Here is a 59,722-nt window from a genome sequence, read left to right on the forward strand (position 1 = left end):
TCCCAGAGGAGTGAGTATTACATTCCCCTGTATGAGGGAAATTCTAATAACATCAAGCTTACCATTAACAATGTGTTCACCAACCAATAATAGGAACGTCCCATAATTTTGTCTTAATAAAACTGTAGTAAGATTGACACCCCTTAGAGTCTAAGCTTAGTCTAAGGCTTAGACTAAGCTTAGAGTATAGCCCAGTGGACTGCACAAAGCAGAGGCACGTATTTCCATATCATACATTCAACAAATGTACAAGATACCATTTAGCTGTAATAAATGATGAGACTGATGATTCTATTAAACATGATATTATACAAAAGATGTGCCGCCGTTACAGTGCAACGTTTACCATAGTTCAAATCACAGTACATTATGTTCTGTTCCAGAGTAAAAAAAATACTGATATATGATACAGATCTTACAACTGTAAACACTTGAGCAATATCCCGTCAGATGGAGTGCAGCAAATTAACAGTTCAGACGATGAAGGAAGCAATACATTTAAAGTGACCCTCTCACTTCTTCTCCATTGTCGTTTCTTGGGATTAGATTCGTCCTTTCGGATGACAAGTAGTAAGCCATGTCCGCCTCCAACTGTGTAGCTCTCTCATCCTTTCCTTGGTTTACTTGACTAAAAAGTGTGCCACGATGGCGTCCCTAAACCAGAAGTGAAGGGGGGAATGGGGGTTGGGATTGAAGCTTCCTTCAGCAGTCTATGCAGCTAGTGAGTGTTGGACCCAGTAGTGTAGGCCTTGGCAGCCATTACATTTACATTTACGTCATTTAGCAGACGCTCTTATCCAGAGCGACTTACAAATTGGTGCATTCACCTTAGTAGCCAACTCAGCACCTTTTCCCTGAAAATGGAGGATAGATAATATGAGCAAAATCACAAAGAGCTAAGCTAAGACAAGTATGTTCTATTCAAGAACCAATAGGTTGACTAGATACTGTTAATGGAAATTATCAGTGAGAACAGCAGAAAATCCAAACTTGAAATGTGATGGTATATAACAAATCATTACTTCCAAAAAGAGTAGCTAACATATTGATGCAGCTTTGTGAAATACAACAGATAAGGGTGGACTCTAACCAAAGGGCCATTACAAAGCCCCCTTGGACTTGCCTACCTTCTGCTCCTGTATCAATTTCTTTCCAAAAACTTTGTACACAAAACCATGGAATGAAACATCTCCCACTCCAAACTTACATGTATTAACTGAGCTTCTGGTGACACCATCTTCAATTCCACAATCCTGGCTTTATCCAAAACTCTCCTTACCTGGAAAAAGAAGGGATTCTAAAAATAAGGAAACATGGGGGGGTGTCAGTGTGTCTGTATGCTTGCACTTCTTGATTTGGGATTAAATTTCCTAATTTGGGAATCATAAAACGTTACTGCTGCGCAACAAACATTGCTAGGAAGTTCTCTTGGTGTTTTTCTTAGAGAAGAAGCGTCCACATCAACAGAAACAATCAATCCCCATCAATAAAGACAGAAATGGACTGAATGGAAGTGGACCCCGTTGATCGTGCAATTTAGAAGTGCGGCCAGTGTGTACCTTCCTGTCCATGATAATGGGGGCAGAGTCCACCAGGACTTCTAGTGACGCAGACATGGGCTTGTCTTTGACCGGGTCCTCGATCTCTGTGGGAGGGGGGCGGCGACTTGCTGCAGGGAAGAACAAGAAAAGAGGGGATCAATTCAATGTTGAATTTAGCCTTCAGTTGCTCTGTCTACTGGTTTGATTAGGGCATTGGGTAATTTTGGAGTTAGCAGATGGAGGGGATGATGCCAAAATACAGTTATGCCTGGTAATGTAGCCATTACATAATTATACCTCAGCCCAATAGAACACTTTGCCATTGGTCTTATTGTGGCAGGTTACTTAGCAACAGTCTACTCTGAGGCATTCTTATCTAGGAAGGTTGTTGAGAGCATTTACAGCAGAAAAAAAATCTCTAGTTTTGCCTTGTCAGCAACATGACTTGCCATTTCTCCTCAGGTGAAACATTCTCTCAAAGGAGTCACATGTTTCAGGGCACAGTGTGCCTAAAATAACCATTATAAAAAACCTTCCAGTACCATTTCCTCCCTTTAGTACATTAATGTCAATCCCAGTTTGTCAGACAAAAGGATTGGTCAAGAAAACATTAACAGAAGATGCTTTCTGTAAGTGAAAACTACGTTTATATTGAGGCACCTGCAACATACGAATCGTGTCAGCTTTTTTAACACATAAGACCACTATGAATTCAAAATAAGTTGTTGCTGCGGTCTTCTATGGATGATGTCATCACCCTTTCTTTTTTGGCCCTGACCTAAGCGGTTGTATCGATCATAACCATTGCTTTAGTTGCCAACGTCAGCCTCTTACCTCCAGTTTGACGATGGGGAGGATGACAGGGGACTTGGGTGTGAGGTCGGTATGGTACATGGCACGGGGACAGCAGCAGGAGAGATGGAGGAACATTCTCCTTCAGGTGAAGAGCCAACCACTGACAGAAGAGAGACAGGAGTTACTTCAATTGCTAGAGCATGGTTGTCCCTGGTTGAGGCATGCATTGTCTGTTTTATGTGGTTGTTGTCATCTATGTCATTGAGGATGACAATGAATAACCCATCAGACCAACCCCTGCAAACTCCTTGAATGGCCAACTCCTTGAATGGCCAACTCCTTGAATGGCCAAATCCTTGAATGGCCAACTCCTTGAAGTTTGCAGTTGTGTAAAATAAATAAATAAAATTACACACACACAAACACATGTGTAACGATCATCTGAAAGAGGGGACCAAGATGCAGCGTGGTGAGTGTTCATATTGAATTTTAATAATACAAAACACTTGAACATAAGACACAAACGAACGCCAACAGTTCTGTCGGCGCAAACCACACAACAGAAACAACTACCCACAAAACCCCAAAGGAAAACAGGCTGCCTAAGTATGATTCCTAATCAGAGACAACGATAGACAGCTGCCTCTGATTAGGAACCCTACTCGGCCCAAAACAAAGAAATACAAAAACATAGAAAAAGGACCATAGAACGCCCACCCAATGTAACACCCTGGCCTAACCAAAATAAAGAACAAAAACCCCTCTCTATGGCCAGGGCGTTACAATATGTTCAGTGTGTGTGTGTGTGTGTGTGTGTGTGTGTGTGTGTGTGTGTGTGTGTGTGTGTGTGTGTGTGTGTGTGTGTGTGTGTGTGTGTGTGTGTGTATATATATACACACACAAACACATGTTCAGCTATATATATATAGCTGAAAACCTATTTGTATACCCTTAATGTACAATACTGTATTTATACTTGGGAAATTGTTTTTCAACAGGATTTTGTTTTTTAAATAGCTGGAGGGAGTCTTTAACTGGGAATGAAACTTGAGACAGGTTGACCCAGCAGCATTCCTTTCACATACTAACAGGCAGCTATATGTGGGTGAGGGGCAGTTTAAGTTGGAGAGTTAGAGGAGTATGACGTACCTGTTGCTGCATGAGTTGCTCGGTCGTCAGCCCCAGTGACCTCATTCCCCGGCTACGACACGCCACCTGCAGCTCTGACACACTCATGGCTGCCACGCCTTCTGTGGCAATCATCTAGAGAGATATTACAGAACCGTAATCTGCCAACATGTTCCGGCTGGCCGGCAGAAAAAGAACACCACCACCCTTGTGTGATCCGGCAGAGACACATGGCCTAGTTATACAGTTTCATAAGATTCAGTAAAAACAATACAGTTACACAAATGGCTCTGATTTGCACTGTAAAAACAAAGCCATGTACTGACAAATAGCCAGGTGTTTGTCACTAATCTTAACAGTCACTCAATTTACGAGGTTGTTCAATGGAGGTCACATAGGGGCATTCCATGCCAGCACGGCCCTAAACTATATTGGTATCTCAAAAGTACCCTTTTAGATTTTGTTCATTTTTTAGACAGATCATTTTAAAACAATATACTCAACAAGTACATCACATTTCCAGAGTGGGCTCACTGCTACTTTTAAAGTTATTATACATTTTATGAGCACCACCAACACAGTGAACGAGAAAATCCATTCAAAGGGAACTTCCTCTACTTGCTGAATGTACAATCATACAGCAGGGATGTGATTGGTTAATGACCTATAATGTCAATTGTATAACATTCATCATTTCTTCAAGTAGCAGAACCCACTCTGAAAATTTGATGTGCTGGATGAAGAGTATATTGTCCCAAAGAATTAGTCAATTTTTTTGCTAAATTAAAAAGGGTAATTATGATATATGAATAAATTAATGTGAGTTATTTTTTTTTGAATATAGACATACTCCATATTTTAAAGCACACTATAAGGAGTTTCATGACACCCAGATGTTGTCTATACCATGTACGGTTCACAGATCGTAGGGTCTTACAAGAGTCATGTATAGGTCTAAAAAGGGCCTGAAAGGGACACTTCATCACGATACAAATGTAAAAAGAATGTTAAACACCCTTCCTCCCAATGAAGTTTCTATGTGAGAATTGCCAGAACAAATCTGCGATACAAAATAGATATATTGTGCCATGCCGGCGCAATCGCCCATAGGTGACATACCGGTAGTTGCTCAGCAGCTTCGACTGCAAATTGGCAACAGTTACATGACTGCAGTGATAGGGCTAATAGTACATCAGCAGGCAACAGGCTGACAGCCAGAGAATCACTCCACTTAATTCTCTAACCTTTCCTTGACTATCAATACAGAGGTGTGCATAGAAGGTACCTGTGGATTAAGTTGCCTTACCCTTCTGCACTCTCTCCTCGTGAACTGTTGGCCGTGTAGTAACCTCCACACCATCCTCCCTGCGATGTTCGTTTCAATCCCAAGCAACCGAAATCCATGATAGTAGGGCTTTAGTTCGTCCACTACTCTCTGCCCAATTGATTTAGGCACTACCACTCTGTCTGGGGAGTTGTTTGGAGTAGGGGCAGTCTGCGAGGATGTGGCAGTGGGGACTGGGACTCTATTCTCTGCTGGGGACGGGGGAGTTTCAGCTGGAGAGGCCTTTACTTCCTTGAGCCTAGCGCAGGACTCATGAAGAAAGCGAACTGGAACGCAGCCATGGCGCCGCCGGAAGTTTGCGGTACATCCGTGTAAAATGGGCCTGGGAGCGTGTAGTTAGAGACAGACATCTGATAGGTAGCGAATGCATGCCGTGGATGGGAGAGTGGCGCAGTTGGGCCTTTTGGACAATAAATAGGATCCCTTACAAAAACATGTCAATTGTTAGTCCAATATTGTCAGATTGGCATTGTAAATGCAAATGTATACAAATACACTAATGAATATATTGGAATAAAACATAAAAATGAATTAAACATGCATAACCGATAAGAAGTAGACAACCAAAACAGGGCTCTACGTTGACTTTAAAAAAAATGTAATACAACAATTAAACAAGGAGCACGTGTGCACCTACGATAAAAAATGTAGGCACTCACAAAGAAATTTAGGAGCACAATGAAAAATAGAGATAAAAGTTTAAATCCTTAATTTTTCTAGGTGCACTGGTGCTCCTAAATAAATTCCAGGTGCATACAAGTAAAAAGGTAGCACTGTAGAGCCCTGCAAAATATAAAAGCATTTCATAACATACAACATTGTATAGAGTTTCATGTTATAGCTAACATAATAAAATACAATAAAATATAGAGTAATACATATCCACAGCCATATATTTATGTATAAATATATCTGCAGTTGAAGTCGGGAAGTTTACATACACCTTAGCCAAATACATTTAAACTCAGTTTTTCACAATTCCTGACATTTAATCCTAGTAAAAATTCCCTGTTTTAGGTCAGTTAGGATCACCACTTTATTTTAAGAATGTGTAATGTCAGAATAATAGTAGAGAGAATGTTTTATTTCAGTTTTTATTTCTTTCATCACATTCCCAGTGGGTCAGAAGTTTACATACACTCAATTAGTATTTGGTAGCATTGCCTTTAAATTGTTTAACTTGGGTCAAACGTTCAGGTAGCCTTCCACAAGCTTCCCACAATAAGTTGGGTGAATTTTGGCCCATTCCTCCTGACAGAGCTGGTGTAACTGAGTCAGGTTTGTAGGCCTCCTTGCTCACACACGCTTTTTCAGTTCTGCCCCAAAAATGTCTATGGGATTGTGGTCAGGGCTTTGTGATGGCCACTCCAATACCTTAACTTTGTTGTCTTTAAGCCATTTTGCCACAACTTTGGAAGTATGCTTGGCGTCATTGTCCATTTGAAAGACCCATTTGCGATCAAGCATTAACTTCCTGACTGATGTCTTGAGATGTTGCTTCAATATATCCACTTAATTTTCTTCCCTCATGATGCCATCTATTTTGTGAAGTGCAACAGCCCCTCCTGCAGCAAAGCACCCCCACAACATGATACCCGTGTGCTTCACAGTTGGGATGGTGTTCCTCGGCTTGCAAGCATCCCCCTTTTTCCTCCAAACATAACGATTGTCATTATGGCCAAACAGTTCTATTTGTGTTTCATCAGACCAGAGGACAAATCTCCAAAAAGTACGATCTTTGTCCTCATGTGCAGTTGCGAACCGTGGTCTGGCTTTTTTAGTGCCCCTGTGACAACAATTTTGGACCCCCTTGTGGCCCCCCTAAATGTGGAGTATGAAATAATATTTACATAACTAATGCCTGCAATGCAGTGAAGAAAACGATAGTGACAACAATAACATCTAATGTAACTGGCCCCTCTAACAGTACAACTGGTCCCAGCTTGCCCCCCCCCCCAGTTGAAATGGTCTAGAACCGCCACTGCTTAGGGGTAGACGTAGCTCTCGAAAACTAGGAGGCATTTTACCTTCTCCCTACAGTTTCCAGCCATTAGCTTTGCCCACGACTGGCTCGTGTGAACTACAATCTCGACCACGTGTTATAATGTTTAGAAACGTCAATAATCATTGCTTGCGATACGGCTTTCGAGACATATGGCCCTTATCTTTTATATGCGAAAAAAAATAATCCTTCATATAAAAAAAAGATTTACTGTTGCAGTTGTGCACAGAGCCATACAGCTATGGGCGTTTCCACCCGACAAAACTACACTTCCCGAGTTACGCTTACACACAGGTGGCTGTGTGGGAACACTAACCCTATCAAGATGTGTATCAATTTATTTCTGGCTGATATGAAAGATAAGGAAGGTCCTTATGCTTCCAAAACCGTACAGCAAGCGACGCGTGTTAATGTTCAGATTGAGCATCGGGGTTCTTAACAAAACTCCCCTGTACAGAAGACGTCTTCTTCCAATTACTCTTATGTGTGATGTTATGGAACTGAGAGTCATGATCAAGGGTAGACTTCACATAGTAAATGTGGGACACTAATTAGTATGATATTACGTTTCGTATATATTAATTAGGAATTACAATCCGTACAATAAGTTACGAATAGTAATTCGTACAATGTTATTGATGCAGCGTTGGTTGAAGAGACCAGACAACTCCAGTGTCGGCTTTGAGGATGTTAAAAGAAAAACGTTAACATTCCCTTACACATGTCCGTGGGCTATCAGTAAGTAGATAAGAGCTTTTCATGTAAAAGCAAACTTATCTTAGTTCTTCAAAATGTCAATAATTTGTGGAATTGTTTATTGCCTTAAATTGTCTATAGGAGGGGAGAGACTGCAAGTCACAAAGACTTTATGGTCTCAACCCGAACCCTCAACCACAAGTAGCCCACTCTCCTTACTCAATCTGTGCTGTCTATTGCAAGAGGTAAAGACAGGGTTGCATTTCTAGGCTGTCATGCTAAATAATATCAATGTTTCTGATCTGGTGATTCCATGTCTAGGCACAGTATGTTACACAGGTGGAACATTGTCCTATGTAAGAGATGATTCATGGAAAGCAGAACCCACTGACCTCTTGTCTTAAATTATCAGGACCATTCAGTTGGCAAGTACCTTTTACACTTTACTCCATACATACAACATGTGTGTTGTACATCTGATTTTGATTTTACTACCGTGTAGATGTGGACAGACTGAAGTTAAACTGTCAAAGACTGACATTATTGCTTATCTTTATGTGATAAAGCGATGGTCATGTAAAACTTTGCATATGTTTCCGTTCCCCACTCTAAGCTTGGAACCAAAGGAGCAAATTATTATTAATGAGTTAAAACACAATTGTTAGAGAGATTTGGGTACTTTCTCTCTTCTGTGATTATGGCCTACAGGCCTACTGTTGTGTTGCTATTTCCCCACACCTCTTCATCGTGATTGGAATTGACCTTTGATCCCACTCTGAGTCACTAAACCAGTGAAGTCATTCAGAACACATGAGTGTTGAGACAAGCTTGCAAAGTGTGAAGTCAATCAGAGGAAAGTCCTCCCTGTTGGAAACCTTAACAAACCTTGCTGTTTTTGTTGTTGCCTTCATCAATATCTAAATGCTTTTTGATTTGGATATATTCCAAGGACGTCTATTTGCAACTTTGAACAGAGAGGTCCACTCGGGAGGAACCGCCATATTTGATGGAGTCCTATACTATAACATTAGCTGTACATTGAAGGTATGTAGCTATTTCTGATGCCTGCTCTCTACTTTTAAAGAATGTGAGTTTAAATAGTATGAGAGGAATTCACAATATTCACTCCTAGCGAACATTCCCAGTATGTTATGAGATGGTATGTTCTTACTCAGCACTGTCTATCCATGGATAGGACAGAAACATGTGCTTGCTGTGTTTCTTGTATTTCAAGGATACAACATATCCAATTGTCAGCCCTTAGCTAGCATCTAAAACAATGATATCTTCCCTGAAACTTAGCATCAGATGAATGTGTAAATATTAGAATGCTGTTTGTGCCTCCCAGGTGGTCCGTTAAAGCTGCCTGGGTGATCAACCTGAGCCTCTCAAATGACCCCTCCATCCTCATACACTAGCCAGATAGTAGGTGAGCTTCTCTTGATCTCTTTCTGTATTTTTTAAAACATTTAAAAGCAGACTACACATATAAATGTTCCCTATAGAGAAAATCTAAGAATGATGATCTGTTCTATTCACTTCCACTCTTTACTAGCTTCTCTGATCTAGCTGCCATGAACGGTGTGATAGAAGGTGTATATGAGCCGGTGCAGCACCATTGGTTCCACTGCGAGCAGCAGGTGGACTGTAAAGACTCCTGGTTCCCTTTCAGCAGAGAGGACTCACCAAGGCTGGAAGAGGCACACAAACATGGCATGAGACAATTCATCATACTTTTACAAATAATACAAATTGTTCTTGTATTGTTGCCCCTTTGTACTATAGCACCGTATTATGTGGGATGTGTTACCCTGAAACAAGAATATAGTTACACTGAAATTAAGGACTATCTAGGCAAGTAACGTTTTCATTGTGATGAACTATAACTTGTTACCATACTATGTAATTACAACTTTTGCTGTAATGTGGAGTGTTATGGTTTTGTTCATTTAGGCTGTGCTGTTCAATCAGCCATGGGATATAATGACGTGATCCCTGATGATAGTAGCAATGATAAAGATGACTAACCATAGCATCATAATTGTGTGTTTGCTCCTAACAGGTGGGACCCGCGGGGAGGACGAGATGGTGGTAGCCACAGAGGGTAGGCGGTTCGATGTGAGGCTGAAGGAGAGGCGGCGCTACGCGGTGTACTGGGAGCAGCCCCCCTCGGAGGTGAGGCGCTGCTCCTGGTTCCACAAAGGAGACAAGGATATCTCCTACACCCCTTACCCAGAGCACACCAGCCTCGTCCTGGAGGTAGGACACAGTCTGAAATGACAACGTGTTCCCTATATCGTATACAGGGCCCTGGTCAATAGAAGTGCACTATATAGGTGCCATATCGGACGCACACAAACGCAAATCATTACAAAGTGATACAATATCTACCTTGATGCCTTGGTGTTTATCTTCGTACCATAGTTTTGCGGGGGCCAGTATTTACTTCTTTCTACCGTCTGAAAGGGGTATACTGCGGATTGGTAATGACCTTGTTAATCTGTCAATCATACCTTGGTAATATTGTCAGTAACATATACAGTATTATTGACCGGGTTTGAACCTCGGTCAACCACATAACCCAAGACTTGTGTTACCTCCCGGAGCTAATGTCTGGAGTGCAGGAGACCAGGGTCCATAACATTTGCATCACTGTATTCACAGGAGGCTTACATGATATCAGTGACGCTGAATGACTGGACGAGGAAGTTAGAATTCCCCACTGGAGAAACGGTGGTGTTGCATAGCCCTAAGGTATGACCCCCTCTCCCATCCATAACTGATATGTACAGAAGCACAGTATATCTTAGTGACACTATCTTACTATCACTAGTACCTGCATGGTATGTCTGTAGAGATGCAAATATTGGACTGTAAAATAAAATGCAACAAAGTTTCTATTCCTTGGTCTGTCTCCGTTAGCTTATGACACAGCAACAGACAATCCCCTCGAAGTACTGGATAAGCTTCCCCTCTGCCTCTGAGCAAAGTCGACCCAGGACCGTCAAAAGGGGGATGGAGGGTATTTCAATAGAGATACCTGAAGGTAAGCCCGCAAATGTATAGGCCTCCATCTTCACAATGGGCTTTGAGTTCTACACCTCTGTGTGAGGTTGTCACACCTGTACTGTACTTCTATTTGTGTTTCATGCAAACAGTACTGGGAATTGGCCTGAACAATGGATATTGCATTGTTTACAGAGAACTCACGTTGTAGAGCATCCAATGCATTGGACCATGCGCACATTGGTATTTACAGTACATGATACCAAATTACAATTCCTTACACAGTATACCTTATTTGTGTTGTTGGTCAATCAGGAGAGCCTTACCAAGTAGACCACCTTGTCTTCATGGTACATGGCGTTGGACCGGCCTGTGACATCCAGCTGCGTGGGGTCGTTCAATGTGGTGTGTGTATAACCTTTGACCCCTACTTCTAAAACTTTACCTTTACCTGCACTCTGCTTTTCCCCTTTTTCACAATTCCTTTTTTTCTCACAGACATTCCCGTACGTTGATTAATGCAGACTTGATAGGTTAAGATGACCATATTACTTGAAACAAAAGTCCTACCAGTTAACTGTACCAACATGCAAAAGCATATCACAAACATACTAAAGCACTCTCTACCGCCTGTAGTGAATGATTTCCGCGATGCTTCACTCAGCCTGCTGAGCAGTCACTTCAAGCAGGGGCAAGATGGCGCCCACATGGGCCGTGTGGAGTTCCTGCCAGTCAACTGGCACCGGGTCCTGCATGGAGACGCCACTGGGGTGGACGAGTAAGGCCTTGGACTGTTCCATCATTTGGCTTTGAGTGCTGTTTTTGTGTTGTTTGTTGTTTAAATCGTCTGTTTACTGGGTTTTGTGATTTTTCACACAAAAGTATGGCACACGCACACACACATACACACACACACACACACAAACACACACACTAATACAAACTTTCTTACCTTCCTCCTACCAACAGGGATATCCAGAGGATCACCCTGCCCAGCATCAGTCGTCTGCGTCAGTTCAGCAACGGCACGGTGCTGGACCTGTTCTACTACAACAGCCCCACCTACTGCCAGACCATCATAGACACCGTGGCCTCAGAGATCAACCGCCTCCACCACGTATTCCTTCAGCGCCACCCACAATTCACTGGTGCAGTGTCACTGACTGGACACAGTCTGGGTCAGTACCTCACAGACCTCTCCTAACTTTCTCTTCAGACTTTATTAGGAAAAACTGCACTCATAGGAAAAAAAGTTTCCAAAAGGGTTCTTCGGCTGTCCCCATAGGGGAACCCTTTTTGTTTACCGGGTAGAACTCTTTTGGGATATGTGTAGAACCCGCTGTGTAAAGGGTTCTACCTGGAACCAAAAAGGGTTCTTCAAAGGGTTCTCCTATGGGGAGAGCTGAAGAACCCTTTTCGGTTCCAGATAATACCTTTTTTTTCTAGGAGTGCAGTATTGATAACCATTATAGTAATTCATATTCTTTATTAATATGACTTTTCTAGGTTCTCTGATCCTCTTTGACCTTCTGACAAATCAAGAAATACATAACACAGATGAAAAGATAGTAAGTAGTAGGCAACTGACAAAATGTACAGCTACATTTTGGCCATGGCCACAACCACCAGCATATTTATTCTGATTAGCTCAATGTTGATCCTATATTTCTTCTGCTTCAGAGTAGCGTCAGCAGCCCAAGTGAAGCAACCTCCATTAATTTTGAGAGCTTTGAGAAAACACTTAGGAATTGCGGATTGGGCAAGTTTTTCCAAATGCTTACAAAGGAGCAAATGGACTTAGAATCACTGGTAAGCGTGTGTGTGTGTGTGTGTGTGTGTGTGTGTGTGTGTGTGTGTGTGTGTGTGTGACTTTCTAACTGTGTGTGTGTCCTCTGTCTATTGACTAGGCTCTCTGTTCGGAGACGGACTTGAAGGACTTGGGAATGCCCTTGGGGCCTCGCAAGAAGATCATGTGCTTGTTGAAGAGATGGAGAGAGGTATGACATCCAATCCACTTCCAAATAGATCCATTCATTGTCAAACATAGCCATTATGTGAAATGTTCCACTAGTTTTAAAAATCAAGCTTCTTTGATCTGACATTCCAGTCTATTGGATCTATTGCGCGTAGCTTCCTGTCCATCTGTGGTCTTAACCCTGACAGTATTCCATCCTAACTGTTTGTAAATGGGCTGCAAGCTGGAACCAGCAGCCTGATGAAGTTATATTGTTTAGATTGTTATTGGAGCTATCTAATGTATCCATCCATCCTTCGGCCCAGAAGCAGGAATCCAGGACAGGAACGTCCCAGCCAGTTTCTGGCATTCCAGGTGTGTATTCCCAGGTCCAAGAACAACCAACGCTCCTCTCAGACGCCCCCTCCACCAGCCCAGTGGATTACAAGTACTTTGACATTGGCATTGGCCAGGTAAACAAACAACAACAACAGTGACTGCATACAGTAACATGTACACATGCACATACAGTAGAGCGAGAGAGAGCAATGCCGTGGTGCACATATCTGCACATATGTGAAGTAGTACACCATTTTCGGGGACCGCTTATGGCTCGTGAGGACAACTTTCAGAACTACTGGCTAAAAAGTATACATTATTTTGTGTACAAGGATTTAAACAACAAACAACACAAAAACAACACTCAAAGCCAAATTATGGATTAAAGAGAATATATTTAATAGAATGTCTTGATGCAGTTAACATGAGGCCCAACTATTACAACTGAAAATCTAAATGAATAAAATGTAAATGTAATTTTAAAATGTTGGTAAGTTTTGATATCCATGCTTAGTTACAGAAAGTGAAGAAATTCAGAATTTATACATGGAGCATACTGAATTAGTATTAAACATGTACCCCTGCCCTTCCTGCCCAGGTGTCCATTGTGTACCCTCAGCTGGCCTTCCAGCCGCAGGCCTTCTTTGCCTTGGGTTCTCCTATAGGGATGTTCCTATCAGTGCGCGGCCTGAAGAGGATCGACCCCAAATACAGCCTCCCCACCTGCAAGAGCTTCTACAACATCTTCCATCCAGTATGTTTATGGATCATATGTTAGTAAAAATGATTAGTGGAGCTAAAGTCAATCAAAGTCATGAGTATTCATAAGGACCTGACAATGTGTTCTTCCTCCTTGCAGTTTGACCCGGTGGCCTTCAGGATTGAGCCCATGGTGGTGTCTCCAGGGGTGGACCTGCCCCCAATGCTAATCCCACATCACAAGGGCAGGAAGAGGATGCATCTCGGTGAGACCTGAGGCGTGAAGCTTTGATCTGAACATTACAGAAACATTTCTAGATATGGTAGCCCCATATGTCATGAGCTTTTTGTTAAGACCCTAAGCGAGCATTACTAACGCTCTGACCTGCCTGATAATTTAAAACACTGACCTACATCGTTGCTATCCGATGAGCGTGTGGAAGCTTTCATCCACCTTGTGCTCCCATGCAGTGACCCTGTGTTGACATTGTGTCCCCCAGAGCTGAAAGACAGCTTGATGCGAGTCAGCTCAGATCTGCTGCTCTCCGTCAGTACTCTCCGTGGTGTGTGGCAGACCCTCACCACGCTACCTGTCAACACACTGCCCCCAGTGGCCAGTGTAGGAACCACGGCTGCACTGCCACCTCAGGAGTCCGAAGGTGAGAGACTGGTCTCATTTATTTATTACTTTTGTTCGCTCATTAATTCATTCACTCATTTATTAGGAACCATGTGCAGTGTTTTTCCATACATGCATTACTTTATTCTTCATATTCCCAAAAACAAATTCCACTGTTGTTACTCTAGTAATTATAGCATTACTAAACAGGTAGGCCTTTAAAAGCAACTTAATGTAATATAATGATTTTTCGGTGTAATTTGTCCTTTGTGTGACGTGTTTTTTGTATGTACTATGAGTATTACCATGTTACCCCTGCCTGCAACCAAATGTCCCTTTATTTTAAATGTTTTTATTTGACCTTTATTTATACAAGTTTTTCTCATTGAGATAACATCTCTTTTCCATGAGAGAACTGGTCCAATAGCAGCAAGGGGAACAACGTGTCAGACAAAACAACTTACATACACTAACACAACATTAAACACAACTATAAACACACAGACAGCACAACAATTACACATTATGTTAAAAACACGAAAGTCTTGACTAAAAACAGCTGTCCTAAAAGACAAAAAAGAGACATTAACATTTGAACTGTGTTAGTGGAATGTTCCATCAATACTCTTTTCCAGGTAGTAGGGCCCAAAACGGTACCGTCTCACCTACAGAGATGAAGAATATCAGTTTTGGAATGTTGAATGGTGGACGTCGGTTTGATTACGTCCTTCAAGAGAAACCCCTAGAGAGCTTCAATGAGTATCTGTTTGCCATTCAGAGCCATCTCTGCTACTGGTAATAACAACTGAGCTAGTGTTGACTCTGACTCATGCTGTATTTGAACTAGCTTACATGTTTTCTTAAGCTTTCTGCAGTATCTCATGTTTTCTTGTGTGTTTCAGGGATTCTGAGGATACCGTGTTGCTGCTTTTGAGAGAAATCTATGAGGGGAAGGGAATCCTTCTCTAGCATCTCCAAATGTCCATGTAAAGCAGGGGTGGGCAATTCCAGTCCTCGAGGGCCTGATCAGTGTCACAGTTTTGCCCTAGCTAACACACCTGACTCCAATAATCACCTAATCATGATCTTCAGTTTAGAATGCAATTTGATTAGTCAGCTGTGTTTGCTAGGGATGGAGAAAAAGTGTGACACCAATCAGGCCCAGGAGGACTGGGGTTGCCCACCCCTGATGTAAAGGATGGATCTTTTGAGTTGTGTATCTACTAGAGGAGACTCTGGACGCCATCACATGTTTATGGCTTCGTTTGTATTTATTTTTCTGTAAAGTGTATTGAGGCTTCTGGTAAATGCACTTTGAATAAATTGTGATTTTAATCTGAATTGTGATTTGATCTGGAGATGACTAATTTACACAGTTATTTTTGGTCGATACCTAATGCACTGTTTGCATAAGAATGCATTTAAAATGTATTGTAGGATTATGGGCTTGTTCTAATTTGTTTACAAATATGGAAACTTTGACCAACTTTTAATTTAAGCTGCTATTCTGCTTATTCACACTTTTTGCTGGACCATGTCCTAGTTGCAATTTAGCACGTGTGTGTGTTTACTTTTAGTACATTATGAACAACAGAAATAAATCCTGCAAGGTTTTGACTGTCTGCTTCAGCCAACAGGCATATCTAATAGCTACTGTTGACTCCATGCCACACTGTTGCCTATTTAGCCTTGCACTCCAAAGAGAGGTGACCACGCATTGTGTTCCTATCTGTAAGATTCATGTCGTACATTAACCGACTGTGTCTTTAAGTCACATTCCTAGCACATAGCCCCCAGAAAGTTAATTTCCCATTTATCCGCGTCACCCACCGCGTGGAATATACGCCACAGGACAGTTCTCTTTGAAGAACGCGTTGGGACATTTGGACTGCCCATCACATCGTGCTTTGCAAGGAACGTTTTCATAGTGAAGAAAATAACTTTATAACACCATCTTTGACGTCTCTTGAAAGTCGGGTTGCGGATTTATCCGGTAAATTCACTGGAAAGGTAGGACATTTCACTTTTGGACTATTGGCTATAATCGCCAGCTCTGTGTTGACTGTTTTTGCCTGTAAAAATGTAAATCGCTATACTGTTAGATGGATAGTGATACCGTTGTGTTATGTATCGTGATGGCATCTACTAAAATGTAAGATCACATAACAAATTTGGAATATTAATTATATTACATTTTGAAGTATAATTTTGCTTTAAACGTTATTTAACTCACTTTGGCACAAGATCATGGGCGACATGACAGGACCTGCATGTTCAGTCACACAGCGTATGTGCAGACACCAAAGACTAGGCTATAATCACAATATTTACTTCTAGAGTAACGTTCCATGAGAGAAATTCATTTTTAAAACATGATTTGAAACCATAGTCTCGTCTGTTCAACTTTCCTATGAATCATACATGGACTAACACGGGCCCTGTAGTTTCTTGTTTATGATATATAGTTGTGTTTTATTGAAAGTAGGCTATTATGACCATGTAAAGTCAGTTAGCATAAGATCACACAAGTTGGCTAGTCATGACTGTTCATTTGTTGTGTCATGACAACAGTTTTTTTGAAGCCCATATAACATAGGTTCAAGTAAAGTGCAACCACATAAGGGAATAAATGGAGCAAATGCATCCCATGACATTTTCACATGCAAATAGTTTTATTTCTATAATATATAGGTTATCAGTAGTCCCCGAGGGATGAGACTCAATGAGAGCAAAATATGTCTTCCACTGAATCGTCCTTTTTTTTGTAGCCTGTCCATTCTGCTTGAATCAAATGTAATTCCAAATTTTCCAAAACTCTGCATTAACTGTCTAGATGGGGGTTCTGGCAAGGGAGGATTACTATTAAAAGCATTTATCCTTTTAATGACTTTCTTTCACTCTTCCAGTGTGAGAGTCTGGCTCTTATAAGCTCTATAACTCTGGAAACAACTAGCTGAGCTGACACCACAGCCGGCGTCGTGGATAATGTGTGAGCACTGCTAGCTTGTACTTTTTCATGCCTGTAAGCCTGTTGTTTTCGGCTTTTCTAACACATGTTTGTATTGTGTTTATGTAAGTCTCATTCAACCACGGGATAATTAATCCCTGCTCTAATTAAACACACTTAAAATGCTTTCCTTTATTTGGATGAAAAAGGAAAGCTGCGAAATTAAAAAAGTCTGAACCTGCTTTTTGTGGGGGCAGCCCATTATTTACCTAACACCATTAGTTCATGTTTGAGTGCAGTGGTTTAGGTTTCTGCAGGACAGGTTTGATTGAATTCTAGGCTAACACAGCCAGGATGCACTGTTTCAACCCTGCTGGTAAGAAAAACCCATCTGACTGAAAGGCGACTTCATGTAAGGTGAGGTAGCTTGAGATTCTTTGAAGTAGGGGAGCTAATAAGAGGACTGGAGGATAGAGTTACAATGTCACTATCTAAACCTGGGTTTTGGTCAAGGATTTCACTTTCGCGTGTACACACACACACACACACAACAGTGCATTTGCCTTTCTCACAATGTGATTCTCACATTGATTGATTAATCATTCGATTTATTGTGGATATTGTCCATCAACAGGAAATTCTTTCCACAGATTTTCCACTTGTTGACCAATGACCAACGTTCCAGTAGCCAACACAAGGCAAGGCTCAACCGTACACACACACAGCACTATACATAAGGCAATGTGAAGTCTGTCTGAAGTGAACAGGGTGCTACTCATGGCTTACACACACGCTCACACACACTGACACACGCTGACACACACACAATCCTTTTTCACCGCACACAAAAACAGCGTATATCCCAGAAAGAGCACAGCTCAGACGGAGGGTCAAGAACTGACAAACAGCGTGCTGGAACGTTCATTTCCTTCCATGTGTTTTCTTTCAGTTACATTATGACTGAATGAATATGAGTGAAGAACTCATAGAAACAATCCATTTTGGCTTACTGGTTGCCTCGAACTTGCATTCACATTGCATCATGTGCTGTAGTGTTTTTGGCATTTCTGAGGCCCTCAGAGCTGGAAGGAAGATGAGGTCACTCTCAGACACACCCCAGGCAGAGGCTGAGGCTCAGCTGAACAGGAAGTGGGGGTTAAATGGGCAGGAGCAGCCAACATATGGCTGTGTCTGAAAATGTTACTAAATGCCGAAGCTTTTCTTCCTCCGTCATTTTCTTTCTGAATTCCTATCCAAGCTCATTGTAGGAGGTCAGGGTGGGATCCTCGGATCCTCTCCTCCAATGGGCTTTGAGAGGAATTGAGGAAACATGGATTGAGGAAGTAAGGATTTGACGGCACATTATATTTTTAGGCACAGCCCCAGTCCGCTCTTTCACATGTGGAATGGAAGCAAGCTGCGGTTTCTGGGAATCAAAAGAAATTCCCACAAATGTTCCCATTTTGGAGAACTGGAATGCAGAAGTTCTCTTGGGAGGTAAAGGAATCCAATTGAATTCAATCCATTTATATTGAGCTCATGAGGCCTTTTGAGTAACACTAGGGGAAAACAATGGATTATGTGATCAGTATTAGAAAATAATCATTGTAATAGGTGAGCAGGCAGTATTAGAAAAGGGAGTTACAGGGAGAGATTCCCAGACTACCATGACCCTGCCATTTATAGACTTGTGGTTGTGGAAAGGATTTCAGGAGCTTGTTGTTTTTAAGTGTTTCCCCTAGCAGTTTGGCTGCGCTGATGTGGGTGAGTTATCATTTGTTGAGTAGGAAGTGATAGGGAGACGTTGAATCAACACTGTGCTGTTTCACATCCACGCATTGCTCACGGTCCCCTGCCTCTCAATGGAAACGCTGAGTAAGACTGCACTGTCACTGCCCCTGGCCAGGATGTACTGTAGACCTACACCAGATGTGTCTGGTCTGTGTGTGAGGTTGCCTAGTAACCTCCCCATCATAACACCTTTAAACACGTACGGAATGGATTTGGATCCCTTTAACATGATGTCACATTAGACCCACACTAGTGGTCATTATTAGTTCCATCGTGGCAATTAGGCCGACTGTATGAGTAGGGGAGTCAACATCCCTAAAAGCAAGTACACTATAAAGTGTAAAAAAGTTCTGTAATTATGATGTTGAAGATCTTGATGACATACCTTGGGAAATCATGTCATGCCTGTAACAACTACCAACAATGTTTGAACGGAGCTGAAGGTTAGGACTAATAACAACAAGATAACTAATGTAAAATATACTGTGTCTGTAAAAAAGTACATAGGTTCAGAATTTTTTTGAAAGAGCACAGTTTGAAAGATATGGCAAATAGAAATCACAATGGATGGACATCATAAATATATGGGAGGGGTAGAGGAAAGACAATAGTTAAAAACAAACAAAATAAAACGATAGTAAAATAGACTGTGTCCATAAACTGTATATAGTATGTATAAGCTGGAAATACAGGCCTAAGCGTTGTTGTTCACTAGTTTGCTCCAATTGGGGGAGGGGTGGTAGGGTTGGAGGGTAATAAAGGAAATATTTAAAAAAGATGCGTATGTATGTATGTATGTATGTATGTATGTATGTATGTATGTATGTATGTATGTATGTATTTATGTATGTGTATATATCTGCAAAAAAATATATATGGGGGATTGGAAGTGATGCAGACAATTACATTGATACAATCTATCTGCAATATTTTAAACTGATCTACCCCCTAACCCCCCCCCCCCAAAAAAACTATGCCATTTATCTTAGTTTACCACTAGATGTCAGGCTGTTCATACCTAGTCTTTGCTGATATTTCTTGTCAACCTGTTTAATGCCACTATAAGTAATAACATACAGTCCCGAACTGATTACAGTAAAATAACGATTCACTAAATCGGTTCTCAAAAGGATGGATGGATGGATAAAAAGTTGAAGCAAATTCATTTCAAGCAGTGTTTGATTTGATGTTCTTAAACATGTCACTGAACGTGAAAATGATCTATGAAGATCATTGAGCCTCTTTGAAAATAATTCTAATTGCTCTGTGAAAGCGAGGTGGCGAGGTGACAGTGCCATGGGGTGGGCCAAAAGGCTATCTTTGTCATCGGTATTGGGAACACGAACTGCACAGACAAATAGTCTTCCTACCATGATGCTATTATTGGTCAATGAAGATGCGTTCTTCTTCTTACTGTATCTCTGATAGGTAGTGTCTATAGGAAACATGGCTAGGTATGTCTGTAGCAGAGAGTTTCTATCTTTAATGGCTAGCTATGCATCTCTAGTATGTAATCGGTACAGTAGAGAGGTGATAGAGAGGTAGGTGTCTGGTATTTATGACTACAATGTGACAGTGACCTCACTTTGACCTTTGTTATTATGCACAGGTCACCGGAGCAGCATTGTGGCGATGTCGTTACAGTGCTAAGGAAATATTATGTTTTCAGGGATTGACATTAAGGTCTGAAAGGTCATTTTTGGGTTGCCCGATGATTATGATCGCTTGCCCGAAAATGCAAAGTAGCTGGAAGACGACCAGACTACTGGAATTCTTTTCATTTTGGTTGTTATCAGTAAACAAAAAATCACAGACCCAATGGGGCAAACACGGAGCAGTCTCAACTTGCATGACCACCCAGGTCACTTGCCTCAGGCGATAGGGCAACCCTTAATCTCAATCCCTGTGTTTTTGTTTTTTTTTACTCTTGAAACTACTGATGAATTCATGAATTGATTGAATTAACATTACCCATTGTTCCCATGAGGGCTCTTCATGAATGAATATAATTAATTCACTTTCTAAACTGATTGTGTTCAACAGGATTTGACTGCCCAATCCTGCCAGATAGACTGTTAATCTGAAATGAAGCATTATGCTGTGGTAAATTAAAAGCAACTAAAAGGATTAGTCAGTGTGAGCAGCAGAACCTGTTTTTGCTGGCTTGTGTGAGCTTGAATCCTGAAACAATGTTGTCTAAAAGTTTCCCCATGGTTCTTTGACAAACAGATATAAGGTGTTGGTTTTATTCATGGCATTGATCCAGTGTGGGTTCATAACTGTAAGAAAGGAAGTACGTCTTGTGTTACATATGTCTCCTCCTTGTCACACCAAGTTGCATCGGTTGTGTTACTGTATGCTAACACGTACGTTTTGTTCACGCTAAAGAGCACATATCTGTGCCAAAAAGTACCGTAACATTTGAAATAGATGGGAAAACCTGTAATCCAATGGGATTCCAAATACCACAACTCGCAATTGCATTGCAGGAATTGCATGCATGCATTTTGGTCAGATAATCACTCCCTGATAAGGGATGGATCGAAATGGACATGGAGGGTCATGCCTTTTCAATTTCAGTCAAGGGGAGGGTTTGGGTATTTAAAAAAAAAAAATCTAGTCCAGGGGAGGGTCATTTTGTGTTTGATGACATTTCAATATTTCTCAGTGTTTTAGAATTAGTTGCTTATTAGGCTATATATCGGCGACTATGGGCTATTTAGTGTGGTCACAATCAAATGATCCATAGCCTATAGGCTACGAAGTGCATGCTGGGAGAATCACAGAGCAAGGTTCCATTTCTAAGATAGCTGCAGTGAAAATAAAACTAGGCTGCATTACACACGGCAATGGATATTCCAACCTGAGCCCCGGCCTGCTCTGCTCTTGCTGATCCAAAACTTTTTGCCTGCTGCCTAACCAATAGCTGTGCTGTGTAGGGCTACAGTGACAGTTCAGGAGGAGAGTCAAAGGTTTCTTTCGATTTTCTTTTAAATGATTAGGCCTTACGCGCAGACTTGCCTATGGCCTATTTTCTCTTCAGAAGGGGAGCGGGAAGTTGAGAAGGAGGACCAGAGGTCAACTTTGATAGCTTGCTACTTGCTATAATTGATTTGATTAAAAACAACATGTTTCTTGCCCATGATGTATTCATCAGAGTTACTGACCTCGCAATAAGACAGATTCAAGTAACTTACATTGTGGTGCTGAAACCTGAAGTGGTAGCCGCGGCACAATCAATAGGAAATGGACAGCTCGTGGTCCTGAAAGTAGGCAAAATGGAGTCGGCACAATTCATTTCAACGTCTTCATTAGGCTATAGGCTGCTATATCCATGGATTTGTCTGTCAATTCCTCCATCCACCATGCGCTCTTTAAATAGCCTAGCTCCATGTCAGTGAAGGGCTGTTAAGTTAAAAACCAAGACTCGAATTGAGCGGGTATGAGAGGGTATGGCTTAAGCCTACATTTTCTTAAAGAAAATGGCTAAAAGCACAGGGCCTATCCCTTGTTAGCTGAAGATTGTGAAGAAAATAAAACAGATCCGATGATAGAAAGTGATCTATAACAGCGTGTTGGTCCACAAAGCTTTATGCTAGAAACAAGCTGTAAAATACCCACGTAAGATGTCACTCCGATGCATATGGGGATATCGTTGTTTCCTTTCTTTTCATTCAGAGGCTGAGCTACAACCTTCTATAGCCGAGGAGACAAAAACATGACTTTGCTTGGGAGGCAATCTAATTCTGTCACTATCAATTGAGCTATTCACTTTCTGTACAGTAGAAGATGTTTAAACACAGACCGCTTTCAGTGAAACACTTGTGACCTCTTGTTGGGAAGAAGAGTAGCCAGCAGTTAAAGCTGACATTTATCTGTGTTGGTAGCCTACTCTGTCTGGAGTGGAAAGGTAGTCCTTCTCTGTCTGGAGTGGAAAGGTAGGCCTACACTGTCTGGTGTGGAAAGGTAGGCCTACTCTGTCTGGAGTGGAAAGGTAGTCCTTCTCTGTCTGGAGTGGAAAGGTAGGCCTACACTGTCTGGTGTGGAAAGGTAGGCCTACTCTGTCTGGAGTGGAAAGGTAGGCCTACACTGTCTGGTGTGGAAAGGTAGGCCCTACTCTGTCTGGAGTGGAAAGGTAGGCCTACTCTGTCTGGGGTGGAAAGGTAGGCCTACTCTGTCTGGTGTGGAAAGGTAGGCCTACTCTGTCTGGTGTGGAAAGGTAGGCCTACACTGTCTGGTGTGGAAAGGTAGGCCTACTCTGTCAGGGGTGGAAAGGTAGGCCTACTCTGTCTGGAGTGGAAAGGTAGGCCTACTCTGTCTGGGGTGGAAAGGTAGGCCTACTCTGTCTGGGGTGGAAAGGTAGGCCTACTCTGTCTGGAGTGGAAAGGTAGGCCTACTGTCGGGTGGAAAGGTAGGCCTACTCTGTCTGGGGTGGAAAGGTAGGCCTACTGTCGGGTGGAAAGGTAGGCCTACTCTGTCTGGAGTGGAAAGGTAGGCCTACTGTCGGGTGGAAAGGTAGACCAACTCTGTCTGGAGTGGAAAGGTAGGCCTACTGTCGGGTGGAAAGGTAGACCTACTCTGTCTGGAGTGGAAAGGTAGGCCTACTGTCGGGTGGAAAGGTAGTCCTTCTCTGTCTGGAGTGGAAAGGTAGGCCTACTGTCGGGTAGAAAGGTAGACCTACTCTGTCTGGAGTGGAAAGGTAGGCCTACTCTGTCTGGAGTGGAAAGGTAGGCCTACTCTGTCTGGAGTGGAAAGGTAGTCCTTCTCTGTCTGGAGTGGAAAGGTAGACCTACTCTGTCTGGAGTGGAAAGGTAGTCCTTCTCTGTCTGGAGTGGAAAGGTAGTCCTTCTCTGTCTGGAGTGGAAAGGTAGTCCTTCTCTGTCTGGAGGGGAAAGGTAGACCTAACTCTTGAAAGTACCATGCTCAGATTTCTAATGACGTCACACTGATTTATTATTGGAGAAATAAGATAGGCCTGTGCTCATCTTATCTCTCTGTCCATTCTTAACCTGTAATTTGTGGGGTATTAAAAAAAACTGCTAAAATGTACAATTACGTAGAATTGCATGAAATGTTTATAAAAGGCTTTTTTTTTTCGATTGACCTGCATATACGATGATAGATTCATGCAATGCTTTTACTGTAGAGATCTTTCCACCCCTGCTCTTGTCCACGGTGGTCTACCAACCTTCTGGCCTGCAGCCCTGTGTGCTATTAAAATATCTGCGTTGCCATGTGATGCTTACAGGACGAAGAACAGTTTCTAAAACTGCATATCTAAGGCTCTGGTCTGTCCAGGAAGTGAGTGTAAACGGTATACATATTCTCTGCTATCCACTTGGTTTGTAATGATTATTTTGGGTATAGGGGAGGGTGGATTGTATTTCTTTCAAGCGTTCAGGGAGGGTTTAGGTAAAATATAGTTTTCTCAAGGTAGGGTCATCCATTTTCATTTCAGAGAGGTCCGATTTTCTCCATGTAATAAATTCCGTTCACTCCCTAACTGTAATGTTTTGAATGACTGGACTGCTGTTGACATTTAGATTTGAGTCTAAACACGGTACCATCCATCCTTGCTAAACAGGTTGAACCAGAAGTAACACCACCTTGTCACATCAAGCAGAGTCCTGTTTGCTCTCATGAGTTGTTGTGTGCCTGCTATCTGGGGCTGAGTCCCAAATGGAACCCCTATTCCTTATATGGTGTTCTAATTTTGTACAGAGCCATATGGATAGTACACTATAGTAGTAGTACACTATAGGGAATAGGGCGCCATTTAGGACACAACCTGGGTTATAACCACATGACATCACTTTATGACGAAGAAACTTGACCTGGTTTACCTACTGTACCTTCCAGCCTCCTTCCTTGATTGTCCCCACCTGGATTTAGTATAGTGTACAATAACTCCCAGTCGAATGTTTACCACAGTCTGTTCCCTGGTGTTTGTGCGTGTGTGTGTGCATGTGTGTGTGCTTGAGGTGAAGGAGGAGGGGACAGGGAGAAAAAGAAAGAATTAAAGGGAGGGAATGAGGGAGCAATAAGTCTACGGGAGGGAGGAGGCTTGGGCCAGGAGAGAGAGCCTGGCAGAGTATCGGGGCTGTTTCAGATGGACATTGCAGCGTCATTCACTGCAGCAGTAGTCAGAGAAACGCGGATGGGACAGTACGCTGGCTAACTTGACCTGGGATGACCCACACGTGCACACTTAAAAGGAGCACGCACTTAAAAGGAGCACGCACTTGTATAGACTTACAGACAAACAGGTAAAGGCCCAGTTCCCTTAGAGGGGTAAAGAAAGCTGCTGTCAACATGGGGGGCTCTCAGTCCCAACAGAAGAAGACCGGCGGGGCAGCAAACTCAATCAAGAGGAAGACAAGTAGCATGTGAGTGAAGTAACTGTTCTCTAATACCTGTACTTACAGTAACAGCAATGGAAGTTCGACAACTGTCTAATAACAGTACTTCTATCAGAGGCGTGTCAAAATGGCCTCACTCAGTTGTGGAGTGGATTATTTTAAATGAGCTGTTGGGTCAATGATATTCATGCTGAATGTTTCAGGAGCTGCTGTTTGTCAGAGGTTGTGGCGTCTTGTAGGCGGAATTGACGGTGTACTTGGATGTTCTGGTTTGTCAACTTCGTTGTGGCCTGACGAGTGAAGAAGCTATGAACAGGCTATGACTGATGCGTTTGTGACATGTCAGAGTGTTTGTTGACCAGAAAGGAAGTAACTTAAACATAGTATAATCTTTGTTAAAAACAAAGTGTTGGGGAGACTTTAGCTAATCAATGTCTACATTTACACTATTACAGTATAACAATATCATCACTATGCTATATTTTACGGATTGATAATGTAAAGATAGTCTTTGTTAGTTTTTGAAAGTTACGTGTCTTATTATTCAAATCGATTGATACATTTCAGGATTTAAAATGACAAAGTAGCTGTGGGAAATGGATGGAGATCAGTTGCTTGTTATGCTGTGTATTATAAGTGTTATACTGTGTATTATTAGCATACACTATAAGCAAACAGTCAGTGTATGCAGTGTGTTGTCACCTCCATGTGTTTAATACTAGTGTGAATGAATGGTCTGTTCAGACAAGCTCTTGCACACACATGCAAATATTCACACACCCTCACTCACTCAATGATAAGGCTTCAAACAGCCTGGAAATGTACAATGTCAAGCATGTTTGTCTACTGTACCCTCTAGTACATCCGTGTGTGTGTGTGTGTGCGCATGTACTCATCTCCAAGAACTGAGATTTGTGATTTTACTGTTGTTGATTGAAACAGAGACCCTCAGTTGTCTCGTCATGTTTTGTTGACGAAAGGAACGTTTAGCTGTCCGACTGATTGATCTCACTGTGTGAAGTAGCTCCTGTGTTTCCTCTAGTCCCCCCTGTACTGTCAATGTTTATATGAGGAGTTGTCTCTCTTAAAGGGGACCACTCTGCCCCCTGCAGGTTATACCCACAGAAATAGAATTAATAGAACAGAGAATCCCATTCAAGTCAATGTACTGTAATTCTATTTCTATGGATATGCCGTCTCAATAGCAGATGAGACAGCGGACATAATGGATGCATTTGACCCTCATGCTTTTACCAATACAGTAAACTGTACCTCACACTAGAAGATAAATAAATGCTGCATTACTGTTTGTGTAATGGAGGTGTTTGGGAACCTTGCTCGTTTTATGAATAAACCTTTCCTGAGACCCGACGAGTTGTGTTGGCTCCCAAGGCTTTAGTTCAGTGGGCTACCATAGATCAATAATGTGGTAAGCTGTTAATGATTGACTAGGTTAGATAGATCCATATCCGATCACAGTGTTGAATCCATAAGATGCTCAGCTAATTGCATGTGATGAATGTGGCAGTTGGAAGTTTGGAGTCGATCACTCTTGATTAAAAGAAGTCATTCGTGTATCAGCAGAAGTTCTGCAATAGACAGTCCTGTAAACCCGGTTAGCTGATCTAATTCAGGCTCTGAAGCGGGGTGGGGGGTGGGGGGGGGGGGGGGGGGGACATTGAGAAAAGGTGGACCTTTCCTTCTGAAACTTCCGCCACAGGGGACCTTTTGTTCCTGCTGTGTGGAAATGAGTGTCAGGTTCTTCCACTTTCTACGGTCAATCATATAAACACTGTAGTAGGGCTGGGAACTGCCAGAGAATTCACGATACGATATTATCACTATACTTAGGTTCAGATGCGATATGTATTGCGATTCTCACTGCTCAAAAGAATAAAGGGAACACTTTTAAACAACAATGTAACTCCAAGTCAATCACACTTCTGTGAAATCAAACTGTCCACTTAGGAAGCAACACTGATTGACAATAAATTTCACATGCTGTTGTGCAAATGGAATAGACAACAGGTGGAAATTATAGGCAATTAGCAAGACACCCCCAATAAAGGAGTGGTTCTGCAGGTGGGGACCACAGACCACTTCTCAGTTCCTATGCTTCCTGGCTGATGTTTTGGTCACTTTTGAATGCTGGCAGTGCTTTCACTCTAGTCGTAGCATGAGACGGAGTCTACAACCCACACAAGTGGCTCAGGTAGTGCAGCTCATCCAGGATGGCAAATCAATGCGAGCTGTGGCAAGAAGGTTTGCTGTGTCTGTCAGCGTAGTGTCCAGAGCATGGAGGCGCTACCAGGAGACAGGCCAGTACATCAGGAGACGTGAAGGAGGCCGTAGGAGGGCAACAACCCAGCAGCAGGACCGCTACCTCCGCCTTTGTGAAAGGAGGAGCAGGAGGAGCACTGCCAGAGCCCTGCAAAATGACCTCCAGCAGGCCACAAATGTGCATGTGTCTGCTCAAACGGTCAGAAACAGACTCCATGAGGGTGGTATGAGGGCCCGACGTCCACAGGTGGGGGTTGTGCTTACAGCCCAACACCGTGCAGGACATTTGGCATTTGCCAGAGAACACCAAGATTGGCAAATTCGCCACTGGCGCCCTGTGCTCTTCACAGATGAAAGCAGGTTCACACTGAGCACATGTGACAGACGTGACAGAGTCTGGAGACACCGTGGAGAACGTTCTGCTGCCTGCAACATCCTCCAGCATGACCGGTTTGGCGGTGGGTCAGTCATGGTGTGGGGTGGCATTTCTTTGGGGGGCCTCACAGCCCTCCATGTGCTCGCCAGAGGTAGCCTGACTGCCATTAGGTACCGAGATAAGATCCTCAGACCCCTTGTGAGACCATATGCTGGTGCGGTTGGCCCTGGGTTCCTCCTAATGCAAGACAATGCTAGACCTCATGTGGCTGGAGTGTGTCAGCAGTTCCTGCAAGAGGAAGGCATTGATGCTATGGACTGGCCCGCCCGTTCCCCAGACCTGAATCCAATTGAGCACATCTGGGACATCATGTCTCGCTCCATCCACCAACGCCACGTTGCACCACAGACTGTCCAGGAGTTGGCGGATGCTTTAGTCCAGGTCTGGGAGGAGATCCCTCAGGAGACCATCCGCCACCTCATCAGGAGCATGCCCAGGCGTTGTAGGGAGGTCATACAGGCACGTGGAGGCCACACACACTACTGAGCCTCATTTTGACTAGTTTTAAGGACATTACATCAAAGTTGGATCAGCCTGTAGTGTGGTTTTCCACTTTAATTTTGAGTGTGACTCCAAATCCAGACCTCCATGGGTTGATAAATTGGATTTCCATTGATTATTTTTGTGTGATTTTGTTGTCAGCACATTGAACTATATAAAGAAAAAAGTATTTAATAAGATTATTTAATTCATTCAGATCTAGGATGTGTTATTTTAGTGTTCCCTTTATTTTTTTGAGCAGTGTATATTGTATTGCGATTCGATACTGCGATTCGATTGCGACTTGATGTTCCAAACAGATTGCTTACTATATGTCTGCTTTAGCGAGACAAGCGAGAGCATGAGACAACGAGTTTAGGTCAGTCTGAAAACATGTTGGCTTACAATTTAAAAAGAAGATGCAGAACAAGCTATAGGATGAACAATTTCGGCGTTTTGGCGCAGGTACTGCCGACTAGCGCTAGCTAACGCTAACTACAGTAGCAACAAAAATAATAAAATGTACAGTATATATTGTTTTACAAATCGAGTCAAATATTGATATAATATCGGCCAAAAATAATAGTGCGATATGTAACTGTATCGATTTCCCCCCCATCACTAATACATAAAGATAGCCGCTAATGCTTTACAAAACTCAAGCTGTGGTGACTTTGTGCTGTATCATCTAAAAAGCTTTACTACATGGATAGTTCATCCAATTTATACAATAATACAATAATGCAAAGGCTCCCACTATAAAAGCCCTTCACACATCATATTTGCATTGCAAACATGGGTCACTTCAGACAGGAAGTATCTGTGTGTCCTGTCACATCAGATAGGACTTTGTCCTCTCAGCATTTGCCGTATAACAGCAGTCACACTGCATACAGGTGCTCAAGGCCATGGCTATGTTCCAATATCCATACTAGCACACCCACTGCCTGATTCTTATAGGACTCACTGTGGCGATTTAGCAAATGTATTTCTCAAGTGCAACACTTGATAACCACCTCCTTTCTCAAGTTTGTTCCAAATAGCTGGGTGAATACATCACAAGACTAGTGAAGTACGACAGCGTGAAACCAAAAAGAACCTTATTTGAGACTGTTGTATGATTTACCACATTCACATACAGTATCATAGATATTATTCCATATAGCTGAGTATTATTAAAGAGGTAAACAGAAATGCAATTCAGGGCAGCCACAGAATTGGGGTAGAGGCCACTGGAGCAGAATCAGAACTGTTTCTGCCACCAGATGGCTCTCTCATCACATGAAGGTGATTTTCCATGGGGAGACTGTACAAGGCAAGGCTTATCATATTTAGGTTTCATCCAAAATGGCACCCCATTCCCTACCTCCTGTAGTTCACTACTTTTGACCACCAGGGCCCATAGCGTGGCTGGTCCAAGATCAGTTTGTGCTGGTGTGACAATCACCCTAGCAGCATTTCACGGTAAAGTCTAAACCAGTTTTTTTATTTTTATTTTATTTAACTAGGCAAGTCAGTTAAGAACAAATTCTTATTTACAATGACGGCCTACCAAAAGGCAAAAGTCCTGCGGGGACGGGGGCTGGGATTAAATAATATATATTTTTTTAAATAACATTATAAATATAGGACAAAACACACAACAACAGAGCAAGGCAGCAACACATGACAACACAGCATGGTAGCAACACAACATGGTAGCAGCACAAAACATGGTACAAACAGCTGTATTCGGTGCACGTGACAAATCAGATTTGATTTGAGTTTGAGTTGGCAAGACGGCGGAAACAGATCTGGGACCAGGCTAAATGTAACCTTACATACTAGGTAGACACATGGCTGATAGAACAGACGGAGGCATAAACAGGAAAGGTGGTTGGCCTGCCTCAAGTCTTGATTGGATAGCAGTTTAGACATATAGTCATGTCTGTAGGCGGATGTGGTCTCTTCCACTTCCTCAAACTGTGTAGACTAGAAAAACGACTCACATTTCACCCATCTTTACAACTCTCTGACAATACATGAAGAAAATAAAACAAGTAGGCAAATGTTTTGCTGCAGTTAGTTACAGACACCTGAGATCACTGTTATAAGATGTTGTGTTCTTAGGCCTGTGTTGTGCAGTGGGTGGTGATTTTTCCCTGCCAGGTTTTTGGACAGGTGCAGCATGTGCTGTGGGAGAAAAGAATAATGATCATTATCACTGCGCTCAAAATAGTCACTTCCCCATATGGCTATGCAAAATAGGGGCTTACAACAGCCGGCAGATGCTGGTATAAACTAATAAAATACATATAAAATGTGTTACGTATTATTGCTCCTGTCTCTCACTCTTTCTCCCTCTCTCTTGATCTCACTCTCTCTCAGAGAGAAGGAGAGGTCACATCCCCTTATGAATACCGTGAATCACACCAAGCAGCTACAAAGTTCCCATCATGAGAAGTTTGGAGAGAAAAAAAGTCTTAGCATAGGGGAGGACAAGACTGTGACTGCAGTGGAGAAGTAGGAAATAAGGGCCCTGCCTTACATAACAGACCTTCCCTCTGCCTGGAGACAGAAATAGAACCAGTGAGGGCAGGCAGAGGGGCTGCCTAATACAAAACCCCACTACGAATGCAAGCATTGTTTGTGTGTGTAAATGAAAGAGTGAGTGAACCTGTTTTGAGCGGGTGGCAAGATCGGAGAAAGAGAGCGAGTTGGGCGACTCCCAAACATGCCTGTGTGTATGTGTTAACGAACTAGTGTTATCTGTGTTGCAGATGTATTCACCTCCCTAACTAACGGACATCTCCATTTTAGTTCCAACCTGTTTGGTAAAAGAGAACAGAGGAAGTAGCACGAGGGCATGCAGCCAAAGAGGATTTCTACTTCTGAACGCTTGTTATTGTTCCTCCCAGCTTGGCTCACTAGAGACACGATGTTAGCAGGCTGGGCTGCTATACCAGGTTGTTGTTGTTATTGGATTGTTCAGTAAGACTGACATCAAGACTCAACATAGATGGGTTTTTGTTGGTGACGTCTGTGTTGAGAAAATCCAAAACAAGTGAGATGTTGCTAAGGTCAGTGAGGACGTGCCTTGATGAGACAGCGAGACAATGTGTTAGGGGAAGTGTTATATTCCTTTGCTGTCTTCTTTACACGTGTGTGTGTGTGTGTGTGTGTGTGTGTGTGTGTGTGTGTGTGTGTGTGTGTGTGTGTGTGTGTGTGTGTGTGTGTGCGTGCGTGCGTGCGCATTTGGCTCACTGTTGTCTCAGAGAGGATCCCTTTTACCCATACATCTGGAGTCAGACGGTAGTCAGGCCACTCCCCCATTGAAACTGGCTTGTTGGAATTCCTCACATATAGAAGCGTCCACCTTTATTCCCCTGCCTCCCCAACAGCAACAAAGGGATCTAACAGATGAAGCCAGGCCAGTGGCTGCAGGCTGGGTGGAACCTGTCTGGAGCTTTAATAGCTAGGGTCTGGTCTGCTCCACTGGAAACACCCTTCAGCCAATTAGATAGACACACACAAAACACTCCCTTCTTTGAATAGTTTGGAAATCCCCCAAAAAGTTGAGGAAAGTGCTTTGCTCAAGGGCACAACAGTAGATGGTAGCTGGGAACAGACACCAGCAGCAATCTTCAGATTACTACTTCAATTCCTTTTAATGTGAGTCAGAACGCCAAATACAATTTTCCATTTAGTGTAAATTTAAATGGACAATAAAGGTTTTCTAATCTCTAATCTAATTGCCACTGTCAGCAGTCCTAGCACCCCTTAGTTATTCTACAGGCTTTATAAAGGCTTTACGACAGCTTCATTAAGCCTTAACAGATATTGTTCGTTTAAAGTGGGACATGATTTCGTAACTGCTCGTTTCAGTGTCATATGGTTTCTGTTTTCCTCAGCGTCATAACTTTCGGTGTGTGTTTGAAATAGCAAGCATGTCTATGTAGCTCTCCTTGGGTTATATAACAGAACGTCAGTCTCAGATCCTCCCGAGCAGCAGTAGTGGAGAAGCAGGTAACGGCACCATACCTTACAAGACTGGGTAGCGTCCTGTTTGGAACGGGGCCCATGCGCCCCACAGACCGTTGCCTCACCATTTCCATTGATGTGTATGGCTGTCGTCTTTTATCCTAGAATGAACAAGCACAGCCTTAGCATTTCAATCAAGCGATCCGTTTTTTGATGTTTCATAATGTAGCAGTGAAGTGGCCATGTGTGACGTGTATGCGGGTAAACTCAATTATTTTTGCTTTGATGCTGATGAACGTTATTGATGGAATAGTATGATTATAGGTATGCTAATATGTATATGCTTTATGGCTAAATTTAGTTCAACACTTTGGACAGGCTGTTCAGTTGGGCAGTTTTGACTGAATCTCATTGACTGGTGTAGATTAGATGTATCTGAATGCTGTACAAACCTGGGTCACCATGTATCACAACTCTCTCTGGATCACTTTGACCTTTTCCTGCTTTTTGGGTTGAACTGTTCTTACACCCCCTCACCTCATTTCCTCACTGCAGTAGTAGTCGGTAGGAGACAGCATGTTGTCAAGGCGGGTATTTCAGACAACAAACACTTTAGAGAGTTTGCTAAGGCTTATTTAGTCTTTTAACACAATGGAAAATACCTGGAAAACTGATCAGAAATACAACATTGATAGAATCACCAATAACTCTCCAATGTAGGAAAACACAATGGAATGATAGAATAAAACAATTGATAATATATGAGTTAGAAGTTGGAACTCCCTTTCTCAAGCACATCTTCAAACCAGACTGCGAAAGCCTCAACTAGAGAGAGCCTTCACCCTCTCCATGGTGGAAAGAATTCTGGCAGAGTAAACAAGTTTTTCTCTTCTACAACGGACAGGCTGCGCTCTCATGGTTCTTTAACTGAAGCATAATGATTGATGTCAGCTTGAGCATAAATCACTGGAGGGGAACAAACAGCTAGCATCCCCAGGCTCTTCAAGTATTTCAAGCAGCCATCAATCAGTGCTATCAGTGAGGTTGTGTTCCAATCATTTAAAATGGCTTCCTCTCCTTTTCTTGGTGACAATTGATCGGCTTGAGGGAAGGGAAAGGGGATACCTAGTCAGTTGCACAACTAAATGCATTCAACCGAAATGGGTCTTCCTCAATCGACATCCACGTTGTTGGCTCCTGGGGAACAGTTGTTGTTCGCTGCCTTGCTCAAAGGCAGAACGGCAGATTTTTCCACCTTGCCGGCTCGTGGATTCGAACCAGCGACATTTTGGTTACTGGCCCAACGCTCGTTACCGCTAGCCTAAGAAAAGATAGGGTTTGAATTCAACCTATTTATTTTGCCAATGAAGAGCTTTTCATGTCAACGTTCATGAAGGACAGGAACATTTCCTAGGGAAATTAGGAAAGGAAAATAGCATCCTAAGGAAATGAGGAAAAGAAGGGAATCGATGACTATTGGGACAATGAGCCAGAGAGTGACAACGGGCCACTGAGTCCATGAACCAGGGAGGAACTGGGGGCTATGAGACAGAACAGGTTTCCCCGGTCTGGTCCGGTCATGCATGGCTGGCTGTTGCCGCCTTGTCGGGTCGGAGGAGGAGGAGGGAAACGGTTAACGGTTAAACAGCCTGAGGGCGGGGAGCTTGGGAGACTACATTCCAAAACCCTCTGTGCTGTAAAACGTGAAGCTCCACCGACTCCACCACTCTGCAACACCAGACTCTCCTCAGCCCCAGTTCGTTTTCCCTCTTCTGCTTTTTGCATGAGAGTGGAACAGCTGCCTGACTGGAAGTTACCACTCTGTCACCACAGGGGCCGCCACACTCACTGGCCCAGGGAGCACAGCAGTCTTTTGAAGACGCATGCTTCCTTTCTCCCCCCATGTTCTTTCACAGTGGACTGGCCCTGATGTAGACAGCATGGGGGAGAGTGAGAGTGCGAGCTAGGCAGAGGCACTCTGGAAGCCAGCTGATCATTGCTGTGGTATTCTGACTGCCACAGAGGCAGAGAGAGAGGGAGCGTGACAGACAGTAAGAGAGAAGGCGAGAGCACTGGAAGCCTCTTTCTATTCCGCCACCCTCTGAGAAAAGGTTGCCAAACAGAACATCAACAGCAGAGTGGAAGGAGCGCCTTCAGGGGAAACTGACTAACATGAAGAAGAGAACAGCCAGGAGGAGCTACTACTAAGATGTGAAGAACAACTGGTGGTTTATTTTTGCCATCTTTAAGAGGGAGCGAAGAAGATAGAAACAACTGGTTAACCATTGAAGACAACTCAAACAGATAGGGTCTATTCAGACACTACAGTACGGATTTTGTCTATCTAGACACAACGCAAGAAGATAGTGTCTACGCTATTCAGACCAAGGGAGGAAGCCGAAAACAGTGCCAAGGAGAATGTCTTGGCTGTCGCCCGTGTCTTGGGCCAAGTGGACGTGGACGGCAGTCCGGGGAGCAGGGGAGGGAGAGGACGAGGAGGAGGAGGAGGAGGAGGGCCAGGGGGTGAAGGAGGAGGATGGACGGCTGTCCCTTGGAGGGAAGCGAGAGGAAGAGGAGGAAGATGGATCTCAAGGGTGCAGGCGAGTGTGTTTGTTGACTACATTGGAGCCTTAAAGCATTCCAAGTGAGAGACCCACAAGGCAGCTGGAGGGAGAGAGGGGGTGTCATATGGGGGAAGGAAGGGGAGAGAGGGTGTCATATTGGGGAAGGTGGGGTGTCATATTGGGGAAGGGGGGGTGTCATATTGGGGAAGGAGGGAGAGAGGGGGTGTCATATTGGGGAGAGAGGGGGTGTCATATTGGGGAAGGAGGGGGAGAGAGAGTGTCATATGGGGGAGGGGGGGTGTCATATTGGGGAGAGAGGGGGTGTCATATTGGGGAAGGAGGGGGAGGGGGGGGTGTCATATGGGGGAAGGAGGGGGAGAGGGGGTGTCATATGGGGGAAGGAGGGGGAGAGTGGCACCTGCTTTGCCTTTCCACCTGTGGGGTTTGTGAGTCGGTATTGTTCTAACGCTTCAATCACACCGACAGTGTCCTGGCGCACAATGGTACTCAGCATCATCTGGATATGTGTGCAACAAAAGTTCAACATTCACCTTCTGCTACCATTTCTGTCAGGCCGTCTACGCATACAGTTTGACACATACGTTCAATAAATCCAACATATGCACCACACAGAACACACTGCAACTGCTTCTGCAACACAATGCCGCAAGGAAAGCGCAGCGTTTCTTTGGAAATAAATGTAATTCTGGCGTACCAAAATATAATGACGCTGTCGGTGTGATCGAAGCGTAAAGGGGGAATGAGCAGAAAGAGAAAGTGTAGAAAATGCATTTGACCATTACACCGTTTTGATCTACTATGTGGTTCTTCCAAACAGACATGCCTGTTGTTGTTTTAGAGGCTTACTGGTTAATATGTGCGTGTGTGAACGTTTGTTGGAAGTATTTCACAATGCCTCAGGTACTTTGTTATTCCCCAGCACCGCAGACAGGTACAACAAGTGATATATAGCACACAATGTGCCCTCTGTCTCCTGTTCCTTGTTGGGGTAAAACACTACCCTGCCTTTGATGATAGTGTTATCACTCATGGCTTTGTGATAGCGACGGAGAGAGATGATCGTGCAATGTATATGTTTTTATAGCAGTGTTTAATTGCTATACCTATAGCACAACATTGGATCTCACAGATACTACTGCTAGTTGTTTATCAGTTGTAGCCAACTTGTTTTGCACATGACAGGTATGCAAACACATTGCATTGAATGAGTACACATACAAGAACATCTACACTAGTACACATACTAGAACATCTACACTAGTACACATACAAGAACATCTGCACTAGTACACATACTAGAACATCTGCACTAGTACACATACTAGAACATCTGCACTAGTACACATACAAGAACATCTGCACTAGTACACATACTAGAACATCTACACTAGTACACATACAAGAACATCTGCACTAGTACACATGCAAGAACATCTGCACTAGTACACATACTAGAACATCTGCACTAGTACACATACTAGAACATCTGCACTAGTACACATACTAGAACATCTACACTAGTACACATACTAGAACGTCTACACTAGTTCACATTTTTTTCTCACCTTTATTTAACCAGGTAGGCTAGTTGAGAACAAGTTCTCATTTACAACTGCGACCTAGCCAAGATAAAGCAAAGCAGTTCGACACATACAACAACACAGTTACACATGGAATAAACAAACATACAGTAGAAAAAGTCTATATACAGTATGTGCAAATGAGGTAGGATAAGGGAGGTAAGGCAATAAATAGGCCATGGTGGTGAAGTAATTACAATATAGCAATTAAACACTGGAATGGTAGATGTGCAGAAGATGAATGTGCAAGTAGAACATCTGCACTAGTACACATACTAGAACATCTACACATACTAGAACATCTACACATACTAGAACATCTACACATACTAGAACATCTACACTAGTACACATACAAGAACATCTGCACTAGTGCACTAGTACACATACTAGAACATCTACACTAGTACACATACTAGAACATCTGCACTAGTACACACACTAGAACATCTACACTAGTACACATACTAGAACATCTGCACTAGTACACATACTAGAACATCTGCACTAGTACACATACTAGAACATCTACACTAGTACACTAGTACACATACTAGAACATCTACACTAGTACACTAGTACACATACTAGAACATCTGCACTAGTACACACACTAGAACATCTGCACTAGTACACACACTAGAACATCTGCACTAGTACACACACTAGAACATCTGCACTAGTACACATACTAGAACATCTACACTAGTACACATACTAGAACATCTACACTAGTACACATTTTTTTCTCACCTTTATTTAACCAGGTAGACTAGTTGAGAACAAGTTCTCATTTACAACTGCGACCTAGCCAAGATAAAGCAAAGCAGTTCGACACATACAACAACACAGAGTTACACATGGAATAAACAAACAGTGTAGATGTTCTAGTATGTGTACTAGTGTACTAGTGTAGATGTTCTAGTATGTGTACTAGTGTAGATGTTCTAGTATGTGTACTAGTGCAGTAGAAAAAGTCTATATACAGTATGTGCAAATGAGGTAGGATAAGGGAGGTAAGGCAATAAATAGGCCATGGTGGTGAAGTAATTACAATATAGCAATTAAACACTGGAATGGTAGATGTGCAGAAGATGAATGTGCAAGTAGAACATCTGCACTAGTACACATACTAGAACATCTACACATACTAGAACATCTACACATACTAGAACATCAACACATACTAGAACATCTACACTAGTACACATACAAGAACATCTGCACTAGTGCACTAGTACACATACTAGAACATCTACACTAGTACACATACTAGAACATCTGCACTAGTACACACACTAGAACATCTACACTAGTACACATACTAGAACATCTGCACTAGTACACATACTAGAACATCTGCACTAGTACACATACTAGAACATCTACACTAGTACACTAGTACACATACTAGAACATCTACACTAGTACACTAGTACACATACTAGAACATCTGCACTAGTACACACACTAGAACATCTGCACTAGTACACACACTAGAACATCTGCACTAGTACACACACTAGAACATCTGCACTAGTACACATACTAGAACATCTACACTAGTACACATACTAGAACATCTACACTAGTACACATTTTTTTCTCACCTTTATTTAACCAGGTAGACTAGTTGAGAACAAGTTCTCATTTACAACTGCGACCTAGCCAAGATAAAGCAAAGCAGTTCGACACATACAACAACACAGAGTTACACATGGAATAAACAAACAGTGTAGATGTTCTAGTATGTGTACTAGTGTACTAGTGTAGATGTTCTAGTATGTGTACTAGTGTAGATGTTCTAGTATGTGTACTAGTGCAGTAGAAAAAGTCTATATACAGTATGTGCAAATGAGGTAGGATAAGGGAGGTAAGGCAATAAATAGGCCATGGTGGTGAAGTAATTAGAATATAGCAATTAAACACTGGAATGGTAGATGTGCAGAAGATGAATGTGCAAGTAGAACATCTGCACTAGTACACATACTAGAATATCTACACATACTAGAACATCTACACATACTAGAACATCTACACATACTAGAACATCTACACTAATACACATACTAGAACATCTACACTAGTACACATACTAGAACATCTACACATACTAGAACATCTGCACTAGTACACATACTAGAACATCTGCACTAGTACACATACTAGAATGATATTTTCACAATAGTTTGTATTTCCAGATATTCTAGTGGTATGACCAAACTCATCTACCTCTGTCTTTGTCTGTTTCTCTCGCTCTCTTTCTCTCATTCTCTCTCCTCCAGTTCGGACTCAGAGGGCCACTTTGCGACCCCAGAGGCTCAGAGTCCTGTCCACGCTCCACTCAGTGTCCCAGGAGAGCTGGAGAACCTCGCCACTGACAGAGCAGGTGAGAGCACTGCTGCTTGCCTTCAACACACAAGGACAGAAAGAGAGAAGTAGGCACAAAACATGCTGAAAATCACTTGCACGTATTTCATTAAGTTCAACAAAAAAATGAAATGAATGTTATCTATCCCCGAAGGGCAATTACTTTGGGCATGTGAGTCAGCAACAAAAACAACAACGTGACACCATACAACTATATCATAATGACATACCACACAGAGCACCTTCACATTAAGGGATATTGTTGGGATATTATTGCACAAAATAGTCCCTCACAACATCTACAGTACATGGCATGGCCTACCACACACCCCAACCACCTCTTCGGTTCACTCCCACACCCACGCACCACTGATTGACACTCACGTGTAGAGAATGCATTAGACGGCTGGCTTCCTTTTGGAGTTTCCATGGCAACAAGAGAGATTTTGTCTCTGTCTTGCACTTCCTGTGGGGAACCGTGTGTGCGCGTGCTATCATGGTGCTTCAACTTTTAACAGTCACCTCAGGTGTGGTTTTCAATATGCTGTTTTCCACCAAACAAAATACCGTGTTTGGTGGAATCAAGTAGATTAGTCCTTCAGACCTTTTGATGTCGATCAATAATGTTTTCTCAACTGAAACTGCAGATTGCATTTGCTCTCAAAGGACTGCTACTGCATTAGATTAAACTGCACCGACTGTAAAGCTATTTTAACTATGTTCCGTCTGACATGTGGCCAAACGGAGGGAAGTGTACCTTGCCACTGTAATTGAAGACAGATGTGCTTTGTTTGCCTACCGTACTTCTCTAGGTATGCATCTGACTGTTAGACATTCACAAAGACCATTACAATTACGCAGCACTTAAAGCTTGATATTAAACTACACCGTTACCTTATTCACACCAATTACGCTTGTTGTGAGAGAGAACCCACTGGGCACACACTGGTTGAATCAACGTTGTTTCCACGTAATTTCAATCACTTTACCTTGAACCAATGCAGAATAGACTGAATTGACGTCTGTGCCCAGTGGGAAGTCATCGGCTGAATACAGGACTTATATTTGCCATTCAGGTCAAACTGAGGGAGGTCACTCCAAAACAATAGCATGTGTGGCTCAAATAAAATCTTAACATTGGAGAAGGGTAGAGAATTGGATCACGGCCCTCATAAGAATTGGCTTTGGACTATGGAATTCTGGAGGTCAGCCGTGAACAAAAGCAGATGCTCCTCTTTGTTTACAATTGGTCTGTGGGAGGGGTTTCAAGTCATGAGAGTGACTTACCCTGTGAGGGATCTAGAAATATCTCCAATATATTGATCCGGTTTGGATCTATGAGCCCCATTACAAGCCAGTGAAGCAACAGTGGTTTCCATATTACTCCCAGTCCCAATATTTTGAAGTAACCTACTTACAATACTTGAAACACTTCATTTCAAACCCTGTTATTGTATGATGTCCAGTAGATGTTGGCGATAATTTAGATGGTCTCGAAACTCATAGAGAGTGCATGCAATGCAACCACATACCCGTTGGATTTCAGACTGGTTTGGAAGTATTTGAGGAGGCGTAGTTTAGTTGGACAGCCGTGCTGCTTTTCACTCTGTCCAAGTTACTTTTAAATAAGTATTTCTTCGTCTCTGAGAGCTTTGTTTCGGTTCACTCCACTGTGTTTTGATATGGGACTGTAAAAGCAGGGGGTCTCAAACTGCTTTGAGTGGGATTGCGTAGCACAGGCTAGTTTGTGTCCAGGCTATCTTTGTTTGCTCAGGCCTGGGGTAGTGAAAGTGTCGTTTGTGAGCCATGGAGTCGGAGAAGGCTGTATTCGCTGGCAGCGCGCACCGAGGGAGTTGTCTTCTGTTCTATTCCACAACCACAAACATTCTCCTGATGTTTCCTCACTCCTCCTCTTGCTCACGTAGCCAGCTGTGGAGAAGGTTGAACTCCAGCTCACTGGCCCGTTTTGAAGGGACTGTTCTTGGCAGCATGAAGCTAGCCTGTTCCAGGGTTTGTTTGTGCTGCTTTGCTAATAGTCCCAGATCTGTTTGTGCTGTCTTGCCAATAAAGACCATATGAGTTGGCAAGACAGCACAAACAGACCTGGCAACAGGCTAGGATGAAGCTGCAAGTACTTTTAGAAACGTTTAGTAGTGTACACAAAAATAACCAACTTTGTTGTTTGTCCTACTCTCTGAATACTTAACTATCTCTGGCAATAAGTAAAGTAAAAGAATGTTGTAGGATTTATAGACAGAAATAATGTCTATACGTCTATAAATCCCACACTCCTCTGTGGTGCAATTTATTAATGTGGTTGGTTGTAAAAACTGCACATTTTTTCCACCCCATGGCAAAACAAGTAAAATTGCATGAAATGAGTTATAAAATTGCTAAATGTTCTCTCTGCCCCATGGCAAAATGGTAAAAATTGCAGCACATTTTATTTCAAACTAAAAACATTATGGGCTCTATTTTAACAACCTAACGTAGCGGCTAATCTAAGCAGAAGTGTGTCAGAAATATTTCTGCTATTTTCACTATCATATTTTTCGGCGCACTTGCGAAAGGACTGGGTTTTGATGAATGCACAAGCATTCGCTCTGATATAGGGGCTAGGCCTACTGTAAATTGCATTATGGCTGAGCATGGACATGCCAAACATAGTCAATAAGCAAGTTCAAATTCATCATCATTAAGGCCTAAAAAGAGAGAGAATGAATCATTTGAATAAAATTCTAAACAAAACAACAACTCGTTTTAAATAGGCTATGTCACACTTGCAAGCACCATCATTTCTCCCTGTGGGCGTATAATATTAAAATGAGGCAGACTATGGAGGGTTTTACGCACTTCCAAACTTTTCACAGTAGCAGAACAAAGATCCAATGTAAAGAGAAATGTCCACTCACGTTGTACTGCTCCCAAATAGGCCTATGTTTTATGAACATACCGGAACCATCTTACAAATCAGATCGCATTCATTTGTTTTTTATGTTTCTAAATACAAAGTATACAGGCACCAAAAGCACATTAGGCTACTGTTGTTCCATGTGCATACGGGCAGTGTGCGTCACGACTGGATAGGCTGTCAAAATTCATGCCATAACCAACTGCTTTACCGATAAAACCAGCTTTTGGTTGGTCTTAAATAAGAGAAAGTTGATTGCCAGTGTTCAGACCTGGTGAGAGAGCTTATATAACCACTCTTAACTTGGAGAATGTATTGTCTTGCCCTACTGTCTAGTCTTGTTCTACTTTAGTTCCTTAGCGCTGCATTTGGCTACTGAAGGAAAAGAAGCGACTGCTATATTGTTTTAGGGTTGAACTAAAAACCCTAGTGCCGACAATAAGTATAACGTATATTATGAAATATATATAACTGTATTTTCCTTTATACTATGATTATTTGTATCAAATGAGTACAAAAGTACTTCTGTCCAGTGAGAGTTAGTCTTAATATTATTGCAGTATCAAGACCCAACTTAATAATGGCATAGTAGAGACTTTGAAAAATGATGACACTATAGCAAAACTGCTTATCAGAAATAGGTGTTCTTGATAATATAGAAATATAGCCATGTTCCCTATCTCCACTAAATATGGGTTCAATAGCTTAACGTTGAATCCCTGGGTACAGGGATCTGAACTTTGATGAACTGACTATGGAGCAGTTAATCAGACCTATCAGATCTGCTCTGTCCAAGCTGTACAGATGTAGGTTCTTCATTTGCAATGCAGGAAATGGAAAACGTGTTGTGTATTTGAGGTTTAAAAAGGCTTCTGCCCTTATGAAAAAAAGATTGCAGAGTGCAGATATTCTACAACTACTGCGTCCAAAATACAACAGTCGACTGCAGTTACTGCACTTTTACTGCAGTTTCAAAACGGCAATCTTTTTTTGTAAGGGTGAAGTTTGTAATTTCCACTTTTTCAGACTTGATTTTGCCTTATGAAAAATGTATCAACCCCTTCAATAATGTCCACATAATAATTCACATTTCCTGTTGCTGCGGGATTATTTTCCTACTGTAGCAAACTGGCTCAAATCAAGATCCTATATACTGTACCTCTCTCTGCGGCCCTCTCTTGTTCTCTCTGTCCACACATACACACACACACACACACACTCATTCACACGTACGTAAACATATTGATGGAAAGATTTGACTTTGCTTAGTGATGATTCGCTCTAAATATTTTGAATAAGAGGATCAACACTGCATTAAACACTGTAGCATATTAATTCTTCCACTCCACTGTATATAAATAAACTAGGGCCTTTGCTGCCCCCTGTCTCTTAGCAACAGACTGTTGCATGAAAACTGTGCCGATGATGGCCATCAGGAAACATTTGTACATTCCTCTGGGCAGTGTTGCAAAATCAACAACAGCAACAGCTCCCTCAAGACATACACTCTCAATCTGACCTGTTAAGGCTTTTCCATATTCCCTTATTACAGTTTCCAGAACAAGCAAATGTATTGTTATGTTATTAGGCCTTTAAAGAAAAGCGTAACCATGGAAATAGATGCAGCTTTATGTTACTGTGAGATTGGTAGCAACCAAGGAATATTATCATCTCTTCATATCTGTTGCAACCTGCCTTGAGAAGGCTTTTTTGTTGAAATTACATCACACTCCAAATTACATTTTTGATCATCGTCTTTTGCATTTGTGGCTATGTTTTTTATTTATGAGCTGGCAGCTACTACTGGTTTTTGAGTCGACTTTTCGTATCCTCTCTCCTGCTTTCACCAGACACCCTGGAGGAGGAGGATGAACAGCTGATGGTGTCTGGCCTAGCCGGGGATCCAGCTCATAGCCTCTTTAAGCAGAACATGGGCCAGGCTGAGCCCCCCTTGGCTCCTGAGGAGGAGGCCCCCGTGGACCCTAGGGAGGAGGCCCCCATGGACCCTAAGAAGGGGCCCCAAATGCTTCCCAACACAGATACTGCCGAGGTTCAGTCCTCCACTGCAGACCCACCAGCACATGCCAATGGAGAAGCACTGACCAGTCCTGCTCTGAACTTAGGTCTACCTGATGAGAGGCCAAATGCTACCTCTCTGGACTTAGGCCTAACTGAGGAGAAGCCACTGGCTACTTCTCTGGACTTAGATCAACCTGAGGAAGAGAGGCCACTGTCCAGCAGCACAGAGCCAGTTTGTAATGGACACCCCATTGAGATCATCTCTGAACCGCAGGCCAAACTCACTAAAATCCCTAAAACCAAGCCCCCTTCCCTGAAGATAAAGGGAGCCCTGAGCGAGGCTAGCACACAGGGGGACGGGGACACTGACATCATCACAATCCCTAAGGCTAGCTACAACTTCGACCCGGACCAGTTTGACGACAGCTTTAACCCGTTCGCCACTGGAGGCTCCAAGATACAGAACTCCCCCCCAGCTTTTGCAGCCGATGCCCTGCCCACACTTGAGACGTTACCTGTAAGTAGCTCCTTTCCCAAACTGGAGCCTTTGCCTGTACGTAGCTCTTCTCCGCCGCTTTGTGGGACTAGTTCCTCACCTAAAATGGAGGTTGAGGAGGTCAAAGAGTTATCGTCGGAGGCATCAGAGGAGCCCAAGCCTGTGAAGATGGAGTTTGGGTTAGACGAGGCAGGCGAGGTAAAGAAAATACAGCCAAGGAGGCTGGGTAAAAAGCCTGGCAGCAAGCTCGCCGCCAAGAAACCAAAGGCCAAAGCAACAATGACTGCACCTGCCCCGACGTCGACACCCGAACCAGTCGTAGCTGAACCGGTAGCAGAGCCAGTTTCAGAAACCGCTTCTGAGCTGCTTTCCTTGCCAGGTGCCTCCTTAAGTTTGGATGACGTTCCAATTCCCAAGTCCACTTATAAGTTTGACCCCAACCAGTGGGATGACCCTAATTTTAACCCCTTTGGGGGTGGTGGTTGCAAAATGAGCAGTTCCCCAGTTCTACCCAAAGGATCCTACAGCTTTGATCCTCAGAACTTTGACGACTCAGCGGAACCCTTTAAGCCATCTAAAGCCCTGGGCAGTGAAAACCTAACTTCCCAGGATACCCCTGCGAGGCCAGCAGAGGAAGCAGTGAAACCAAAGCTGGATCCCCCTCTGGAGGAGGAGAAGAAAACGCGCCAGCCTCCAAAGAAAAGCAAGGACAGGATCATCAAGTAAGTCCAGTACACCCACAGCTTGGTATTTCAGCATGTCAATCCAAAGCATGCGTTGTGTTTCACCACTAGTCTAGCCTTCTTCAGGGTAATTCTGTTTTCAGAAATGTGTTTTGTCCTAGCAAGAAAAAAAACATGAAATTGTCTTCCTTGTCATTATCCTACAGAATGTGATATCAAGCCTTCCTTTGTGGTTTTCACACTAGTTTAAACTAGTTTTAGGTGGTGCAGCAGTTACTGGATCTCTTTTTGCCTTTTGTGAAGTCACTGGCATCCGAATGTTTGGGTCAGACGCCCGCTGCCAAACCCTCAGCCCCCTAGCCAGCCCCCTAGCCAGCCCCCTAGCCAGTCCCCTAGAAACCAAACTCCTTCATCTCTAATGCTGAGCAGAACACCTCTACTCACTTCTCCTTCTCTCTCTCCTTCATCCTTCATTCCCAAAATGTTCTCTGTGCCACCGCTGTACCCCCTCCCTCCCTCCCACCCACCCAACCTCCACTGTCTGTCTATCATGCACCCCTTCTCTGCTTCTCCTTCCACCTTGTGTTTGTTCGCCTCAGGACCACTGAACAAGTGAAGTTTCTCTGTTTTCTATTGTAAGTAGTACTCGCTCTTCCACCACTCACTCTCTCGCTTGGAATGCCGTCTTTGCTTTCTGTCCCATTGCATGTGTTGTTATGATGAGAGCTCAGTGTTGTCATGATGAGAGCTCAGTGTTGTCATGAGAGCTCAGTGTTGTCATGATGAGAGCTCAGTGTTGTCATGATGAGAGCTCAGTGTTGTCATGATGAGAGCTCAGTGTTGTCATGATGAGCCAGTGTTATGAGAGCTCAGTGTTGTCATGATGAGAGCTCAGTGTTGTCATGAGGAGAGCTCAGTGTTGTCACGAGGAGAGCTCTGTGAAGATGCTTTTAGTGACCTGCACTCCTGCTTGTTGGCACGTGAACCCTCCTTGAAAACAAAGATTCATTAGCTAGTTGGCTATTTCCTGAACGGTTGCCTTGTTACTCTTTGCAAAGTTAAATAGCAGATTTCTATCTGCATAGGTATTTAACAGTGCTATAGTGTGCAACACTGACAAGACCAATGGGACCTGTAGTGTTTACAGTGTAATCCATATTTAGACAACAGCTATTTATTAGATACCTGTCCTGAACAATTACATGTCAAGTAAACATTTCATCTTGGCTGAGTGCCCCAATAACCAATGCTATATTTTTTATTCACAAATCCTCTGCCTGTGTTCTTCCTCTAGGAATTCTTGTAAGGTGAAGAAGTATGAAAACCAGTCCCTGGTCCTGGATGTCTGCAATCAGGTGTGTGTGTGTGTGTGTGTGTGTGTGTGTGTGTGTGTGTGTGTGTGTGTGTGTGCAATATCAGCTGAATATAACCTTGCTGCAGTGTCACTGCAATTGTTAATACTCAGTAGGTTACCTCATCTCATTTACACACACACACACACTTCTCTCTCATGCTGACCAGTGCCTTTCCCTTTCTCACACACTCGTCAGTGTGTCTCTAGCACTGCAGTACAACCCTGGCGTGTTGACAGATGCATTACTCATCTCTCAGCACTGTTTATCAGTCTACAGAGGCCGTGTGCCATCAAGTTTTTTGACCTCCCATTGTACTTCAATAGACTATCCAACTACTTCAAGTAACCCCCAAATGTAACGCTTTGAAAATCCAAACAAAAATACTATAATATCAGAGAAATCAAGTACTATTTGCATGTTGAAATGGGGTGGCAGCGTAGCCTAGTGGTTAGAGTGTTGGACTAGCAACCGAAATGTTGCAAGTTCAAATCCCCGAGTTCTGCCCCTGAATAAGGCAGTTAACTTCTGTTCCTAGGCCGCCATTGAAAATAAGAATTTGTCCTTAACTGACTTGCCTAGTTAAATAAAGGTAAAATAGAATGCACCTTGGAATATTGCTGCATTGTTCATGATTTTTTGTTGGTGGACTTATTCTCTGAGGGTACAGTATGCACATTTTACAGATTATGGCTTTAATTATAGAATGATCATCACCGCCTATCAGATGGAATACATTGAATTTAATACGGTAATGACAGTTAGTACCATCACATCAGTGTTCTATCTTTCTCTAGAGTCTTCTAGACTGACGACACGCTGGCACTGCATTCTCTTGTTTACAGGAAGAGGATGTGGTGGTGTCCCAGGTCCAAGGAATGCCCCGCCGTGTTCGTCATGCCACCGATGAGGAAAAGCTGGCTTGCAGTGGCATCATGGGCCAGAAAGCCAAGGAGGAGGCAGAGGTGGAGGTGGAGGAAGACTCAGCGTGTGCCAAAGGCCCAGCCAACCCATCCAATGTCAAAAGCCAGGCGCTGCTGGATGGTACATTTGGTTTGCTCTCAGGCAGGGGCGTCAGTTGGGTATGGCAGTCGCCATACCCTAGCTCAAGACCCACATTTTTTTAAGTAGGCTACACAAAAGTAGACGCAAATCGTTCCAATCCAGATTAAAATGTAAAGGCTGTTTAGCATATTAGTAGGCTGGCTTTAGGACCATGCAGAGCATCATTCGGAGAGAAGCTGCCAGCCTTTCTCCTACTTTAAGAAAGCAGAGACAGAGTTTGCTTTGTCAGTCAGCCTTTTAGGCAGTGCGCCGATTGCTTTGAATCTGATATCGGCGTTGAACTTGGCCTTGTAAGCCTCGAGGCCAGCTGTTTTATGCACAGGTTACTTTCACATTGATGTCGGCACAGGTGGCACATCCAATAGGCTAGGGGAAGATAAGCTTCCATTAAAGTAAATTGAATTAAATCTGCCCAAATTAGCTATATAATTACTCGTGCCTATACAGAAATAAATGCAATCTTTCAAAATACTACACCAGAGAGCAAGATTTGGCCACAGAGGATCATTAGCTTCTTTTCAAAATGAGCTGTGGATCATTTTAAGCGCAGTAAATAGCTGATTGTTGAGTTGCAGCAGTCAGAAAAGCAATTAAATAGACCTTGGCCTATCGCAATATTTCAAAATACAATCGTAGGAAAAACAGTTTAAAAAGCAAATGGCTATTGCTCAGAAGACAAAGAAAAGACGAATCTTTCTCTAGTTATCAAAACTCCCAATTGAGCGAACACAATTTATTGGCACCAGCGGAGATCATTGGCCATATCCCCCGAGTGCAAGCATATTCACTGTTTTATCATTGGATCAGTACCACTGGAAAGTTTTTGGGGGGACAATAATGTCCTCCTCCAGGCTAGATGGACGTCATATTGTACAATTTGTGTATTCCCTTTTCGTAGGCCAAGATTAGATTTTTCACTGATCGTTTTCACTGATCTGTTTGTCAGTCAGCAGAGTAGGCTTTTCATTTGTGTTTTATAAAAAAATGTTGCCTAGCTATGTCTCCAGTCATATAAAGTGTAGTAAGATTGCATGAAATGTGTTTAGAAGGGCACATTTTTCCAGCGCAAAGAAGAAACATAGCTGATCAGGTCTACTCTATAGGCCCTATTCCCAATATGAGAGATTAGCCTGTTGAGGACCCCTTCGAGGACCCCTTTGACAAAATAGCATGGTGCGAAATTCAAAACAACAAAAATCTAATAATTTCAATTTCTCAAACATACGACTATTTTACACCATTTTAAAGATACACTTCTCGCTAATGCAACCACATTGTCCGATTTCAAAAAGGCTTTACAGCGAAAGCAAAACATTATGTTAGGACACCACCTAAACAAGAAAAGCCACACAGCCATTTTCCTAGCAAGGAGAGGCATCACAAAAACCCGAAATACAGCTAAAATTAAGCACTAACCTTTGACGATCTTCATCAGATGACACTCATAGGACATCATGTTACACAATACATGTATGTTTTGTTCGATCAAGTTCATATTTATATCCAAAAACAGCATTTTACATTGGCGGGTGATGTTCAGAAAATGTTTAGCCTCCAAAACCTCCGGTGAATGAGCACAATGAGCACACATATTACAGAAATACTCATCATAAACGTTGACAAATTATATAACAATTATTTAAAGAATTATAGATACACTACTTTTTAATGCAAACGCTGTGTCAGATTTCAAAATAACTTTACGGAGAAAGCACATTGTTCAATATTCTGAGTACATAGCTCAACCATCAATGCAAGCTATACAGTTAGCCACGAAGTCACGGCGTCAACAAAACTCTAAAATAGTGTTATAAATCTTTTCTTACCTTTGCTGATCTTCGGCGGAATGCACTCGCAGGATTCCCACTTCCACAAGAAATGTTCATTTGTTCGATAAAGTCCATCATTTATGTCCAAATACCTCCGTTTTGTTGGCGCGTCCAGAACACTATTCCAAAGGCACGAGGCGTGGGCGCAAATAAATAGACGAAAAGCTCAAAAGTTCCATTACCGTTTGTAGAAACATGTCAAACGATGTTTACAATCATTCTTTAGGGTATTTTTAACGTAAAAATGCGATAATTTTCCAACCGGGCAATAGCGTTCATTCATTCCAGAAGAAAAAACGGAACGGCGGGCTCGCGCATCACCAAGTCCCTTGTCCTCAGACAGGCCACTGATTGACTGAGCTCCTATTTTCTGCCCAGTAACAGGAGAAGGATGAAAAAACTTTCTGAAGGCTGTTGACAGCCAATGGAAGCCTTAGGAAGTGCAACGTGACCCCTTAGACACTTTAGTTTTGATAGGGATTCAAAAGAAGAACTACAATTCTCAGATTTCCCACTTCCTGGTTGGATTTTTCTCAGGCTTTTGCCTGCCATATGAGTTCTGTTATACTCACAGACATCATTCAAACAGTTTTAGAAACTTCAGAGTGTTTTCTATCCAAATCTAATAATATGCATATCCTACCTTCTGAGTCCGAGTAGGAGGCAGTTTCATTTGGGCACGTTTTTCATCCGAACGTGAAAATACTGCTCCCTATCAAGGAGTGTCTGAGGACCAGATTGGCGAAAGAGATTTCCAATTTTCAACTTCATATTACACATTAGCCTTACCTTTCGTTGTGGCTGGCAACGTGACATTCTTGGTCTGCAGTGCAAATTGACCGTAAATATCACAGAAGCCAGTGAACACAAACGATTTAACAATCCAAGCAATGTTTCTTCTAAAACACATTAGGCTACAATATTGAATAATGTGACAATCCACAAGCAGGTGCAGGCAATTAAAGGGTTTATTTTCTCATCCATACACATTAAATTAGCTGACAATACACAGCGAACTCTTGCTAACTAATAACATGATTCTTAATCAAATAATGAATGTTTACCCCTCCCTAGTTGAGGAACCATCAACTTCGTTCTCTTATGGTCGCGGGATTTGTTATCAACAACATTTGAGTCACCATCAGTCAATTCTAAAAGCTTTTAGCGAATACAACCACTGACTTTTTACTCATCGCTCGTACTACGTAAACTAAGATTCAATTGGGTCCTTGGGATGTCCCTACCCCAAAAGTTGAAGTTTAAACGTTAAATGGTTACAGTTAAGGTTAGGTAAGGGTTATGGTAGGGTTATGATTAAGGTTAGGATTTAAGGTAATTTACGTAGCACGAGCAACGATGAAAAAGTCGGTGGTTGTATTCGCTAAATGATTTTATTCGAAATATGAATTTCAGCACCCCGCGGAAGGACCCCAGTTGTACAGGACAAACATAAGTACAGTGAAGCGTATTCAGAATGTAATTTTTTTTACAGAAATCTACTGATTGTGACTCAACGTTGGTGCTAGCAAATCCCACGACCAGTTATCAAAACTCAACACCACCTCAATATAAGAGAACAGAGTTGTGGGTTCCTCAGCTACCCACCCAAACGAATATAACATTACAGTAAAGCTATCATACAGTGTCATTCATATTATATTATAATATAGCCTACACAGCTAGGTACATTAGCTAGCAAGCTAGCTAGTTAGCGAAACAAAATATGTTCTGCATCCTCACGTAAACGTGTTAGCTGGAGCTGACGTTTAGCTGAACCATTGCTAGATGTGAGCTCTTTGGCTTACACTAGGTACCGTATTAAAGTTATCTCAGAACAAACCAGGTTTCATTTTATCAATATCATGGAAGTCATTATGAGATCCATGCAAATTGTGACTGAAAACGCTGATAATTCTCCGGAGAGTTACTTATTGTTTGGACCACAGTAGCTCAGTGCAGTCAAGCAAAAAAATAACAGATTCAAAGCTACGGCTACAATTTCAGGTTAAAAACTAAATAAAACAAGTCTCAAAATTAAGGAAAATGTCTGTACATTTTAGCTGTTTCAAAAACATTGTATGCTATTACTGTAAGAGTGTTGGCTGAACAAGACAGTTCTGTTTACACAGCCCTGTTTAAATGGGGGCAACTGTCGGGCGAGTGTTGTGCGCTCCCTCTGAAGGTAGCGCTCGAGCCTTGACAAGTTTGCAAGTTTACATTGCAGTATATGTGTAGCCGAGGGACCCTAAAAGTCTGCTCGCTCAGGCATGCATTGTTCAGAACTGTCTGTTTTGCTAACAGTGACTGAGTTTAGTTATATTATTAGCTGAGTTTCTTTTCCTTTTTTAAGGAACTCAGTCGGGCTTTCAACTTACTCTTGAAAGTTGTAATAGTAGAATGCACAAGGTGCAATATCGAAACTGGGTAGTACATAAGCAGTTCAACTAGCCCATGTCAGCTAACATTTTTTAGCTAGGTTTTTTTTGCCCATTGATTTTGTTGGAATGTTAGAGTCACTCAGATATCACATGAACACATATAAGATGTACAGGATGTTCCCCAATGATGGAAGGGGGACATGAGTGAAAAGCTTGTGAACCCCGGTTTTAGATGTATCCAATAATCAAGTCATAGTCAAAGGGACTCTGCTTAAAGGGGCAAGAAAACAAACAGCTAAATGCAAGAAGCAGTCCTAGACAAAGCATAAAAGCAGCTTCTGGAGAGGCTCTTGGATTGTTGAATCTCACATTAGGTTTTACTGCCACCTATTGGCCATTGAAAATCAAGTGTTGAGTAAAATGACTTTCCATCTCCATCCCCTGATTCATGATACTGATTCAATATTTATTTTTTTCCCCTCAGGTCCACAGGCGAGGATAACACACTGTATGGATGAGAAAGACATCTGCACTTCGGTAAGTAGGCCTAGATCAGGGCTGGCCAACTTTGATGGGGGTGAGGCCACAAAGAATTTGAACTCGTCATGAGGGGCCGTAGTGGCTCGTGGGTCAGCGTACCCTCATCCATACCCACACATGCAGTCAACTGATTTGTGCAATGAATCCATTTGTGCATTTAAACTACGTAACTCTCCTAACTAAATGCATTATACCAGTAGCCAAGGACGGTTCTAGCCTTTTGGGGGCCCTAAGCAAGATTTGGTTGGGGGGCCCCCTCACCTCGCCGACAAATCATTTTACTGGGCCCCTTCTTGACGGCGGAGAGAAATGTAGCATTTCTTTCAATTCTACATATTTTGCCATGGGGCAGAGAGAACATTTTGAAATGTTTTAACACATTTCATGCAATTATACTCATTCCATGAGGTAGAGATCAAAATAATTCTACACATCTTGCCATGACTTATGCCATGTCAGTATGATATCTGAGTGAGAGTGACTTGCAAAATCAATAGGGGGCCCCCCGAGGTCAGGGCCCTTGGGCACGTGCCCTGCATGCCTGGTCAGTATTCGGCCATGATTACTATTTTAGATAGCTGTCTAGACTAACTTACCAATCTAAAAATTGTTAGCTGACAATGCTAATTGAGTGACTGTCAGTGACTAACATAACAAGAGAAAAACTGCTGATGCACAACCAAATTTCAAAATTGCACCTTTTGTATTCTACTATTTTAACTCTCAACAGTAAGTTGAGACCCCGACCCCGAAATACATTGGGGTCGAGGTCCCCGTTTTTGGAAATTGATCCTTGCGCCTTAAAAAGAGGACCTATGCGGCACATGGGCAGACAGTTACCCATCCCTGGCTTAGATCTTTTGATTTGTTAGTTGTTTGTTTTGATTTGTTAATTTGCCAATAGAAGCCAGTTTGCATTAGAGCTCAGACTGACATGGTTTGTCCTTGGTGTCTATAGAGTGAAGAGCTGTCAATCACCCCAGGGCCAAAGTTGATTGGCTGTGAGGGAAACGATGATAAAGGCAGTCCTTCCTCCCTGGAGACCATATCGCAAAGTGAGATGGACAAAGCAGCAGTGCTCACCTTGATCAGAGAGGAGGTACAGTAACTGACTGATTAAACCTGGGTCGTGATCATTAGGCACCAAACGGAAATAGGGAGGGATTACTTTGACTAATAAGAAACACACATTTTTCGTTAAACATTTCCCATTGCCTGCCCTAATGAACACAACCTAGCTAACACCAAGCTAGTCCTTTGAGCTAAAGGCTCAGTTCCTTGATTGCAGACTGTCACTGAACACACATTCTGTTAAATTATACGATAGTAAACATGCTTAAATAATCAACAAGTAGCAAGCAAATGGATGCCTGGCTGTCAAGCCTCCTCTAACCCTAAAGTGTTTTCTCCCCAACAGATAATCACTAAAGAGATAGAAGCCAATGAATGGAAGAGAAAGTATGAAGAAAGCCGCATGGAGGTGTTAGAGATGAGGTATTATATGGCGCTGTTGCTTTAGTTTGCCATAATTCAAAGATAATCATATTTAGAATATAACAGAGACAAACTCACAAGAAACCTTTTAGACTGGAAAGAAACCTTTTCATTTTTATTTATATCTCCTGTGTTTATCTGTCTCTTGTAGGAAAATAGTGGCAGAGTACGAGAAAACCGTTGCACAGATGATTGGTAAGTTTTTGAGGAGTTCATTTTATCTGCACTGATATTAAATCATGGGATAGGTGAAAGCAATAAGGTGGATGTCTACCAGCTTATGGCTTTCACCAGCCCATTTAATTCCACATTAGTGCAAATCCATGGAACTAGATGTTAATAACAAGCCTATTTAGACTTTTGAGACACACCCTTGTTTGGATGTCCCTCAACTGTCTGACCTGTGACCTTTACAGAGGACGAGCAGCACAAGAGGAGTGTCCTGGGCTCCCAGAAGAGCGTCCAGCAGGTGATCCTGGAGCGGGACCAGGCCCTGGCTGACCTCAACTCCGTGGAGCGCTCACTCTCTGACCTCTTCAGACGCTACGAGAACATGAAGACCGTCCTGGAAGGCTTTAAGAAGGTAGGCTACGTGTTAACACTAGACTAGAGAGAAGGTTAAAGAATGTGAGTGTATGGTTAGATTAAGACTAGAGAGGTTCTGTTGAAGAAGTGACCCATTGCGCAAAAACTGGTTTAATCAATGTTGTTTTCACATCATTTCAACCCCAAAAAATGGTGTGATGACATTGAATCAACCTTGGAAATGAATTGGATTTGCTAAAAGTATTCAACCTAAGGGAATTTCATATTTTTTTCATCTAACTTTTTACTTAAATCCAATGACATGGCAATTTTTTGTTGTTGATTTCACATTGAATCACGTTAGATGACAACTCAACCAAATGTAAATCAAAACTAGACGTTGTACTTAACCTTTTGTACTTCCTGTTTTTATTCTTTTGTTGATGTTATGATGTACAGAGTCCTTTTATGTTTGGAAAAGCACTTATTAATGGGATGAAATGGTATTATTAGCGTCACTGTTTTTTCAGTATCTGATTGTTGCTTACAAAATTACTATCTGTAGTGGAGATACAAGGTTATTCAGTTCTCAGGTTTTTTTTCTGTCTGTGTGTGTGTGTTCAGAATGAAGAGGTGCTGAAGAAGTGTGCCCAGGAGTACCTGGTCCGCGTCAGACAGGAAGAACAGAGATACCACACACTCAAGATCCACGCAGAGGAAAAACTAGACAAGTAACGATAGTTTAGTATTTCTTGTATCTAGACTGCTTTTTCAGCAGATGTTTATATGATTTGAGTCTTGATTCTAGGGATTGAGACGGTAAATGTTTCAATGTTAAATATCTGATCATGTTAAATATAAATATCACTTTATCTAGTCTATCGTTCATTTGGCTAGTATGTACTTTTGAGGCGAGGGACATTATCTTTCTATGGTTCACTCTCTCATTTCTTTGTGAGGTCTTCTATTTTTCTTTCTTTCTTTTCTTTCTTTAATGTTCCGGTCTCTGCTGTGTTGCAGAGCAAATGAAGATATCGCCCAAGTGCGCTCCAGGGCCGACTCAGAGAGTGTGGCTCTTCATGCCAGCCTGAGGAAGGAGCAGATGAAGGTGGACTCTTTGGAGAGAGCCCTCCATCAGAAGGTACTTGACTTGACATGAGTTAAATTGACTTGACTTGGCTTGACTTTACCCCTAAGGGAAAATGTGTCTGTAGTAATCATTGATAGTAAAATAATAATTGGATACAAGAATTCTGTTTGTTATCAATGGTTCCCATTGAGAAGCACAAAATGGCGCATTTCGACCAGGAAGTGTTTCATGATGTCACATTTGTTAGTCACAAAAAAACAATTCAAATGCTGAATCTTTGATTGAACAATCTCTGCCTATCTCTCTATTCTTCACAGAACCAAGAAATTGAGGAGCTCACGAAAATCTGTGACGAACTAATAGCAAAGCTCGGAACATTAGACTGATACCTGATATCATGAACTTTGGAGTTCTTGGACGTACTGTTCCACCAACATCTCTCCGCCCTGCCTTACCGTTGCAGCCAAGGCCTAACCATCCCCCACCACTAGTAAACGACTGTCCACACATCAACACAATCTGAACCCGTCTCTGCTACTATTACTTATACATGCAGGGAGTGACGGTACTATTCACCCGTTGTCTCTCGAACGGAACAAATAAACTGCGAAACAGCTATGAGTATATGTTTTTTATGATCAATTAAAGTATTGATGTGGCAAATTTGTAAAGTGCATGTGCAGCTGTTATACGCATGTAGGGCCAAATCGTAACTTTTCAATAAATAAAGCATAGTATGGACATTACTGTCGATTTCTCCCTGTCGTGGGGCTATGTGAGGGATCTGCTTGTAACCTGTTGCGTTGCGTACTGTGGGGTGTTTGTAAAGTATGTTCCACATCATGGATTATCACTTTTGGAAGAAAGAGACAGAGACGTATGATCCAGAAAGGGTTCGGGGGACATTCTTCTGCTGATACAGGGAAAGAGATCAACAATCAATCAGTTGGTGGCTCTCGTTTTGCAATCGCTTGCGTTCCACGGGTTTAGACTTTACACAATCATTCTGCTGCTATTCTAGTAACTACTAGAGATGGAGAGCGATCCATTTATCGTTTTGTAGAGTAGATCTACTCTCATTTTATCTTCTATTGTTTTGTACCTTTCTTTAGGTAGGACATGCTTTTAGCGGTATGCTAGTATACGTTTTTTTTTAACCGATCAAGGGATTGCACAATTATTTTAATAACTATGTAGCTTCTTGTTATTTGATATCAACTTCAAACTGCAGTTTGTGGTCGATGCTCTAGATCTTTGATGTAGCTCCATGAGATATACTCTATATACCTGTATTAATTGTTATTCTAATTTGAAGGCAAAGCGCACGTGTTTCATGTCTACAGCATATGTTAAAGTGTCTTTGTTTGCTCATGTCTGTTATCACCACATGTCTGGAGGAGGTGCTTGGTTTTCTGTATTAACAATGCAACATTATTTGGAAAAACTCTTGTTACCGTATTTGTTGTTTGAACAAATATGTTTCGTTATATAGACAATATAGGCTTTAATCCATATTCCTTGTGTCTTACCCCTTAGCTCATGTAGCTGAACAAAAGAGCACTATGACAAGAATATCTTAACAAATCCATCAACGGAGTAGTGACATATCCTGTTTATAATTGTACTTTTTGCTCTCTATAAGAATCGTTTGAAACTGACATGTTTTGTTTTCTTCTTTCCTTTAGCTAGACACAGCATAGGGAGCTGTGGTTGTAAGCTTGGCTTTCTGCAGTGCAGCCACAGTTAAGTTTCTCTCCAGACCTTTGGAAAACAGGACAAATATTTTCTACCATCTCCATAATACTTGTGTTGCCAAATCTTTCCCTTGCCCTCAAAGGTCATCACTGTTGATGTTGAAGGCTCTGAGAATAACTTTTCCAGAAAACACTAATTATTATGACATCTGTAAACTATATACTAATGCAGATGTGGATTCTTGTTTAGATGTTCTCAGAGTGAACAAAAAGCTAACTGGTGGCCAAACAGCACAACGACTAGTTCCTTTTAATGTTATGGTAACGTGTAGGACTGGTTCCTTTCAACCTTTAGGACTACAAGGACCTACAGTACAGTATGTGGACATGGAACTGTCCCCAAGCCCACTTTAGGTGCTACCTACCTGAGTCATAGTTTGGGAGCCATTGCCTTATCATTCCTGTTTCATGAATCATCATCATCATCCTCCTCATCATCATCAGTACCTTCAACTGCCAAATGTTATTATTGTGCCAAATTAAGGGGATTCAGGAGGAGGTATCATGACTTAAAGGTCTGACTTTGAAGTTGCTTGTCATTCTATCACTGCAGTATCTGTACATTTTATATTGTATGAAAATAATATAATTTTATTGGATTGTTCATACAGTATTTGTAAAGTAGAGGAATGAAACGTGCACAGATTCTATGATGTTACTGATTGTTATATATATATTTTGTGCAGAAGGCATTTCCTGAATAAAAGTGATCATTATTGTGAACTTTTTTTACTTCAGTAAAACTTTTAGGCTGGGATTTAAATTCGAGACCACTCTATAGAGTGCACAGCCGATGTGCCTGAAGGCAATTTCCCTGACGTTCACGGAGATCACATTCACAGTAAATGCTGCGCATGTCGGCTGACCTTCAAAAGTGAAGAGCAATGTGCTGCCGTTTAACGCGCCTTGGATTGAATCCCAGCCTTAGTGGATTAGGCTATTTCAACCACATCACGCTTCACTATCTGGCATCATCCGACGAACTAATCTGAGTTTGACGCATGCCAGGATAATGCTACCTGCCCCAATGCATAGTGCCAATTGTAACGTTTGGTGGATGAAGAATAATGGTCTGAGGCTGTTTTTCATGGTTCGGGCTAGGCCCCTTAGTTCCAGTGAAGGGAAATCTTAACGCTAAACCATACACTGACATTCTAGATGATTCTGTGCTTCCAACTTTGTGGCAACAGTTTGGGGAAGGCCCTTTTCTGTTTCAGCATGACAATGCCCCCGGGCACAAAGCGAGGTCCATACAGAAATGGTTTGTCGAGATCAGTGTGGAAGAACTTGACTGGCCTGCACGTAGCCCTGACTTCAACCCCATCGAACACCTTTGTGATGAATTGGAACGCCGACTGCGATTTAGGCCTAATCGCCCAACAACAGTGCCCGACCTCACTAATACTCTTGTGGCTGAATGGAAGCAAGTCCCCGCAATAATGTTCCAACTAGTGGAAAGCCTTCCCAGAAAAGTGGAGGCTGTTGTAGCAGCAATGGGGGACCAACTCCATATTAATTCCCATGACTGCAATGAGATGTTTGACAAGCAGGTGTCCACATACTTTTGGTCATGTAGTTTATTTTAGTATTAAACAATGTCTTACTGCAGTAACAGTCAGTAAACACTCAATTTCAACAGTGCCACAAGACTTTCAAAAACTTTCATCAAAATGTCATTGAGGTATAAAATGACTACTGAAAGTGTTAAATATACAGTCAAATATTCAGTACTGAGTACATAAACACAAAACCTGTGATAAATGTTTAATTTTAATTTTACTAATTAGTGTGCATGTTTAAGCTAAATCTGTGATGTGAAGTCTACTTAGCTTAAATGAGTTCACTCATAAAGCAGAACTGTGTTGACATTTGACAAACAACTGTTCAACAAGGGGAAATTTTTACATTACAAACATCAAGGAATTAAAGCAATAGCAAGAACATATCTGGGCTGGGATTCAAACAATGTAGAGGACATACGTTACCAGAGATTTGATGTACTGTATTCAGGATTTCAAGCTGAAAGTCTGCACAAAACATTTTTTATTTATTTGGGACCTCATGATAATTGATACTTAATCTGATTACAGGCAAACAACTATTGGGATTTTTAAACTGATATACTTTGTTTGGCTGATAAAGATCTCTTATTTTTATCCAGTGTGTCAGCGAACATCTTCTGCTTCATGTTCCTCAGGACATGCATGGTGATCGTCACAACCCCATCTCTGGCACTGCTCTCCTGCTTCTCATCTTCAGCGTCCACCATTTTCTCGTCCTCTCTCTGACTCCAAAATAATTCTGGGTGATCTGAACTCAGAATCCTCTTGATCTGAACTTAGCTCATTCCTCGCAAATGTGATGACATTCTCTCTCCAAGTGTCTGAACACACAAAATGTAAAAGTTCAGATCGAAGGAACACCAAAATTATTTCAACATATTGTAGAACTATACCTTCACTGAGGTAATCAAGACCAATCATCTCACCCTGACTATATAAAGGCCAGGTGTGTGTGATGCTGGGCAGACCGACCACTGGGAATATCTGACTCTGATCTCTGCTGTTGGTCTCTGTGGACAAAACATGAGATTATACACCTTACTCTGTACATACAGTACCTGAACACACACACACAAACACACACACACAGGTTTATAAATATCATATGGGCA

The 59,722-nt window shown here is 42.3% G+C and overlaps 2 protein-coding genes across 7 annotated transcripts; both read left to right on the top strand.

Moving 5' to 3' along the window:
- The first annotated feature begins 7,702 nt into the window (after nucleotides 1-7,702).
- Nucleotides 7,703-15,465, top strand: ddhd2 (DDHD domain containing 2). 4 transcript variants are annotated; one of them, XM_029775759.1, is made up of 19 exons: nucleotides 7,703-8,551; nucleotides 8,856-8,936; nucleotides 9,063-9,220; nucleotides 9,570-9,766; nucleotides 10,172-10,261; nucleotides 10,430-10,553; nucleotides 10,829-10,918; nucleotides 11,150-11,291; nucleotides 11,483-11,691; nucleotides 12,020-12,081; nucleotides 12,194-12,322; nucleotides 12,421-12,510; nucleotides 12,794-12,940; nucleotides 13,405-13,560; nucleotides 13,666-13,771; nucleotides 14,006-14,164; nucleotides 14,760-14,919; nucleotides 15,027-15,106; nucleotides 15,305-15,465. In XM_029775759.1, exons 3-18 carry the CDS (start codon nucleotides 9,082-9,084, stop codon nucleotides 15,091-15,093), a joined length of 2,067 nt encoding a protein of 688 aa, XP_029631619.1. In that variant the 5' UTR covers nucleotides 7,703-8,551; nucleotides 8,856-8,936; nucleotides 9,063-9,081; the 3' UTR covers nucleotides 15,094-15,106; nucleotides 15,305-15,465. The 4 variants fall into 4 exon arrangements, with proteins under 4 accessions (XP_029631619.1, XP_029631617.1, XP_029631620.1 ...); XM_029775757.1 differs by having other exon boundaries at nucleotides 15,027-15,465; XM_029775760.1 differs by having other exon boundaries at nucleotides 12,797-12,940; nucleotides 15,027-15,465.
- A 497-nt stretch (nucleotides 15,466-15,962) lies between these two features.
- On the top strand, nucleotides 15,963-57,771 carry tacc1 (transforming, acidic coiled-coil containing protein 1). 3 transcript variants are annotated; one of them, XM_029775755.1, is made up of 13 exons: nucleotides 15,963-16,134; nucleotides 38,828-38,931; nucleotides 43,674-45,060; nucleotides 46,316-46,376; nucleotides 47,219-47,417; nucleotides 52,130-52,182; nucleotides 53,144-53,284; nucleotides 53,603-53,679; nucleotides 53,831-53,874; nucleotides 54,096-54,262; nucleotides 54,829-54,935; nucleotides 55,225-55,345; nucleotides 55,612-57,771. In XM_029775755.1, the coding sequence occupies exons 3-13, from the start codon at nucleotides 43,703-43,705 to the stop codon at nucleotides 55,678-55,680; spliced, it is 2,397 nt and encodes a 798-aa protein (XP_029631615.1). In that variant the 5' UTR covers nucleotides 15,963-16,134; nucleotides 38,828-38,931; nucleotides 43,674-43,702; the 3' UTR covers nucleotides 55,681-57,771. The 3 variants fall into 3 exon arrangements, with proteins under 3 accessions (XP_029631615.1, XP_029631613.1, XP_029631612.1); XM_029775753.1 differs by lacking the exon at nucleotides 15,963-16,134 and adding an exon at nucleotides 24,898-25,248; XM_029775752.1 differs by lacking the exon at nucleotides 15,963-16,134 and adding an exon at nucleotides 34,160-34,977.
- Nucleotides 57,772-59,722: the final 1,951 nt, after the last annotated feature.

The sequence above is a fragment of the Salmo trutta genome, chromosome 14 (genome assembly GCF_901001165.1).
Source record: "Salmo trutta chromosome 14, fSalTru1.1, whole genome shotgun sequence".
Lineage (NCBI taxonomy): Eukaryota > Metazoa > Chordata > Actinopteri > Salmoniformes > Salmonidae > Salmo > Salmo trutta.

What these genes read in the sequence shown, in the direction of transcription:
- ddhd2 (XM_029775757.1), top strand. Translation starts at nt 9,082, where the DNA reads ATGAACGGTGTGATAGAAGGTGTATATGAGCCGGTGCAGCACCATTGG. An exon ending in TGGTGTTGCATAGCCCTAAG is followed by an intron (nt 10,262 to 10,429) that starts GTATGACCCCCT and finishes TGTCTCCGTTAG; the next exon opens with CTTATGACACAGCAACAGAC. An exon ending in ATAACACAGATGAAAAGATA is followed by an intron (nt 12,082 to 12,193) that starts GTAAGTAGTAGG and finishes CTTCTGCTTCAG; the next exon opens with AGTAGCGTCAGCAGCCCAAG.
- tacc1 (XM_029775752.1), top strand. Translation starts at nt 34,796, where the DNA reads ATGTCTTGGCTGTCGCCCGTGTCTTGGGCCAAGTGGACGTGGACGGCA. An exon ending in ATGGAGGTGTTAGAGATGAG is followed by an intron (nt 53,680 to 53,830) that starts GTATTATATGGC and finishes TGTCTCTTGTAG; the next exon opens with GAAAATAGTGGCAGAGTACG. An exon ending in TCCTGGAAGGCTTTAAGAAG is followed by an intron (nt 54,263 to 54,828) that starts GTAGGCTACGTG and finishes GTGTGTGTTCAG; the next exon opens with AATGAAGAGGTGCTGAAGAA.